The sequence below is a fragment of the Heterodontus francisci genome, chromosome 45, assembly GCF_036365525.1.
Source record: "Heterodontus francisci isolate sHetFra1 chromosome 45, sHetFra1.hap1, whole genome shotgun sequence".
Classification (NCBI taxonomy): Eukaryota; Metazoa; Chordata; class Chondrichthyes; order Heterodontiformes; family Heterodontidae; genus Heterodontus; species Heterodontus francisci.
Genome location: NC_090415.1, coordinates 12,089,260 through 12,161,348, shown reverse-complemented (window position 1 = coordinate 12,161,348; position 72,089 = coordinate 12,089,260). Strand labels below are relative to the sequence as shown.

General features: G+C 44.5%; 5 protein-coding genes across 5 annotated transcripts; 3 read left to right on the top strand and 2 right to left on the bottom strand.

The window, feature by feature from the left end:
* Nucleotides 1–28,744: 28,744 nt before the first annotated feature.
* Nucleotides 28,745–29,113, top strand: LOC137356487 (histone H2AX-like; the record flags this gene model as incomplete). Its single annotated transcript, XM_068022372.1, has 1 exon — nucleotides 28,745–29,113. A coding segment is annotated over exon 1 (369 nt), but the record flags the coding sequence as incomplete, so codon positions are not given.
* Nucleotides 29,114–37,273: 8,160 nt separating this feature from the next.
* Nucleotides 37,274–40,717, top strand: LOC137356394 (histone H2B 7-like). The gene is made up of 2 exons (XM_068022281.1): nucleotides 37,274–37,279; nucleotides 40,206–40,717. Exons 1-2 carry the CDS (start codon nucleotides 37,274–37,276, stop codon nucleotides 40,659–40,661), a joined length of 462 nt encoding a protein of 153 aa, XP_067878382.1. The 3' UTR covers nucleotides 40,662–40,717.
* Nucleotides 40,718–41,577: 860 nt separating this feature from the next.
* Nucleotides 41,578–41,967, top strand: LOC137356319 (histone H2A-like). The gene has a single exon (XM_068022200.1). The coding sequence runs from the start codon at nucleotides 41,578–41,580 to the stop codon at nucleotides 41,965–41,967; it is 390 nt and encodes a 129-aa protein (XP_067878301.1).
* Nucleotides 41,968–46,007: 4,040 nt separating this feature from the next.
* On the bottom strand, nucleotides 46,008–46,691 carry LOC137356393 (histone H1-like). The gene has a single exon (XM_068022280.1). The coding sequence runs from the start codon at nucleotides 46,689–46,691 to the stop codon at nucleotides 46,008–46,010; it is 684 nt and encodes a 227-aa protein (XP_067878381.1).
* A 16,272-nt stretch (nucleotides 46,692–62,963) lies between these two features.
* LOC137356392 (histone H1-like) lies at nucleotides 62,964–63,647 on the bottom strand. The gene has a single exon (XM_068022278.1). The coding sequence runs from the start codon at nucleotides 63,645–63,647 to the stop codon at nucleotides 62,964–62,966; it is 684 nt and encodes a 227-aa protein (XP_067878379.1).
* Between the last annotated feature and the right edge of the window lie 8,442 nt (nucleotides 63,648–72,089).

Sequence of the window (72,089 nt, the reverse complement as noted above, 5' to 3'; positions counted from 1 at the left end):
TAAAGATTAAAACATTCAGCCACAGAAAGGAAACTGACAGATACAGAGAAGAAAATGAAACCACTCACAGGCAAGAGACTGTCAGATAGAGAATAAAACCAGAGTCACCTAACAGAGACAGACAGTTACCAGTAACAGACATGGACACATTGCAGAGACTGAGAAGCACAAAGGAAAATCAATTCTTCAATAACAGAAATTGAAATCTAGGAATAACACACATAGACATTGTAGTAGACATAGATAGCTGCAGAAAAAAGAAAATGTGCTCAAACACCTATCAGGAACTGTATGTTGCAGTTTAAAACATACAATTACAGAGCAGAAATCGACAGATTCAGAGAAAGGCCACATGTCACACACTAGAGTTTGAAAGATACAGAATAAAACCACACTATATTACCTTAACTTTACCGGTGCAGCTTAGAACTGACACTCACATAACAGAAGACAACTGGTGCAAAGTAAAACTCACTCAAGTAATAGAAACTGACAGGTACAGATCAAAAACCACAATCATATCCCAGAAAATAACAGGTACAGAATAAAACAACAGTCACATAACAAAATCTGGCAGAAAGATAAATAAAACCACCTTCATTTTTCATCCACTGACAGGTACAGACTGAAAACTACATTCATATACAATCAATGCACCTGAACAGATTTAATCCCTCATTCACTTAACAGAAGCAAACAGATATAGGGTAAAGCATGGACTCAAATTCCAAAGATTGAAAGATCCAGAATAAACCCACATTCACATATCAGCAACTGACAGGGAAAGAGTAAATTCTTCCCACATTTCGGAAAGTAACAGGTACAGAATAAATGCCACCCTCACATATGAGAAACTGGCAGAAACAGATTGTAAAAAGACTCACAGGAGAAACCAAGAGGTACACATTAAAATCAACGCTCACATATCAGAAATTAGGAGATACAGTAAAAATGCCACATTTACCTACCAGAGACTGACACAGAGTGAAATCCATAATGAATTGCAAGAAGTTAACAGTTAAGGGAGTGAAAGTCTCTCATCCATAAGAGACACTGATAGGTACAAAGAAAACCTAACAGTTGCACTTCAGATCCTCTCAGATACAGATCAACACGCACATAATTAAGAAGTTTCATATACCAGATACTGACAGATACAGGTTAAAACTCACACAAACAGAAATATAAAACAGACAGGTTCAGAATAAAATTGGCAGTCACATATCAGAGACTGACAATGTACAAAGTAAACCACACAGCTACATGTCAGAAACTGGCATGTACAGATTAAATATCACATTCACATCCGAGAGCATGGAGAGATATGGTGTAAAATCCACACTCAAAAACCAGAATGAAACTCTTACTCTTATACCAGACAGTGACAGAGAGAGGGTAAAAGCCTCAGCTACACATGAGACGTTTAAGGGCACAAGTCAAACCTTAAATTGGCATACTAGACAATCAAAGATAAAGTGTGAACACCCACTCATACACCCAAGAATGTAATATTAAGTGTCAAATCCACACTCACATACCATGTACTGATGGGGACAAAGTACAACCCAGATACTTTTACACACAAGAAGCTGAAAGGTACTGAATAAGACTTTTCTCACATAAAACAAACTGACAGGTACAGATAAAGCCTCACTCAAAATCCAAAACTGACAGAGGTAAATTGTAGACGAGGGATTGAGAGATATACAGTGAAACTTACACCCACCAAGACTGGTGTGGGAGAAGTCAGGTTCAGTTCATTGGGCACTGGCACCAGTACTAGGGAAAGTGGAGGCTGTACCGTTCGGACAGTCGAAACCTGAACTGAGCTGGGACCAGTGTTCGAGAAAACCATATAACTAGGGATGTAGAGAGGTACTGGATCTAAACAAAGGGGTAGAGGGATCAAGCTTTAGTAGATGTAACAAATCAAGGGTTAGAGTCAGGGCAGGAGAACACAATAGTAACAGGGGAAATGAAGGCCAGTGAATGGCAGGAAGGGGCAAAGAGAAAAAAAACCTAAGAGCAGACCGACAGTCAACACTAGATGTGACAAAGATAACAAAAAGGTAAAACCCAAGGCTCTTTATCTGAATGCACATAGCGTTCATAACAAAGTAGAGGAACTGATAGCACATGTTGATGTAAATAAATATGATCTCATAGCCATTATGGAGACATGGTTGCAGGATGACAAGGATTGGGTCCTCAATATTGATGGATATATAACATTCAAGAAGAATAGGAAGCGAGGTAAAGGTGGAGGGGTGGCACTGTTAATCAAGGATCGTATTGTTGCAATAGTTAGACATGACCTTGGTTCAGGAGATCAGGATGTAGAATCGGTTTGAGTGGAGATGAGGAATAGTCAGGAAAAAAGGCACTCGTGTGAGTCGTCGACAGGCCCCCAGACAGTAATCACAATGTAGGATAAAGTCTTCAAGAATAACTAATGGGTGCTTGTGATAAAGGGATGGAAATAATCATGGGTGATTTTAGTCAACATATAAACTGGAAAAAATCAGATTGGTAATCGAAGCCTGTATGAGGAGTTCATAGAATGCTTTCGAGATCGTTTCTTCGAGCAGCATGTTCTAGAACCATCCGGCGAGCAGGTTATTTTCGACTGGGTATTGTGCAATTTGACAGGATTAATTAATGACCTCAGATAAAGGCACCTCTTGTTAGCAATGATCACAATGTGACTGAAGTTTGCATCCAGTTTAAAAGTGAGAGGAGTGTGTCTAAGACTAGTATTGTAAACCTAAATAAGGGCAACTATGTGGGCATGAAAGCTGAGCTAGCTGAAGTGAACTGGGTTACTGGGCCAGGAGATAGATCAATTGAGAAGCAGTGGCAGACATTTAAGTGGATATTTCAGAATACTTAAAATATGTATATCCCTACTATAAAGAATAATTCCAAGGGGAGGATCCCCAATCCATGGTTGATTAAAGAAGTTAAGGAAGGCATCAACCTGAATGAAAAGGCATATAATTGTGCAAAGATGAGTGGCAGGTCAGATGATTGAGTCATTCTCTGTCATTCTATATATTCTGACCAAAGGTTAATCAGGAGAAAAGAAATTAGAGCATGGGAGTAAGCTAGCTAGAAATGTAATAATGGATAGCAAGGGTTTCTGCAGGTATTTGAAAAGGAAAAGTTTAAGTAAATTGAGTTTTGGTCCTCTATGGAATGAAAATTGGGAGTTAAAGTTTGGTAATAAGAAAATGGCAGAAGAAATGAATAAAAAAATTCCTTCTGTCTTAACAATAGCGGAGACAAAAATCATTCCCGTAATAGCTGTAAATCAAGAGGTGGATGGAAGAGAGGAACTTGTTGAAATTACAATCACCAGGGAAGCAGCACTGAGTAAACTGATGGAGCTGTGGGCTGACAAGTCCCTGGGTCCTGTTGGTGTTCATCCTAGTGTCTTAAAATGGTGGCTACTGAAGTCATAGATTTGTGGGTGTTAATTTTTCAAAATTCGCAAGATTCTGGAAAGGTTGCTTCAGACTGGACTGTAGAAAATATAACCCCTCTATTCGAGAAGGTAGGGAGGCAGAGAAAGGGTAACTATAGTAATCTTAAAGCAAAATACTGCAGATGCTGGAAATTTGAAATAAAAACAATAAATGTGGGAAATACTCAGCAGGTCTGGCAGCATCTGTGGAGAGAGATGCAGAGTTATAATTTCAGGTCAGTGACCCTTCATCAGGGTAACTATAGACCCCTATAGCTTAACCCCTGTGATCAAGAAGGTGGTAGAATTGATCAATGAGGAGGCTATAGCTGGGCATTTTGAAAAACACAAGGTCATCAGGAATATTCAGCATGGTTTTGTGAAGAGGAAATCATGTTTAACTGATTTATTGAAGTTCTTTGAAGGACTAACATGCGGTGTGGATAAAGGGGTACCCTTTGACATAAAGTACTTGGATTTCCAGAAGGTATTTGACAAGGTGCCACATAAAAGGTTATTGTGCAATGTATGAGCTCATGGCGCAGTGGGTAACATATTGGCATGGATAGAAGATTGACTGGCTGGCAGAAAACAGAGAATGCATAAATGGGTCCTTTTCTGATTGACAGGATGTGATGAGTGCTGGGATCTCCACTTTTTACAATTTATATCAATGATTTAAATGAGGGGAGCGATAGCATGGCAGCTAAATTTGCAGATGAAACAAAGATAGGTAGGAAAGTATGTTGTTAAGAGGACAGAAGGAGGTTGCAGATTGATATAGATAGGTTGAGTGACAGGGCAGAAATCTGGCAGATGATGTACAATGTGAGAAAATGTGAAGTTGTTCACTTTGTCAGGGAGATCAAAAGATACATCAGTGTAGCGTGACTGCAGAATTCTGGGGTGCAGAGGGATCTAGGTGTTCTCGTGCATGAGTCAAAAAAGTTATTATGAGAGGAATTGAAAATGACAAGCCTGTTATACTTCAGTTATACAGGTCATTGGTGAGACCACATCTAGAATACTGTGTGCAGTTTTGGTCTCCTTCTTTAAGGAAGGAAGTAAATGTGTTGGAGGCGGTTCAAAGGAGGTTTACTTCAGAGAAGTGAGCGTAACAGCTAACCGGAAGAAAAAGACACAAACTCAAATACCAGAGAATGAGGGTTACAGAGTAAAACCCACACTCACTTATCAGTAATAGCCATTTTCAGAATTAAAAACCTTTCCCATCTTCCCATTGCAGCAACTGACATGCACAGAGTAAAACAAACAGTTATTTAGCAGAAATTAACAAGTGCACTTGTAAATGTACACTTACAGAATAGAAACTGTCAGTTCAAGGCAGAAGCAGATTCACACAGATCAAATTGAATGTTACAATGTGAACTCCATAATTAAATACCAGAAGCTGATGGGCACACAGTAAATCTTACAATAGCATACAGACGCAGACAGACAGTGAAACAACATTATCACAGAGTGGAATCTGACAAGTGAAGAGGAAAATTTACAGTAGCATATCAGGGAATGAGAGGGAAAGAATAATTCAAGCACTACCATAAACCAACAAGTGCAGAATAATGGCCATACAAAGAAGTGTGATGCTGATAGGTACAGGGAAAATATTACACTCACAACAGATGGACAGAAACAGAATAAAGCACATACACATAAAGTAACTGAGGTACATAGCAGAATCCACATTTACATGTCAGAAACAGACACAGAGAGGAAAACAAACACTCACAAATTGTGCACAGATAAATACAGAGTAATAGCCACATTCACATTACAGAGACTGGTAGATGCAGGGTCAAACCCACAATCAATTACCACAATCATAAAGTTACAGAATAAATCAGATATTTGCACTGCAGGAACTGACAACATGTTGGGTAAAATCCTCATTTGCATATCAGAACTGAAAGGTTAAATATTGATCCCACATTCACTTGCCAGAAAATGTACATGTCCATGTACAGTGTAAATGAAAATGGAAAATGCTGGAAATACTCTGCAAGTCTGGTAGCACCTGTGGAGAGAGAAATTCCGTTCACATTTCAGGTCAATGACCTTTGATCAGGACAGACCTTTCTGATGAAAGGTCATTGACCTGAAAGGCTAATTCTGTTTCTGTCTCCACAGATGCTGGCAGTCCTGCTGTGTATTTACCGAATTTTCTGCTTTTATTTCCAATTTCCAGCATTAACAGTATTTTGCTTTGTATTAGGTGCAGTTTAAAGATCTTACTTCAATACCAGTAATTGACAAGTACGAAGGAATACTCATATTCACGTAAGAGAAAGTGAGTGATACAAACCAAAACCACCGTTCAATTCATCAGTAAATGACAGGTACATAAAACAATCCACTCACATCAGAAGCTGCAGATAGAGTGAAAAGTGCACATGCACATATCAGTAAGTGACAGAGAAAAAAACAAAATAGTCACATTCCACATTCTGAGATAAAGAATGAATCCCTCACACACATACCATACAAAGAGGGACAGATATTTGGACAGATCTAGGTGTGTAAGAGCTCCTTCATTGTTCCTAAAATATAAACAAACCGATCCTGTCTTTCAGAGTGGCAGATGCAGAATACGTTCTACACTCAGACTGTACCATTGATGAACAGCTACAGAACGAATGTCATTCATAAAAGTGGGAGTTCCAGAATTTGGGCTGAGTGATGATGAAGGAATGGTGTTATATTTTTGAAGTCAGGATGTTGTGCAAACTAGAGATGAAATTGCAGGTGGTAATGTTCTCATAAGCTTGCTGCCCATGTTCCAGTCAGTAGCAGATGTCATGGGTTTGGAAGGTGCTGTTGTACGGTACTTCCTCAGGTTGATGCAGTACATCTTTTAGATGGGACACACTGTGCACTGGTGGTGGAGGGAGTAAATGCATAACAAAGAACAAAAGAACAAAGATAATTACAGCACAGGAACAGGCCCTTCGGCCCTCCAAGCCTGCGCCGATCCAGATCCTCTATCTAAACATGTCGCCTATTTTCTAAGGTTCTGTATCTCTTTTCATCCTGCCCATTCATGTATCTGTCTAGATACATCTTAAAAGACGCCATCGTGCCCGCATCTACCACCTCCGCTGGCAACGCGTTCCAGGCACCCACCACCCTCTGCGTAAAGAACTTTCCACGCATATCCCCCCTGAACTTTTCCCCTTTCACTTTGAACTCGTGTCCTCTAGTAATTGAATCCCCCACTCTGGGGGAAAAAGCCTCTTGCTATCCACCCTGTCTATACCTCTCATGATTTTGTACACCTCAATCAGGTCCCCCCTCAACCTCCGTCTTTCTAATGAAAATAATCCTAATCTACTCAACCTCTCTTCACAGCTAGCGCCCTCCATAACAGGCAACATCCTGGTGAACCTCCTCTGCACCCTCTCCAAAGCATCCACATCCTTTTGATAATGTGGCGACCAGAACTGTACGCAGTATTCCAAATGTGGCCGAACCAAAGTCCTATACAACTGTAACATGACCTGCCAACTCTTTTACTCAATACCCCGTCCGATGAAGGAAAGCATGCCGTATGCCTTCTTGACCACTCTATTTACCTGCGTTGCCACCTTCAGGGAACAGTGGACCTGAACACCCAAATCTCTCTGGACATCAATTTTCCCCAGGACTTTTCCATTTACTGTATAGTTCACTCTTGAATTGGATCTTCCAAAATGCATCACCTCGCATTTGCCCTGATTGAACTCCATCTGCCATTTCTCTGCCCAACTCTCCAATCTATCTATATTCTGCTGTATTCTCTGACAGTCCCCTTCACTATCTGCTACTCCACCAATCATAGTGTCGTCTGCAAACTTGCTAATCAGTCCACCTATACCTTCCTCCAAATCATTAATGTATATCACAAACAACAGTGGTCCCAGCACGGATCCCTGTGGAACACCACTGGTCACACGTCTCCATTTTGAGAAACTCCCTTCTACTGCTACTCTCTGTCTCCTGTTGCCCAGCCAGTTCTTTATCCATCTAGCTAGTACACCTTGGACCCCATGCGTCTTCACTTTCTCCATCAGCCTGCCATGGGGAACCTTATCAAACGCCTTACTGAAGTCCATGTATATGACATCGACAGCCCTTCCCTCATCAATCAACTTTGTCACTTCCTCAAAGAATTCTATTAAGTTGGTAAGACATGACCTCCCCTGCACAAAACCATGTTGCCTATCACTGATAAGCCCATTTTCTTCCAAATGGGAATAGATCCTATCCCTCAGTATCTTCTCCAGCAGCTTCCCTACCACTGACGTCAGGCTCACCGGTCTATAATTACCTGGATTATCCCTGCTACCCTTCTTAAATAAGGGGACAACATTAGCAATTCTCCAGTCCTCCGGGACCTCACCCGTGTTTAAGGATGCTGCAAAGATATCTGTTAAGGCCCCAGCTATTTCCTCTCTCGCTTCCCTCAGTAACCTGGGATAGATCCCATCCGGACCTGGGGACTTGTCCACCTTAATGCCCTTTAGAATACCCAACACTTCCTCCCTCCTTATGCCGACTTGACCTCGAGTAATCAAACATCTGTTCCTAACCTCAACATCCGTCATGTCCCTCTCCTCGGTGAATACCGATGCAAAGTACTCGTTTAGAATCTCACCCATTTTCTCTGAGTCCAAGCATAACATTCCTCCTTTGTCCTTTAGTGGGCCAATCCTTTCTCTAGTTACCCTCTTTCTCCTTATATATGAATAAAAGGCTTTGGGATTTTCCTTAACCCTGTATGCTAAAGATATTTCATGACCCCTTTTAGCCCTCTTAATTCCTCGTTTCAGATTGGTCCTACATTCCCGATATTCTTTCAAAGCTTCGTCTTTCATCAGCCGCCTAGACCTTATGTATGCTTCCTTTTTCCTCTGAGCTAGTCTCACAATTTCACCTGTCATCCATGGTTCCCTAATCTTGCCATTTCTATCCCTCATTTTCACAGGAACATGTCTCTCCTGCACGCTAATCAACCTCTCTTTAAAAGCCTCCTACATATCACATGTGGATTTACCTTCAAACAGCTGCTCCCAATCTACATTCCCCAGCTCCTGCCGAATTTTGGTATAGTTGGCCTTCCCCCAATTTAGCACTCTTCCTTTAGGATCACTCTCGTCTTTGTCCATGAGTATTTTAAAGCTTACGGAATTGTGATCACTATTCCCAAAGTAGTCCCCTACTGAAACTTCAACAACCTGGCCGGGCTCATTCCCCAACACCAGGTCCAGTATGGCCCCTTCCCGAGTTGGACTATTTACATACTGCTCTAGAAAACCCTCCTGGATGCTCCTTACAAATTCTGCTCCATCTGGACCTCTAACACTAAGCGAATCCCAGTCAATGTTGGGAAAATTAAAATCTCCTATCACCACCACCCTGTTGCTCCTACATCTTTCCATAATCTGTTTACATATTTGTACCTCTATCTCACGCTCGCTTATGGGAGGCCTGTAGTACAGCCCCAACATTGTTACCGCACCCTTCCTATTTCTGAGTTCTGTCCATATTGCCTCACTGCTCGAGTCCTCCATAGTGCCCTCCTTCAGCACAGCTGTGATATCCTCTTTGACCAGTAATGCAACTCCTCCACCCCTTTTACCTCCCTCTCTATCCCGCCTGAAGCATCGGTATCCTGGGTTATTTAGTTGCCAATCATGCCCTTCCCTTAACCAAGTCTCAGTAATAGCAATAACATCATACTCCCAGGTACTAATCCAAGCCCTAAGTTCATCTGCCTTACCTATTACACTTCTTGCATTAAAACAAATGCACCTCAGACCACCAGTCCCTTTATATTCATCATCTGCTCCCTGCCTGTTCTTCCCCTTAGTCACACTGATTTCATTATCTAGTTCCTTACAGGCTTTTGTTACTACCTCCTTACTGTCAACTGACCTCAATTGGTTCCCATCCCCCTGCCACATTAGTTTAAACCCTCCCCAACAGCGTTAGCAAAAGCACCCCCAAGGACATTGGTTCCAGTCCGGCCCAGGTGTAGACCGTCCAATTTGTAATAGTCCCACCTCCCCCAGAACCGGTCCCAATGTCCCAAAAATCTGAACCCCTCCTTCCTGCACCATCTCTCAAGCCACGCGTTCATCCTGACTATTCTTTCATTTTTACTCTGACTATCACGTGGCACTGGTAGCAATCCTGAGATTACTACCTCTGAGGTCCTGCTTTTTAACTTGGCTCCTAACTCCCTAAACTCTGCTTGTAGGACCTCATCCCGTTTTTTACCTATATCATTGGTGCCTATGTGCACAATGACAACTGGCTGTTCACCCTCCCCCTTTAGAATGTTCTGCAGCCGATCTGAGACATCCCTGACCCGTGCACCTGAGAGGCAACATAACATTCGGGAGCCTCGTTTTCGACCACAGAACCGCCTATCTACTCCCCTTACAATCGAATCCCCTACGACTATAGCCCTTCCACTCTTTTTCCCGCCCTTCTGAACAGCAGAGCCAGCCACGGTGCCATGGACCTGGCTACTGCTGCCTTCCCCTGGTGAGCCATCTCCCTCAACAGTATCCAAAACGGTATACTTGTTTTGGAGGGAGATGACCGCAGGGGACTCCTGCGCTGCCTTCCTGCTCTTTCTCTGCCTTTTGGTCACCCATTCCCTTTCTCCCTCAGCAATCCTAATCTGCGGTGTGACCAATTCACTAAACGTGCTATCCACGACCTCCTCAGCATCGCGCATGCTCCAAAGTGAGTCCATCCGCAGCTCGAGAGCCATCATGCGGTCTAACAAGAGCTGCAGTTGGACACACTTCCTGCACGTGAAGGGGTCAGGGACATCAGTCATGTCCCTGAGCTCCCACATTGAGCAAGAGGAGCATGACACGGGTCTGAGATCTCCTGCCATTTTTAATCTTAAGCTTAACTTAGTTAAATGAAAAAGGAACGAAAAGTTTTTACCAATCACGATAAAACCAGAGAAATAGAAAAAGCCTTACCTTATATACACCCCACCGAGTCCTTTTTTTTTGGTTAGAGGAGGAGGGCGGGTGGGAGACACTACAAGTGTGGTGTCTCGGGTTCAGAAACCACCCAAATATATAGTGTTTTACTTACCCAGCAGCACCCTGGCCTCCGCCGAAAACAAAAGGAAATTAAGTTTACTTTCAAACTGACCTTCCCAGCTGCTCACTCGCTCACTTATGTGTGAACTTTCCTTTTGTGATTGTTCAGAATGATTATTATTGAAAATATTACATTGATCACTTTTGTGTCTTCTCACTCACCTGTTCTTCAAGTGTAAGAGTTACCTTTTTTTACTGCCAGGCAAACACTTGAAGGAACCAGAAGGAAAGGCATGACTCATCAATAGATGGAAAAGTACCTCCAGCTCGTTCCAACACATATTAGGTACAGTATCAGTCACAAAGCACAGTGACACGGTCAGGTCATCATTTCCACTGTAAAAAACAAAAGAAGTAGTCAGACCCACACTGATCCCAAAGAGACACATTATCAATCCAATAGTCAAACAAAGCATCGAGATAGTATTTGTTTCTATTTCTCTCCAACTGACTGATAGATACATGAATCACAGTCCAAAAACACACACATTATCTGATTTAAATACACTGTGTCACCTTGGCTACAATTCAAATACCAAATCTTAAACAGAACAGACAAAATGTACCTGATTGAAAGCTACAGAATGAATCCCAATAACATACCCCACAATATAAACTGAGCTACAAATTACACACCAGTGTAAACATGTCACTAAGGGTCAGACAAAAACATACAGGATTAGTTCATTTACTACAAACTGATGGAATTTAACATTACATGTCAGGTCATACTCTAAAATTGAAAGATTGTCATTCACAATTGCTTTTGCAGAGATACAAATTGGATAAAAAGCCACAACTCACAAACAAGAATTGAATAAAACCTACAGCAATAAAACATTGTTAATCCATATTTTAAATTAAACACAAGTAAACACATATTGATACATTATCGTGTGAAACAAAGAGTTGTCACCACAATGCCTGAGATACATATGAAGTACCGGATATTCCAAAATTCTGTAGACTCTGGAGCAGTTCGTACAGATTGGAGGGTGGAAAATGTAACCCCACTATTTAAAACAAGGAGGGAGAGAAAAAAAAAGGAATTACAGACAGAACCTTACATCAGTCGTCGGGAAAATGCTGGAGTCGATTATAAAGGATGTGATAGTTTTACGAAAGGGAAGTCATGCTTATCAAATCCACTGGAATTTTTTGAGGATGTAACTAGCAGACTCAATAATGGAGAACTAGTGGATGTGGTGCATTTAGATTTTCAGAAGGCTTTTGACAAGGTCCCACATAAGAGGTTAGTGTGCAAAATTGAAGCACATGGGATTGGGGGTAATATACTGGCAGGGATTGGGAATTAGTTGACAGACAGGAAACAGAGCAGGAATAAATGGGTATATTTCTGGGTGGCAGGCAGGGTCCAGTGGGGTACTGCAGGAAACTGTGCTTGAGCCCCAGCTATTCACAATATATCTTACAGACTTGGGTGAGGGAAGTAAATGTAACATTTCCAGGTTTGCAGATGACACAGAGCTGGGGGTGGGGTTTGGGGGGGGGATTGTGAGCTGTGAGGAGGATGCAAAAGGCTCCAATGTGATTTGGACAAGTTGGGTGAGTAGGCAACTGTGTGGCAGATGAAATATAAATAGGATAAAAGTGAAAGTTATCCACTTTGGTTTTAAAACAGTAAAGCAGATTATTATCTGAATAGTGATAGATAGGGAAAGGGGGAGGTGCAACGAGACCTGGGTGTCCTTGTACATCAGTCGCTGAAAGCAAGCATTCAGGTGCAGCAAGCAATTAGGAAGGAAAATGGTATGTTGGCCTTCGTTGCAAGAGGATTTGAGTACAGGAGCACAGATGTCTTACTGCAGTTATACAAGGCCTTGGTGAGGCTCATCTGGAGTACTTAGAGTCACAGAGTGATACAGCACCGAACACTCTGACCCTTCATCTGTCTTTTCCTCCCTGACAGTCCCTCTCTCTCCTTCTCTCTCTGTCTCTCACTCTGTCCCTCCATCTGTCTTTCCCTCCCTGACACTCCTTCTCTCTCCTATCTCTGTATCTCTCTCTGTTCCTCCATCTGTCTTTCCCTCTCTGTCCATCTATCTGTGTCTCTCTGTCTTTCCCTCTCTCTTCTTCTATCTCTGCCTCTCTCTCTCTCTCTCTATCCCTCCATCTGTCTTTCCCTCCCTGACACTCCATCTCTCTCCTTCTCTGTCTGTCTCTCACTCTGTCCCTCCATCTGTCTTTCCCTTCCTGACACTCCCTCTCTCTCCTTCTATCTCTGTCTCTCTCTCTCTCTCTCCCTCCATCTGTCTTTCCCTCTCTGTCTCTCCGTCTTTCTCCTTCTATCTCTGTCTCTGCCTCTCTCTCTGTATCCCTCCATCTGTCCTTCCCTCCCTGTCACTCCATCTCTCTCCTTCTCTCTCTGTCTCTGTCCCTCCAGTGGTCTCCCCTTTAGTGACTTGGTGCTAAATTGTTATTATTTTTTATTCATTTGTTGGATGTGTGCATTATTGGCTATGCCAGCATTTTATTGTCCATCACGAATTGCTGTTGAACCTTCTTGAACCGCTGCAGTCCATGTGGGGTAGATACACCCACAGTGCTGTTAGGAAGTGAGATCCAGGATTTTGACCTAGTGACAGTGAAGGAATGGTGATATAGTTCCAAGTCAGGATGGTGTGAGACTGGAAGGGAAACTTGCAGGTGGTGGTGTTCCCATATGTGTTTCCTGTTTGTTTGCTCTCTCTCTCCCTCCTTATTTCTAGACCTCCCTGTCCTTCTGTCCCTCTCTGTCATGGGAACCTCAGAAGAGAAGGAAGTGGGTGCAGGAACAGAGAGACCTGGGGATGTCTGTGCACAAATTGAAGGTGGCAGGGCGAGTTGAGAAAGTGGTTAAAAGGCATATGGGATACAGGCTTTGTAAATAGACACTGAGAGTACAAAAGCAAGGAGGTTATGATGAAGCTTTATAAAACACTGCTTCATCCTCATCTAGTATTGTGTCCAATTTTGGACACCATACTTTAGGAAGGATGTGGGGGCTTTAGAGAGGATACATAAAAGATTCACGAGCAAGGTTCCAGGGATGAGGGACTTCAGTTACGTAGATAGATTGGAGAAGCTGGGGTTGTTCTTTGTGTCTTTCTTCGTCTTCCTCTCTCTCTCCCTCCTGCTATCTCTGACACTAGGAGAGAGACAGAGGGAGAGAGGGTTAGCTATGAAGCCAGGAGAAAAAGACCAACAAATTCAGCAACCATTTCAGTAAGAGAAAAGCCAATAACAAGCACAAGCTGTTGGAGGGACGGGAAATCGATTACGAAGGGACAGACTATCTGATCAGACCCGGGATGGTGTAATGGATGCCAAAAAAGCCCATGTCAGCCTGCAATATGAAAAGAAGGGATAGAGAGCTGAAAGGGAATGAGTTAATTTTTACTGAGTTAATGAGGGGGCAATGGCGTCCTGCGGTTCCCACAATGCCGTGCGATGGGGAACGGCCCCTTTCTGCGGAACAGGCCGCGCTGCACTCTGGGATGATGCTCCGCACATGCGCATCTCCACAAGAGCGTTAACCGCAGCTTTTTTATATTCTCCCCCAGCTCAGACGTTCAACTTTCCTCCCTTGAGATCGAAAGCTGAAGCCGCTTCTCCTTTTCCTTTCAGCTGCTGTTTGCGGAAATTAGTGGCCGGCGGTTGACGTCAGGCAAACATGGCGGCTGATGACCCCTCCCTCCCGCTCAGGCGTCAATGAGGTCTCATTGGCTGCCTCGCCCCACGTGTCTGGAGGTCAAGGGGTCAAAAGCTGCCTCCAGCCTCCGCGCAGCCGCGGTTTGGGCGTCTTGTGACCCCCATCCCCCATGGGATGGGGGAGGGGGTCAGCACCAGACTCTTAAAGGGACCCTGCACCACCAGAACTGTCCCAAACTGTTAAAGGGACCCAACATGGACAGACAGAGCAAGACAGTTGGAGAGCAAGCAATAGAGACGGAAATAGAAAAGAGAGAGAGGAAGAACTGAGCTTGAAAGAATCATAGAGAGATGGAGAGACTGAGAGATAATAGGTGAGAGTGAGAGAGCAAGAGATGGTGAGAAATGGAGGCAGAATCTCAATTGGACAGAGATGGAGAGTGATGGAGAGACTGAGAGAAAATAGGTGAGAGGGAGAGAGTGAGAGAGCAAGAGATGGTGAGAAATGGAGGAAGAATTCAGCCATTCAATACAACCATGGCTGATCTCATTTCGTCCTCAACTCCACTTTCCTTCCCGTTCTCCATAACCATTCACCCCATTATTAATTGAAAATCTGACCATCTCCTCCTTAACCTTACTCAACGTCCCATCATCCAGCACAATGTGGGGTAGTGAATTCCACAGTCTCACGACCCTTTGAGAGAAGTAATTTCTCCTCATCTCTGTTTTTAATCTGCTCCCCCTTATTCTGAAACTATGGCCTCTCGTTCTAGATTGCCTCACATGAGGAAACATCCTCTCTGTCCACTTTGTCAATCCCCTTAATCATCTTGTATATCCCTCAATTAGATCTACCCTCATTCTTCTAAACACTAGAGAGCAAAGGCCTAAACTGCTCAATCTCTCTTCATAAGACAAACCTTTCATCTCTGGAATCAGTCCAGTGAACCTCCTCTGAACTGTCTCAAAGAACAAAGAACAGTACAGCACAGCACAGGAACAGGCCATTCGGCCCTCCAAGCCTGCGCCGATCTTGATGCCTGCCTATATTAAACAAGTGGTGACCCTTACCTCCCACATCGTGTAAGAGGAGCATGCAACTACCCGAGCTTCCATCCCCTCCGCTCTAAATTGACAAAAGAGATTTAAAAAAATAAAGGAAAAAACTTACCTCAACGAACCCTCCACACAAGAGTCCTTTTTTTTTGGTTAGAGGAGGAGGATGGGTGGGAGACACTACACGTGTAGTGTTTCAGGTTTAACCACTGCCTGAATATATAAGTTCACTTACCCAGCAGTCCCCGTGTCCGCGTCCGCCCAATCACGAGGTAAGTACTTTCTAGTGAAACTTACCTTCCCGGCTGCCCCCTGGCTCGCACTCTCACCACTCCCACTGCTCAAATGGAAGAAAGAAATACCCACCAATCACTGAGCAGCTCTCCTGTGACATCACACTTCACCTTTTGCTGGTCAAGCAGGTCCACAGAACAGAACCGAGCGGCTCTCGCTGCTGCTTCTGGTCTCTGGCTTCGGCTTCTTTTATCTCCCGGCTCCTCTCGCCTGTTCCCGCTCTCGCTGCAGAGATCTGCTCACGCGCGATATAGGCCTGTCGAATATGACGTCATAACGCGGAGAAGAGCGCATGCGCACCCCATCCCCCAGCACTGCCTCTGAGCACCATTCACTATGATTGTTTAAATCAGCTGCAAATGGAGACATTACAAGCCTGGGGTAAGTGAACAAACAGTATCTGCTCACAGCAGTACAACAGATTTGGGCCCGTGTCTGCCGATGTGCTCATAGATTAGCATTGATTACCGGGTACATTCAGCGGGAGTGGGGGACAGTTTGTAATGTACATTGTGGAGCAGGAACTGGTCCTGGAAGATGGAGTGAGCCGGGGGGGGAAGGGAGAGGTCTTTCTCAGGCAGTGTCTGGACAGGGAGAGAGAGACAGAATATGATGAACTCACTATTGAAAATCATTGCTGATTTCTCTCTCCAAACAGTAATGAATGTTATAATAAAAAGCAAAATACTGCGGATGCTGGAAATCTGAAATAAAAACAAGAAATCATGTAAATACTCAGCAGGTCTGTTTGCATCTTTGGAGAGAGAAGCAGAGTTAACGTTTCAGGTCAGTGACCCTTTTTCAGTAATGAATGTTCCTGGTTCAGATCCAGTATCTCACTATTTATTGTTATTGGATAGTGAATAGCAGAAAAAAATGTCTGAACAATAAAGATGCGGCAGATTTGAAGGGACCAGGTGAGAAGATTAAAGACACTTTTTTAAACAGTGCTTACTTGTTGTCCGTTGAACAATGGGACATGGAAATAGAAATCTGGCTTACGCAAATGTCACTACTCGATCGGGTCTTCCAATTCATGGAGCAGTGCGGGGCTTGGGGTGTTTCTGAATGTCACAAAATTGTTATAAAACCGGTCCAAATACCTGGCAAGTAGAAGCAGAGTTCTGCAGTACTGCAGTGGACTCAGACACTGACACTACTTGTGTTGTTAACTTTCCTTTTGTGATTGTTCAGAATGTTTATTATTGAAAAGATTACTTTGATCACTTTTCTGTCTTCTCACTCAGCTGTTATTCAAGTATAAGAGTTGCCTTTCTTTTCCTGCAGGCAAACACTTGAAGGAACCAGAATGAAAGTCGTGATTCCTCGACAGAAGAAAACGTGCATCCAGCTCGTTCCAATACACATTAGGTACAGTATCACTCACAAAGCACACTGACATGGTCAGGTCGTCATTTCCACTGTAACAAACAGAAGAAGTAGTCAGACCCACACTGATTCCAAGAGACACATTATCAATTCAATAGTCAAACAGAGCATTAGAGATAGTAGTCGTTTCTATTTCACTCCAACTGACTGGTTGGATATCAATTACAGTTCAAAAACACACACATTATCTGATTTAAATACACTGTGTCACCTTGGCTACAATTCAAATACCAAATCTTAAACAGAACAGGCAAAATGTACCTGATTGAAAGCGACAGAATGAATCCCAATAACACAGCCCACAATACAAACTGAGCTACAAATTACACACCAGTTCAAACATGTCACTAAGGATCAGACAACAACATACAGGATTAATTCATTTTCTACAAGCAGATGGAATTTGACATTACATATCAGGTCATACTCTAAAATTGAAAGTTCATCATTCACAATTGCTTTTGCAGAGCTACAAATTGGGTACCAAGCTGCAACTCACAAACAAGAATTGAATAAAACCTACAGCAATAAAATATTGTTAATCCATATTTTAAATTAAACACAAGTAAACACATATTGATACATTAACGTGTGAAACAAAGAGTTGCCAACATAATGCCTGCGATACATATGAAGTACCGGATATTCCAAAATTCTGTAGTCTCTGGAGCAGTTCGTACAGATTGGAGGGTGGAAAATGTAACCCCACTATTTAAAACAAGGAGGGAGAGAAAACACAGGGAACTGCAGACCAGTGAGCCTGACATTGGTAGTGGGGAAACTGCTGGAGTCTATTATAAAGGATGTGATGGCAGAACACCGAGAGTCTATTATAAAGGATGTGATGGCAGAACACCTAGAGTCTATTATAAAGGATGTGATGGCAGAACACCTAGAGTCGATTATAAAGGATGTGATAGCAGAACACCTAGAGTCTATTATAAAGGATGTGATGGCAGAACACCGAGAGTCTATTATAAAGGATGTGATAGCAGAACACCTAGAGTCTATTATAAAGGATGTGATAGCAGAACACCTAGAGTCTATTATAAAGGATGTGATAGCAGAACACCTGGAGTCTATTATAAAGGATGTGATAGCAGAACACCTAGAGTCTATTATAAAGGATGTGATGGCAGAACACCGAGAGTCTATTATAAAGGATGTGATGGCAGAACACCTAGAGTCTATTATAAAGGATGTGATGGCAGAACACCTAGAGTCGATTATAAAGGCTGCGATAGCAGAACACCTAGAGTCTATTATAAAGGATGTGATAGCAGAACACCTGGAGTCTATTATAAAGGATGTGATAGCAGAACACCTAGAGTCTATTATAAAGGATGTGATGGCAGAACACCGAGAGTCTATTATAAAGGATGTGATGGCAGAACACCTAGAGTCTATTATAAAGGATGTGATAGCAGAACACCTAGAGTCTATTATAAAGGATGTGATGGCAGAACACCTAGAGTCTATTATAAAGGATGTGATAGCAGAACACCTAGAGTCTATTATAAAGGATGTGATGGCAGAACACCTAGAAAGCATAAATGGGTTTGGGCAAAGTCAGCATGGGTTTTACGAAAGGGAAGTCATGCTTAACAAATCCACTGGATTTTTTGAGGATGTAACCAGCAGACTACTGGCAGGGATTGGGAATTAGTTGACAGACAGGAAGCAGACAGTAGGAATAAATGGGTCTTTTTCTGGGTGGCAGGCAGGGACCAGTGGGGTACTGCAGGGATCTGTGTTTGGGCCCCAACTATTCACAATATATCTGAATGACTTGGGTGAGGGAAATAAAAGTAACATTTCAAGGTTTGCAGATGACAGAGCTGGGGGTGGGGTTTGGGTGGGATTGTGAGGTGGATGCAAAGAGACCCCCAATGTGATTTGGACAAGGTAGGTGACTAGGCAAATGCGTCGCTGATGAAATATAAAGTGGATAAAAATGAGGTTATACACTTTGGTTTTAAAATCAGAAAATCAGATTATTATCTGAATGGTGATAGATTGGGAAAGGGGGAGATGCAACGAGATCTGGGTGAAAGTAAGCATTTGGGTGCAGCAAGCAATTTGGAATTCGAATGGTATGTTGGCCTTCATTGCAAGAGGATTTGAGTACAGGAGCAAGAATGTTTTACTGCAGTTATCCAGGGCCTTGGTGAGACTCATCTGGAGTATTGTGTGCTGTTTTGGTCTCTTTGTCTTTGGAAGGTTGTTCTCGCCTTGTTTTCTGGGATGGCAGGATTGACATATGAGGAGAGATTGGGTCAAGTAGGCCTATATTCACTTTAGTTCAGAAGAATGAGAGGGGATCTCATAGAAACCTATAAATTCTAACAGGACTAATCATGCTGGATGCAGGGAGGATGTTCCCGATGGCTGGGGAGTCCAGAGCCAGGGGTCACAGTCTCAGGAGATGGGGTATGCAATTTAGAACTGAGTTGAGGAGAAATTTCTTCACTCAGAGGGTGGTGAACCTGTGGAATTCTCTACCGCAAAAGGCAGTGGAGGCCAAGTTATTAGATATATTCAAGAAGGAAATAGATATATTTCTTAATGCCAAAGGGATCAACTGATATGGGGAGAATGTGGGAACAGGGCACTGAATTAGACAAACAGCCATGATCCCTATTTGAATGGTGGAGCAGGCCCACAGGGTCAAATGACCTACTCCTGCTCCAAGATTCTATGTTTCTGAATACAGCAAGATCCCACACTCACATCCAGCACGTAGACACATAGATGCAGAATGAATCCTACACTTAAATAGAACCAGAGTCTCAGAGATTGAGAATGAATCACAGTATAAAAACACAGTATTAGTAACTTCAGAATAAACCCTACATTCACACACAGGACCAGAGACTGAAAGTCCAGAATGTGGCCCACATTCATATACATATCATTAGCCCTTATCCAATAGGTATGAGCTTCTTGCTCCCTGTGTGGACGAGGGCACAGGCTGCAGGAAGGATGAGCAAACTGTCCACAGCAGTGTGGTTCAGAGTGCTATTCAATGGTGGGATTAGTAATAGGGGATTGCAGATTTAGGGGAATAGATTCCATTTTCTGGCATCAATAACAGGGAGTCCCAAAGGCTGTGTTGCCGACCTGGTGCCAAGATTAACGACATCTCTTCTTGACTGCAGAGTAACTTGGAGTGGGAGGGAAAGGATCCAGCTGTCTTGGTCCACATCGGTCGGACAAGGAATCCGTTTCTGCTGAGGGCCTATGAGCAGCTCGGGGCTAAATTAAAAAGCAGAACCAGAAAGGTAATACTCTCCAGAATGCTACCAGAGCAATGTGCAAATTTGCGAAGGGTAAATAAGATTATAGAGGTAAACATATTGACTGGACAAATCAGATTGGCAGAGGTAATATGGAAGGTGAATTTGTTGAGTACATCAGGGACTGTTACTTCGATCAATACATTGCAGAACATACCCGGGAACAGGCTATTTTGGATCTAGTAATGTGTAATGTGATAGGATTAACAAGAGATATTGTAGTTAAGGATCCTCTATGGGGTAGTGATCACAACATGGTAGAATATCAATTTCAGTTTGAGGGCGAGCAACTCTGGTCTCAAACCAGTGTCCTCAACTTAAACAAGGGCAATAGCTGTGGTATGAAGAAAGAGTTGTCTAAAGCGGGCTGGGAAAATGGACTAAGGGTTGGTCAGTGGATGAGCAGTGGCAGACATTTAAACAGATATTTCATAATGCTGAGCAAAAATTTATCCCTGTCAAAAAGAGAAGGATGAACCATCTGTGGTTAATAAATGCTGCCAAGGAGAATATCCAATCAAAAACTAAGGCATACAAAGAGGCAAAAACTAGTGGTGGGCCAGGGGAATGGGAATATTTTAGGAATCAGCAACGGATGACTAAAAAGTTAATAAAGAGGGGGAACATTGATTCTGACAGTAAATTTACAAGAAATATATAAACAAACAGTGAGAGCTTCTCCGGGTATATAAAAAGAACGAGAGTAGCTAAACTGAGTGAGGGGACCTCAGAGGATGCAACTGGAGAACTGATAATGGGGAACAGGGAAATGGCAAATAATTTATACCAATATTTTGCCTTGGTCTTCACACATTACACATACTCACGCAGCAGACGTTAATAGCTGCAGAAAAAGGAAATGTGCACACAGACACCGATAAGTAACTGTAAGATGCAGATAAGAACACAAACTTACAGACCAGAAATTGCAAGATTCAGAGAAAAAAAAACCCATATCACACACCAGAGTTTGAAAGATACAGAATAAACCCACACTGTCATACCTTAACTTTACAGGTACAACTTAAAACTGACACTCACATACCAGAAACCAACTGGTACAAAGTGAAACTCAGTCAAGTAACAGCAACTGACAGGTACAGATCAAAAACCAGAATCATATCACAGAAAATAACAGGTACAGAATAAAACAACAGTCACAGATCAGAATCTGGCAGGCAGAGAAATAAACCACCTTACTTTGCCATAAACTGCCAGGTACAGACTAAAACAGATACTCATTTACTATCAATGCACAGGTACAGATCTAATCCTTCATTCACTTAACAGAAGCAAAAAGGTATCGGACAAAGAATGTACTCAAGTTCCAAAGATTGAAAGATCCAGAATAAACCCACATTCACATCCCAGAAACTGACAGGGAAAGATTGAAACCTTCACACATTTCAGAAAGTAACTGGTACAGAATAAATGCCACCCTCACATTTGAGAAACTGGTAGATACAGATTGAAACACAGACTCGCACACTAGAAGCCAAAAGGTACAGATTAAAATCTCCATTCACATATCAGAAATTAGGAGATGAAGTATAAAAACCACACTTAACTACCAGAGACTGACAGACACAGAGTGAAATCCATAGTGAATTGCAAGAAATTTACAGTTAGAGCGGGAAAGTCTGTGATGCATAACAGAGAGTGACAGGTACAAAGAAAACCTGACAATTGGCACTTCAGACACTAACAAATACAAAACAAAACATACACATAAGGAAGAAGATTCATATACCAGATACTGACAGATACCGACTAAAACTCGCACACAGGTAAAGGAAACTGAGAGGTTCAGAATAAAATTGGCAGTCACATACCTGAGAATGACATGTACAAATTAAACCTCAGAGACATATGTCAGAAACTGGCATGTAGAGATTAAAAATCACATTCACATCAGAGACAATGTAGAGATGTGGTGAAAAATCCACAATCAAAAACCAGAATTTACCCTTTACTCTTATAACAGATAGTGACTGCGACAGGATAAAAACCACAGCTACACATTAGAAATTTAAGGGCACAGGTTAAACCTTAAGTTGGCCGACTAGACACTCAAAGATGAAGTGTGAACCCCCACTCATATTCCCAAGAATGTAATATTAACAGTCAAATCCACACTCACATACCCTAAACTGATGGGGACCAAGTGCAAGCCAGACACACAGACACATCAAAATCTGAAAGATACAGAATAAGACGGTTCTCACATAAAACAGGTACAGATATACTCACACTCAAAATCAGAAACTGACAGACATAAATTGTAGACTAGGGAATTGAGAGGTAAACGTGCTGGGACCAGTTTTCTGGCAAACTGCATAACTAGGGAAGTAGAGAGGGCTTTGAATGAAACAAAGGGGTAGAGGGATCAAGCTTGGGTAGGTGCAACAAATCAAGGTGTAGAGTCAAGGGAAGAGAGCAGAATAGTAACATGGGAAATGAAGACCAGTGAATGGCGGAAGGGACAGAGAGAAAAAAACCTAAGAACACAGCAACAGTCAACACGAGGTGTTACAAAGATAACAAAAATATAAGGCTCTGTCTGTGAATGCACATAGCATTCAAAACAAGGTAGAGGAACAGATAGTGCACATTGAAGTAAATCAATATGATATAATAGCCATTACAGAGACATGGTTGCAAGATAACAATGGTTGGGTCCTGAATATTGAGGGATATACAGCATTCAAGAAGAATAGGAAGTTAGATAAAGGTGAAGGGGTTGCACTGTTAATCAAGGATGGCATTGGTGCAATAGTTAGAGATGACCTTGGTTCAGGAGATCAGGATGTAGAATCAGTTTGGTTGACGATGAGGAATAGTCGGGGAAAGAAGTCACTAGTAGGAGTTGTGTCCTGGCCACTGAGTAATAATGACAATGTAGGGTGAAGTATACAAGAACAAATTTTGGGTGCTTGTGATAAAGGGATGGAAATAATAATGGGGATTTTATTCAACATATAAACTGGAAAAATGAGATTGGTTATAGCAGCCTGGACGAGGAGTTCATAGAATGCTTTTGAGATAGTTTCTTTGAGCAGTACATTCTGGAACCAGGTTATATTAGATTTGGTATTGTGTAATTTGACAGGATTAATTAATGACCTCAGTGTAAAGGCACCTCTAGGTAGCAGCAACCACAATATGACTGAATTTTGCATCCAGTTTGAAATTGAGAGGAGTGGGTCTAAGACGAGTATTTTAAACTTAAATAAGGACAACTATGTGGGCATGAAATCTGAGCTAGCTGAATTGAACTGGGTTACTAGGCGAGGAGATAAATCAATAGAGAAGCAGTAGCAGACATTGAAGGCGATATTTCTGAATGCTCAAAGGAAATATATTCCTACAGTAAAGTAAAATTCTAAGGGGAGGACCCACCATCCATTGTTAACGAAAGAAGTTAAGGATAGCCTCAACCTTAAGGAAAAAGCATATAATTGTGCAAAGACGAGTGGCAGGTCAGATGATTGGTTAGAATGTCGTGAATGCAGAGAATGACTGAAAGATTAGTTAGAAATGTAAAAACGGATAGCAAGAGTTTCCATAGGTATTTAAAAAGGAAAAGTGTAAGTAAAGTGAGTGTTGGTCCTTTAGAGAATGAGAATGGGGAGTTAATAGCAGATAATATGGAAATGGTGGTTGAAATGAACAATTATTTGGCTTCTGTCTTCACTAGACGATACACAAAATATTTCAGTAATAGCAGTAAATCAGGAGGTGGAAGGAAGAGAGGAACTTGGTGAGGTTACAATCACCAGGGAAGTGGTACTGAATAAACTGATGGAGCTGCTGGCTGACAAGTCTCTTGGTCCTGATGGGCTTCATCCTAGGGTCCTTAAAGTTATGGCTGCTGAAATAGTTGATTCGTTATTTTTTCAAGATTCGCTAGATTCTAGAAAGGTTCCATCAGACTGGAAAGTAGTAAATATAACCCTTCTATTCAAGAAGGTGGGGAGGCAGAAATTGGGTAACTATAGGCCAGTTAGCTTGACCCCAGAGTCGGGAAGGCATTAGAATTGATCAGTAAGGAGGCTATGGCTGGGCCTTTAGAAAAACACAAGGTCATTGGAAATGTTCAGCATGGCTATGTGAAAGGGAAATCATGGTTAACCAAAGTGTTAGAGTTCTTTCAAGGAGGAAAATGCACTGGGGATAAAGGGGAGCCCATTGACATACAGTATTTGGTTTTCAAGAAGGCCTTTGTCAAGGTGTCACATGAAAGGTTATTGTGCAAAGCAGGAGTTCATGGTGTAGTGGGTAACTTAATTAGCATGGATAGAAGATTGGCTGGCTGACAGAAAACATTCTGATCGGGAGGATGTGATAAGTGGAGTAACACAGGGGTCTGTGCTGGGCCCACAACATTTTACACTTTATATCCATAACCTAGATGAGGAGAGCAATGGCATGGCAGTTAAATTTGCAGATGACACACAGATCGGTAGGAAAGTGTGTTGTGAAGAGGACATAAGGAGGTTGCAGACCTTGATAGATGGTTGAGTGAATGGTCAGAAATCTGGCAGATGAAGTGTAATGTGAAAAAATGTGAAGTTGTTCACTTTGTCTGGAAGATTAAAAAAAGAAAGTATTACTTAAATGGAGAACAACTGCATAATTCCGAGGTACAGAGGGATCTAGGTGTTCTGGTGCATGAGTCATGAAAAGTTAGTATGCAGGTACAGCAAGTCATCAAGAAGGAAAATGGAATACTATCCTTTATCATGAGAGGAATTGAAAATAAATGTAAGAATGTTATGCTTCAGTTATACAGGGCATTGGTGTGACCACATCTTGAATACTGCATGCAGTTTTAGTCTCCATATTTCAGGAAGGAAGTAAATGTGTTGGAGGCGTTTCACAGGAGGTTTATTAGATTGATACCTGGAATGAGTGGGTTGTCTTATGAGGAAAGGTTGGACAGACTGGGCTTTTCTTCACTGGAGTTTAGAAGAGTGAGGGGAGACTTGATTGAAGTGTATAACATCCTGAATGGTCTTGACAAGTGGATGGGGAAAGGATGTTTCCTCTTGTGGATGAGTTCAGAACTTGGGGATGCTGTTTTCGAATTAGGGATCGCCATTTTAGGGATGAGATGAGATTTGTTTTCTCTCCGAGGGTTGTGCAACTTTGGAATTCTCTGCCTCAGAAGGTGGTGGAGGTGGGGTAATTGAATATTTTTAAGGCAGGGGTAGATAGATTCTTGTTAGGCAAGGGAATCAAAGATTATCAGGCATAGATGGGAGTGTGGAATTCAACTCAGAAATTGATCAGCCATGAACAAATTGAATAGCGGAGCAAGCTCGAGCGGCTGAATGGTCTACTTCTGCTAATTCAGCAGGACTGGGGGACTGTTTGTAATATGCACTGTGAAGCAGGAACTGGTCCCGGAACATGGAGTGAGCCAGGGGAAAGGGAGAGGTCTATCTCAGGCAGTGTCTAGACAGGGAGAGAGAGACAGAATATGATGAACTCGCTTTTCAAAATCATTGCTGATTTCTCTCTCCAAACTGTAATGAATGTTCCTGGTTTGGATTCAATATCTCACTGTTTGTTGTTGTTGGATAGTGAATTGGGTGGCAGAGTGGCACAGTGACTAGCACCGCAGCCTCACAGCTCCAGTGACATTGGTCCGGTTCTTCACCCTGCTTGTGTGGATTTTGCAAGTTTTCCCTGTGACTGCATGGGTTTCCGCTGGGTGCTCTGGTTTCCTTCCACATGCCAAAGACTTGCAAGTTGATAGGCAAATTAGCCATTGTAAAAACAAAATGCCCCTAGTGCAGGAATGTTGTCGGAGAATAGTGGGGACGTGAGAGGGAAAAATGGAATTAACATAGGATTATATTAGAATTAATATAGGTGGTTGGTGGTCAGCATGGACTCGATGGGCTGAAGAGCTTGTTTTGGTATTGTATCTCTCGATGAATGGTGGGGGAAAAATTACTAAATAATGAAGACATGGCAGATTTTCAAAGACTGTCTATTGCAGGATCAGGTGAGGAAATTAAGGACACTTTTTTAAACAGTTATTACTTCTTGTCCATTGAATAATTGGACATGGAAATAGAACTCTGGCTTTTGCAAATATCACTTCTCCATTGAGTCGTCCATGTCATTGAGCACTGCGGGGCATGGGTTGTTTCTGAATGTCACAAAATTGCTGTAAAACTGCTCCAAATACCTGGGAAACAGAAGCAGAGTGCTGCAGTACTGCAGTGGACTCAGACACTGACACTGCTTATGTGTGAACTTTCCTTTTGTGATTGCTCAGAATGATTATTATTGAAAATATCCCTTCGTCAGATACAGGAGAAATGCCGTGAACAACAGATGCCCCTCTACATTGCTTTCATTGATCTCACCAAAGCCTTTGACCTCGTCAGCAGACGTGGTCTCTTCAGACTACTAGAAAAGATCGGATGTCCACCAAAGCTACTAAGTATCATCACCTCATTCCATGACAATATGAAAGGCACAATTCAACATGGTGGCTCCTCATCAGAGCCCTTTCCTATCCTGAGTGGTGTGAAACAGGGCTGTGTTCTCGCACCCACACTTTTTGGGATTTTCTTCTCCCTGCTGCTTTCACATGCGTTCAAATCCTCTGAAGAAGGAATTTTCCTCCACACAAGATCAGGGGGCAGGTTGTTCAACCTTGCCCGTCTAAGAGCGAAGTCCAAAGTACGGAAAGTCCTCATCAGAGAACTCCTCTTTGCTGACGATGCTGCTTTAACATCTCACACTGAAGAATGCCTGCAGAGTCTCATTGACAGGTTTGCGTCTGCCTGCAATGAATTTGGCCTAACCATCAGCCTCAAGAAAACGAACATCATGGGGCAGGATGTCAGAAATGCTCCATCCATCAATATTGGCGACCACGCTCTGGAAGTGGTTCAAGAGTTCACCTACCTAGGCTCAACTATCACCAGTAACCTGTCTCTAGATGCAGAAATCAACAAGCGCATGGGTAAGGCTTCCACTGCTATGTTCAGACTGGCCAAGAGAGTGTGGGAAAATGGCGCACTGACACGGAACACAAAAGTCCGAGTGTATCAGGCCTGTGTCCTCAGTACCTTGCTCTACGGCAGCGAGGCCTGGACACCGTATGCCAGCCAAGAGCGACGTCTCAATTCATTCCATCTTCGCTGCCTTCGGAGAATACTTGGCATCAGGTGGCAGGACTATATCTCCAACACAGAAGTCCTTGAAGCGGCCAACATCCCCAGCTTATACACACTACTGAGTCAGCGGCGCTTGAGATGGCTTGGCCATGTGAGCCGCATGGAAGATGGCAGGATCCCCAAAGACACATTGTACAGCGAGCTCGCCACTGGTATCAGACCCACCGGCCGTCCATGTCTCCGTTATAAAGACGTCTGCAAACGCGACATGAAATCGTGTGACATTGATCACAAGTCGTGGGAGTCAGTTGCCAGCATTCGCCAGAGCTGGCGGGCAGCCATAAAGACAGGGCTAAATTGTGGCGAGTCGAAGAGACTTAGTAGTTGGCAGGAAAAAAGACAGAGGCGCAAGGGGAGAGCCAACTGTGCAACAGCCCCAACAAACAAATTTCTCTGCAGCACCTGTGGAAGAGCCTGTCACTCCAGAATTGGCCTTTATAGCCACTCCAGGCGCTGCTTCACAAACCACTGACCACCTCCAGGCGCGTATCCATTGTCTCTCGAGATAAGGAGGCCCAAAAGAAAAAGAAAAAAGAAAAGACATTGATTACTTTTGTGTCTTCTCACTCACCTGTTCTTCAAGTGTAAGAGTTACCTTTTTTTTCTGCCAGGCAAACACTTGAAGGAACCAGATGGAAAGGCATGACTCCTCGACAGAAGGAAACCTGCATCCAGCTCGTTCCAACTCAAACTAGGTACAGTATCAGTCACAAAGCACAGTGACATGGTCTCCCACGAAAAGGGATCAATCTAGAATCAGTGAGACAGTATAATTACGAAGATTGACCTGAAATGTGTCCGGTTACAAAATGCTGTGAATGAGTCTTTCAGCCGCTGGTTAGACTGCATCATGAAAAAGAATAAAGCAGAATACATGGCGGATTACAAAAGCGAATCTGGGACAAAATGTGGAATAAAAAAATGAAAATGTTTTTGCAATGTTTTCTGTAAAACAATATAACCTATAAATGCGATATTCTATATTGAAGCCGCCCCTTGTTTTACAAATATATTGGCGGGCTTTTCAAATGTGAAATATCGTTGGGAGCCTGACCATTTCGCGCTCTTATTTTCCGCTCTCAACTCACTGTCTTCTTGTGATTGGTGAATTGAGCAGCTCTCTGATTGGTAACATGTACAGTACAATGACACCGAGTGCTGACTGACCAATCAGCAGTGTCCCCAACACCATTCCTCCAGAAGGTACAAGGAGGAGGAATGTGGGCGGATCTCAGCATTCTTCGTGAAAGTGTTTGTGAGATTGTGGCAATGTCTGGAAGAGGGAAGACCGGTGGTAAATCTCGGGCCAAGGCCAAGTCTCGCTCCTCCCGAGCTGGATTGCAGTTCCCGGTCGGCCGTGTTCACCGCCACCTCAAGAAGGGGAACTATGCTGAGCGGGTGGGTGCCGGAGCCCCGGTCTATCTGGCTGCTGTGCTCGAATATCTGACAGCTGAAATCCTCGAGCTGGCCGGCAACGCGGCCCGGGACAACAAGAAGAGCCGTATCATCCCCAGACACCTGCAGCTGGCCGTCCGCAACGACGAGGAGCTAAACAAGCTGTTGGGAGGGGTGACCATCGCTCAGGGCGGGGTGCTGCCTAATATCCAGGCCGTGCTGCTGCCCAAGAAAACCAGCGCTCCGAGCACGAAGGGCAAGTGACGCGGCCTGACTTGAATCTGTGAACCCAAAGGCTCTTTTCAGAGCCACCCACTTTATCTGTAAAAGGGCTGGCTACTGTCTGAAAGACTGTAATATTATACTGTTATTATTGTTTTGTGTTGGAATGAAGTGTACTGGATTTTGGCATTTAGTTGCTCATCAGATGAAATGCATTCTAATTCTCTCAGACCCTATTGGAAAGGCACTTTTACCATTCTACCCTTTATGTACCACAAACATTTGTTCAGTCCGAAAACGATCGCCAGTCTATTAAAATGCGCTGTGCACATTGGTATCGCTACTCCAGATCTTACAACTGCCACGTCATGAAATCTGCAGCTGCCGGATGCAGACAAAAGTATTTATGTCTCCCGTCTTACTGAAAATATTACATTGATCACTTTTGTGTCTTCTCACTCACCTGTACTTCAAGTGTAAGACTTACCTTTTTTATCTGCCAGGCAAACACTCAAAGGAACCAGAACGAAAGTCATGACTCATCAATAGATGGAAAAGTACCTCCAGCTCGTTCCAACACATATTAGGTACAGTATCAGTCACAAAGCACAGTGACACGGTCAGGTCATCATTTCCACTGTAACAAACAAAAGAAGTAGTCAGACCCACACTGATCCCAAAGAGACACATTATCAATCCAATAGTCAAACAGAGCATAGAGATCGTATTTGTTTCTATTTCTCTCCAACTGACTGGTAGATACATGAATCACAGTCCAAAAACACACACATTATCTGATTTAAATACACTGTGTCGCCTTGGCTACAATTCAAATACCAGATCTTAAACAGAACAGACAAAATGTACCTGATTGAAAGCTTCAGAATGAATCCCAATAACATACCCCACAATATAAACTGAGCTACAAATTACACACCAGTGTAAACATGTCACTAAGGGTCAGACAAAAACATACAGGATTAGTTCATTTACTACAAACTGATGGAATTTAACATTACATGTCAGGTCATACTCTAAAATTGAAAGATTGTCATTCACAATTGCTTTTGCAGAGATACAAATTGGATAAAAAGCCAAAACTCACAAACAAGAATTGAATAAAACCTACAGCAATAAAACATCGTTAATCCATATTTTAAATTAAACACAAGTAAACACATATTGATACATTAACGTGTGAAACAAAGAGTTGTCACCACAATGCCTGAGATACATATGAAGTACCGGATATTCCAAAATTCTGTAGACTCTGGAGCAGTTCGTACAGATTGGAGGGTGGAAAATGTAACCTCACTATTTAAAACAAGGAGGGAGAGAAAAAAAAGGAATTACAGACGAGTGAACCTTACATCAGTAGTGGGGAAAATGCTGGAGTCTATTATAAGGGATGTGATAGTTTTACGAAAGAGAAGTCATGCTTAACAAATCCACTGGAGTTTTTTGAGGATGTAACTAGCAGACTCGATAATGAAGAACTAGTGCATGTGGTGCATTTGGATTTTCAGAAGGCTTTTGACAAGGTCCCACATAAGAGGTTAGTGTGCAAAATTAAAGCACATGGGATTGGGGGTAATATACTGGCAGGGTTTGGGAATTAGTTGACAGACAGGAAACAGAATAGGAATAAATGGGTATATTTCTGGGTGGCAGGCAGGGTCCAGTGGGGTACTGCTAGATACTGTGCTTGAGCCCCAGCTATTCACAATATATCTTACAGACTTGGGTGAGGGAAGTAAATGTAACATTTCCAGGTTTGCAGATGACACAGAGCTGGGGGTGGGGTTTGTTGGGGGGGGGATTGTGAGCTGTGAGGAGGATGCAAAAGGCTCCAATGTGATTTGGACAAGTTGGGTGAGTCGGCAACTGTGTGGCAGATGAAATATAAATTGGATAAAAGTGAAGTTATCCACTTTGGTTTTAAAACAGTAAAGCAGATTATTATCTGAATAGTTCTTTCTTTTGGGCCTCCTTATCTCGAGAGACAATGGATACGCGCCTGGAGGTGGTCAGTGGTTTGTGATGCAGCGCCTGGCATGGCTATAAAGGCCAATTCTGGAGTGACAGGCTCTTCCACAGGTGCTGCAGAGAAATTTGTTTGTTGGGGCTGTTGCACAGTTGGCTCTCCCCTTGCGCCTCTGTCTTTTTTCCTGCCAACTACTAAGTCTCTTCGACTCGCCACAATTTAGCCCTGTCTTTATGGCTGCCCGCCAGCTCTGGCGAATGCTGGCAACTGACTCCCACGACTTGTGATCAATGTCACACGATTTCATGTCGCGTTTGCAGACGTCTTTATAACGGAGACATGGACGGCCGGTGGGTCTGATACCAGTGGCGAGCTCGCTGTACAATGTGTCTTTGGGGATCCTGCCATCTTCCATGCGGCTCACATGGCCAAGCCATCTCAAGCGCCGCTGACTCAGTAGTGTGTATAAGCTGGGGGTGTTGGCCGCTTCAAGGACTTCTGTGTTGGAGATATAGTCCTGCCACCTGATGCCAAGTATTCTCCGAAGGCAGCGAAGATGGAATGAATTGAGACGTCGCTCTTGGCTGGCATACGTTGTCCAGGCCTCGCTGCCGTAGAGCAAGGTACTGAGGACACAGGCCTGATACACTCGGACTTTTGTGTTCCGTGTCAGTGCGCCATTTTCCCACACTCTCTTGGCCAGTCTGGACATAGCAGTGGAAGCCTTACCCATGTGCTTGTTGATTTCTGCATCTAGAGACAGGTTACTGGTGATAGTTGAGCCTAGGTAGGTGAACTCTTGAACCACTTCCAGAGCGTGGTCGCCAATATTGATGGATGGAGCATTTCTGACATCCTGCCCCATGATGTTCGTTTTCTTGAGGCTGATGGTTAGGCCAAATTCATTGCAGGCAGACGCAAACCTGTCGATGAGACTCTGCAGGCATTCTTCAGTGTGAGATGTTAAAGCAGCATCGTCAGCAAAGAGGAGTTCTCTGATGAGGACTTTCCGTACTTTGGACTTCGCTCTTAGACGGGCAAGGTTGAACAACCTGCCCCCTGATCTTGTGTGGAGGAAAATTCCTTCTTCAGAGGATTTGAACGCATGTGAAAGCAGCAGGGAGAAGAAAACATGGCTTCGCCATCAGAAACTCCTTGCTCAGCATGATAGAGCCTCCCTCAAATGGCTCGGAACGCATACTGTCCATCCGACTGCTCACCACCTCTGGTCCAGTACACCTACTCAGCATCTATGCTCCAACACTCTGCTCCGCACCTGAAGCTAAAGACCAGTTCTATGAACAACTCCATAACATCATTAGCAGCATCCCCAACACCGAACACCTATTCCTGCTGGGGGACTTTAATGCCAGGGTTGGGGCCGACCATGACTCATGGCCCTCCTGCCTTGGGCGCTATGGCGTTGGAAGGATGAATGAGAACGGGCAGAGACTGCTTGAGTTGTGTACCTATCATAACCTCTGCATCACCAACTCGTTCTTTCACACTAAACCCTGTCACCAGGTTTCATGGAGGCACCCAAGATCACGTCGTTGGCACCAGCTAGACCTCATTGTCACAAGGCGAGCCGCCTTAAACAGTGTTCAAATCACACGCAGCTTCCACAGTGCGGACTGCGACACCGACCACTCCCTGGTGTGCAGCAAGGTTAGACTCAGACCAAAGAAGTTGCATCATTCCAAGCAGAAGGGCCACCCGCGCATCAACACGAGCAGAATTTCTCACCCACAGCTGTTACAAAAATTTCTAAATTCACTTGTAACAGCCCTTCAAAACACTCCCACAGGGGATGCTGAGACCAAGTGGGCCCACATCAGAGACGCCATCTATGAGTCAGCTTTGACCACCTACGGCAAAAGTGCGAAGAGAAATGCAGACTGGTTTCAATCTCATAATGAAGAGCTGGAACCTGTCATAGCCGCTAAGCGCATTGCACTTTTGAACTACAAGAAAGCCCCGAGCGATTTAACATCCGCAGCACTTAAAGCAGCCAGAAGTACTGCACAAAGAACAGCTAGGCGTTGCGCAAACGACTACTGGCAACACCTTTGCAGTCATATTCAGCTGGCCTCAGACACCGGAAACATCAGAGGAATGTATGATGGCATGAAGAGAGCTCTTGGGCCAACCATCAAGAAGATCACCCCCCTCAAATCTAAATCGGGGGACATAATCACTGACCAACGCAAACAAATGGACCGCTGGGTTGAGCACTACCTAGAACTGTACTCCAGGGAGAATGCTGTCACTGAGACTGCCCTCAATGCAGCCCAGCCTCTACCAGTCATGGATGAGCTGGACATACAGCCAACCAAATCAGAACTCAGTGATGCCATTGATTCTCTAGCCAGCGGAAAAGCCCCTGGGAAGGACAGCATTACCCCTGAAATAATCAAGAGTGCCAAGCCTGCTATACTCTCAGCACTACATGAACTGCTATGCCTGTGCTGGGACGAGGGAGCAGTACCCCAGGACATGCGCGATGCCAACATCATCACCCTCTATAAAAACAAAGGTGACCGCGGTGACTGCAACAACTACCGTGGAATCTCCCTGCTCAGCATAGTGGGGAAAGTCTTTGCTCGAGTCGCTCTGAACAGGCTCCAGAAGCTGGCCGAGCGCGTCTACCCTGAGGCACAGTGTGGCTTTCGTGCAGAGAGATCGACTATTGACATGCTGTTCTCCCTTCGTCAGATACAGGAGAAATGCCGTGAACAACAGATGCCCCTCTACATTGCTTTCATTGATCTCACCAAAGCCTTTGACCTCGTCAGCAGACGTGGTCTCTTCAGACTACTAGAAAAGATCGGATGTCCACCAAAGCTACTAAGTATCATCACCTCATTCCATGACAATATGAAAGGTACAATTCAACATGGTGGCTCCTCATCAGAGCCCTTTCCTATCTGAATAGTGATAGATAGGGAAAGGGGGAGGTGCAACGAGACCTGGGTGTCCTTGTACATCAGTCGCTGAAAGCAAGCATTCAGGTGCAGCAAGCAATTAGGAAGGAAAATGGTATGTTGGCCTTCGTTGCAAGAGGATTTGAGGGCAGGAGCACAGATGTCTTACTGCAGTTATACAAGGCCTTGGTGAGACTCATCTGGAGTATTTAGAGTCAAAGAGTGATCCAGCACTGAACAAGGCCCTTTGGGCAACCGAGTCTGTGCTGACTAACAACCACCCATTTTTAGACTAATCCTAAATTAACCCCATCCGACCAACAACCACCTATTTATACTAATCCTACATTAATCCCATATTCCCTACCTCTACCCACCTTCCCTACCACCAACCTATACTAGGGGCAATTTACAATGGGCAATTTACCTATCAACCTGCAAGTCTTTGGCTGTGGGAGAAAATCAGATCGCCCGGCGGAAACCCACATGGTCACAGGAAGAACTTGCAAACTCCGCACAGGCAGTCCCCAGAACCAAACCCATGTCGCTGGAGCTGTGAGGCTGTGGTGCTAACCACTGTGCCACCGTATTGTGTGTAGTTTTGGTCTATTTATCTTAGGAATTTTGTTCTCGCCTTGGTTCCTGGGATGGCAGGGTTGATGTATGAGGAGAGATTGGGTCAAGTAGGCCTACATTTACTTTGGTTTAGAAGAATGAGAGGGGATCTCACAGAAACCAATAAAATTCTAACAGGATTCATGCTGAATGCAGGGAGGATGTTCCCGATGGCTGGGGAGTCCAGAACCAGGGCTCACAGTCTCAGGATACGGGGTATAGAACAGTACAGCACAGTGGCGCAGTGGTTAGCACCGCAGCCTCACAGCTCCAGCGACCCGGGTTCAATTCTGGGTACTGCCTGTGTGGAGTTTGCAAGTTCTCCCTGTGTCTGCGTGGGTTTCCTCCGGGTGCTCTGGTTTCCTCCCACATGCCAAAGACTTGCAGGTTGATCGGTTAATTGGCCATTATAAATTGCCCCTAGTATAGGGAGGTGGTAGGGAAATATAGGGACAGGTGGGGATGTGGTAGGAATATGGGATTCGTGTAGGATTAGTATAAATGGGTGGTTGATGGTCGGCACAGTCTCCGTGGGCCGAAGGGCCTGTTTCAGTGCTGTATCTCTGAACTAAACTAAACAGTACAGGCCCTTCGGCCCACGATGTTGTGCCGAACCTTTAACCTACTCTAAGATCAAACTACCTGCATACCCTTCTTTCTACTATCATCCATGTACCTATCCAAGAGTCGCTTAAATGTTCCTAATGTATCTGCTTCTACTCCCAGCACTGGCAGTGCATTCCACGCACCCACCAATCTCTGTGTAAAGACCCGACCTCTGACATCTCCCCGAAACCTTCCTCCAATCACCTTAAAATTGTGCCCCCTAGTGATAGCCTTTTCCACCCTGGGAAAAAGTCTCTGGCTATCCACTCTATCTATACCTCTCATCATCTTGTACCCCTCTATCAAGTCACCTCTCATCCTTCTTTGCTCCAATGAGAAAAGCCCTAGCTCCCTCAACCTTTCTTCGTAAGACATGCCCTCCAGTCCAGGCAGCATCCTGGTAAATCTCTTCTGCACCCTCTCTAAAGCTTCCACATCCTTCCTATAATGAGGCGATCAGAACTGAACACAATATTCCAAGTGTGGTCTAACCAGGGCTTTATAGAGCTGCAGCATAACCTCGCGGCTCTTAAAACTCAATCCCCCAGTTAATGAAAGCCAACACACCATACGCCTTTTAACAACCCTTGTCAACTTGGGTGGCAACTTGGAGCGATCTATGGACATGGACCCCAAGATCCCTCTGTTCCTCCACACTACCAAGAATCCTGTCTTTAAGCCTGTATTCTGCATTCAAATTCGACCTTCCAAAATGAATCACTTCACACTTTTCCAGGTTGAACTCCATCTGCCACTTCTCAGCCCAGCTCTGCATCCTGTCAATGTCCCATTGCAACCTGCAACAGCTTTCCACACTATCCACAACTCCAGCAATCTTCGTGTCATCGGCAAACTTGCTAACCCAGCCTTCCACTTCCTCATCCAAGTCATTTATAAAAATCACAAAGAGCAGAGGTCCCAGAACAGATCCCTGCGGAACACCACTGGTCACCGAGCTCCATGCTGAATACTTTCCATCTACTACCACCCTCTGTCTTCTATGGGCCAGCCAAAAACCAGAATAGATCAATAAATCAAATGGCAGATACAGCATGAATCCCAACTTCCCATTGCAGTGACTGACATGCACAGAGTAAAACTATCATCTATTTAGCAGAAATTCACAAGCACCCTTCAAATGTACACTCACAGAGTAGAAACTGTCAGTTCAAGGCAGAAGCAGATTCACACAGAACAAGATGAAAGATACAATGTGAACCTCATACTTAAATACCAGAAGCTGATGGGTATACCGTAAAACTTGCAATAGGATACCAGACACAGACAGATAGATAAAAGATAATATCACATAGCAGAATCTGACAAGTGCAGAGTAAACTGTATAGTAGCATATCAGAGAATGACCGTAAAAGTGTAAATCAAGCACTACCATAAACCAACATGTACAGAATAATGACCATCCTCACAAGAGTGATTCTGATAGATACAGGGGAAATGTTACACTCACCATACATGCATAGAAACAGAATACAACATATACACATAAAGTTACTGAGGTACATAGCAAAATCCACATTGAGAAACAGACAGGGAAAGTAAAACACATACTCACAAATCATGCACAGACAAAAGCCACATTCACATTACAGAGACTGGCAGATGCAGAGTAAAACCCACAATCAATTACCACAAACAAAATGTTACAGAATAAAACAGATATTTGCATTGCAGTAACTGACAACATGCTAGGTAAAATCCACATTTGCATATCAGAAACCAAAGGTTAAAGATTAATTCCACATTCATTTGCCAGAATATACGATGTACAGTGGAAATAAAAACAGAAAATGCTGGAAATAATCTGCAAATCTGGCAGCACCTGTAGAGAGAGAAAGTGAGTTAACATTTCAGGTCAATGACCTTCGATCAGAACAGACCTTTCTGATGAAAGACCATTGACCAGAATGGTTATCTCTGTTTCTGTCTCCACAGATGCTGGCAGGCCTGCTGAGTATCTGTGGAGAATGACTGCAGAATTCTGAGGTGCAGAGGGATCCAGGTGTTCTTGTGCTTGAGTCATAAAACGTTAGTATGCAGGTATGGCAAATCACAAAGGCAATTGGAAAGTTATCCTTTATTCCAACAGGAATTGAAAATTAATCTAAGGATGTTATGCTTCAGTTATACGGGGCTTTGGTGAGACCACAGCTCGAATACTGTGTGCAGTTTTGGTCTCCATATTTAAGGAAGGAAGTAAATGTGTTGGAGGTGTTTCAGAGGAGGTTTATTAGATTGATACCTGGAATGAGTGGATGTCTTATGAGGAAAGGTTGGACAGACTGGGTTAGTTTTCACTGGAGTTTAGAAGAGTGAGGGGAGACTTGATTGTAATGTATAAGATCCTGAATGGTCTTGACAAGGTGGATGGGGAAAGGATGTTTCCTCTTGTGGATGAGTTCAGAAATCGGGGGCACTGCTTTAAAAGTATGGGTCACACTTTTAGGACCGAGATGAGGAGATTTTGTTTCCCTCTGAGGTTTGTGAGACTTTGGAATTCAGTGCTTTAGAAGGTGGTGGAGGCGGTGTCAATGAATATATTATTTTTCAGTCAGGTCTTGATTGATTCTTGTTAGGCAAGGGAATCAAAGATTATTGGGAGGAGATATGAGTGTGGAATTCAAGTCAGAAACAGATCAGCCATGATTTAATGTAAGAAGCAGGAGGTTTAGAGTGGATTTGAGGATTGTTTTTTTTTCATTTTCACCCAGATGGTGGTTGGAATCTGGAACACATTACCTGAAAGGGGTGGTAGAGGCAGGACCCCACACAACATTTAAGAAGTATTTAGATATACATTTGAAAGGCCATAGCATACAAGGCTATGGGCCAAGTGCTGGAAAATGGGATTAGAATAGATCACTGATTGTGCCTGTGCCGGCCATCAATGTGTCTAAGGGCCTGTTTCTGTGCTGTATAACTCTATGACTCTATCTCTCGATGACAAATACAAAGTAAAACCAACATTCACATCGCAGAACTTGGCAGATTGAAAGCAACCCACCATACAGTTCAGCAGAAACTGACAGAACAGAAAGAACACATAATCACATACCATAAATTGGCATAGAGAATAAAATTCACATGCCCGTACCAGAAATTAACTTGTCCAGATGAAAATCCATAATCATACAGCAGAGAGTGAGCTGTACTATTAAACCCAGCTTCTGACACTTGAGGCTAACATGCACAGAGTAAAAACAATGCTCATGTCTCATACCAGAAACGGCCAGCCGTAGATCACAACCCACACTCACATATCAGAACGGGCAGGTACAGTGAAAAATATCTCTTAATGAACCACTGACAGGGACGTGATACAGACCACATTCATTCATCAGAAACTTACAGATACAGATAATAAACAGTACTTACATACAACAGATTGAAAGGAACAGGTTAAAACCCATCCTTATATGAAGACGTCTGATGGGTACAGAACACAGGTGAGGCCTCCAAACCAGAGACTGACATGTAGAGTGAAAACAATGCTGATGTGTCATCAATTAACATGTGCTGTGTAAAGCTACACAAAAATGTCACTTACTAACAGATACAGAGACAAAATCAAACAACCTTTCATACCAGAAACTGACAGGTGCAGATTAAAATCCAAATTCACAATTCAGAAATTGACAGATAAAGAGAAATGCCCAGACTCCAAAAGCAGAGATTAACAGATACATAACAAAACCCACACTCACTCAGCAGAAGCTCATAGGTACAGAACAAAACCCATAATCACCCACTTAGAAACTGAATGTTCCAGGGAAAGAAAAAACAGAATCACCTATTGAAGATTGAAATTACTGAATTAAATCACAAAATCATTGACCAATACGGAGTAAAAGCCACAGTTAAATATCACATACTGACAGGCACAGAATGAAACCCACATTCACATGTCCTGCAGGGAAAGACAAACATGACACGACCCAGAATGTCCATGCATTTCCTCCTGCCATATTCCGTATATATGACCAAATCGATTATTTTGTTAACAACTCAAAAACATCATCGCTGCCAGTGTTATCATATTATATTTGATCAACTCTTTCCACTCCACAACCCTCCATATTTTTTCAGACCTGTCTTGCTGAATATTTGTAGCCAGTAATAATAAGTTCCCATGCCTCGCCTAGTTTCAGCCAGAATTATGTAATTGCCACTATATAAATCTTTCATGTGGTTACTTGTGGCTGCAGCTGACCAAACTTATTTGGCACGCAACATAGATTTAAAGACTTGCACTTCAATGCTTGCATTTGCCCATGTCTGACCCCAACTATACTGGACGGTTCCGTCCTGGTGATGGAGGGAAGTGCAGCAGGGCGGTACATCCTGATAAGGAATGGAAGTGTCGAGAAATTATATGTACAGAGTGAAAAAATAGATGTGTTCATACCAGCAAAATGGAAATGTTTGAAGAGACAGAGGGACTCAGAAAGTCATGGTTAAGTTCGGGCAAAGGGGGTTGGACGATCTGACTGCTGCGTCAGTTTGTGGCTGTGATAGGCATGAAGTGTGATTGATTAATTTAGATATCCAATCAGACAGATTTAGCTTTTAGTTTTAGTTTTAGAGATGCAGCACTGAAGCAGGCCCACCGAGTCTGTGCCGACCATCAACCACCCATTTATCCTAACTCGACACGAATTCCATATTCCTACCTGTCCCTATATTTCCCGACCACCTACCTATACTAGGGGCAATTTTATCATGGGCAATTAACCTATAAACCAGCAAGTCTTTGGCATGTGGGAGGAAACCGGAGCACCCGGAGCAAACCCACGCAGACACAAGGAGAACTTGCAAACTCCACACAGGCAGCACCCAGAATTGAACCCCGGTCGCTGGAGCTGTGAGGCTGCGGTGCGAACCGCTGCGCCACTCAACATCAGGCAGTGACATCATTGTAAACCAGCCAATCATGAACATGGTCATCTCCCATCCTTCATTTGCATAGGGTTCTGGGGATGTCTATAAAATTCAAGCTCCGAGCGAAATTTCGGTTATTCTGCGTCTGAAGTTGATCGTGATCATGGTTGACGAGAAGAAAACTGCAGCACCTTCCAAGAAGGGCGCCAAGAAAACTCAGAAGAAGGCGCCAACGAAGGGCAGCAAGAAACGTAGAAGATCCAGGAGAGAAAGTTACTCCATCTACGTGTACAAAGTGATGAAGCAGGTTCACCCTGACACCGGCATCTCCTCCAAGGCCATGAGTATCATGAATTCGTTTGTGAATGATATTTTCGAGCGAATCGCGGGTGAGGCTTCCCGCCTGGCCCATTACAACAAACGCAGCACCATCAGCTCCCGGGAGATCCAGACCGCCGTGCGCCTGCTGCTGCCCGGGGAGCTGGCCAAACACGCCGTGTCGGAAGGTACAAAGGCGGTCACCAAGTACACCAGCTCCAAGTAAATCGCCACCATGGACTGAAAAACACAATATACAAAAAAGGCTCTTTTAAGAGCCACCCACAATTTCTCTGAAATAGCTACAACATCATAATTATCGATTTCTTTTTATGTTAATACGAATACTCTGCAAATTTTTGATGGCGGTTGTATTCTCTGTTTAAATCCGGTCAGGTTAATGCAGATTCATTTTGGCCCCTTTGCTATATTTCGAAAATGAAAGCTGATTTAACGCATGATTTAAAGATGTTCTCAGTTACTTGGTTGCCGTGTTAAAGTTTGGCTATCTTTATGAATAAGTACATTGTTAAGAAACCCCGTTGGTTTAGGCACCCTCAGTCTCTAACCCGTGACACTGAAAATCTATACTCCGCTTTTGTCTCCCACGAAAAGGGATCAATCTAGAATCAGTGATACAGTATAATTACGAAGATTGACCTGAAATGTGTCCGGTTACAAAATGCTGTGAATGAGTCTTTCAGCCGCTGGTTAGACTGTATCATGAAAAAGAATAAAGCAGAATACATGGCGGATTACAAAAGCGAATCTGGGACAAAATGTGGAATTAAAAAATGAACACGTTTTTGCAATGTTTTCTGTAAAACAATATAACCTATAAATGTGATATTCTATATTGAAGCCGCCCCTTGTTTTACAAATATATTGGCGGGCTTTTCAAATGTGAAATATCGTTGGGAGCCTGACCATTTCGCGCTCTTATTTTCCGCTCTCAACTCACTGTCTTCTTGTGATTGGTGAATTGAGCAGCTCTCTGATTGGTTACATGTACAGCACAATGACACCGAGTGCTGACTGACCAATCAGCAGTGTCCCCAACACCATTCCTCCAGAAGGTACAAGGAGGAGGAATGTGGGCGGATCTCAGCATTCTTCGTGAAAGTGTTTGTGAGATTGTGGCAATGTCTGGAAGAGGGAAGACCGGTGGTAAATCTCGGGCCAAGGCCAAGTCTCGCTCCACCCGAGCTGGATTGCAGTTCCCGGTCGGCCGTGTTCACCGCCACCTCAGAAAGGGGAACTATGCTGAGCGGGTGGGTGCCGGAGCCCCGGTCTATCTGGCTGCTGTGCTCGAGTATCTGACAGCTGAAATCCTCGAGCTGGCCGGCAACGCGGCCCGGGACAACAAGAAGAGCCGCATCATCCCCAGACACCTGCAGCTGGCCGTCCGCAACGACGAGGAGCTGAACAAGCTGTTGGGAGGGGTGACCATCGCTCAGGGCGGGGTGCTGCCTAATATCCAGGCCGTGCTGCTGCCCAAGAAAACCAGCGCTCCGAGCACGAAGGGCAAGTGAAGCGGCCGGACTTGAATCTGTGAACCCAAAGGCTCTTTTCAGAGCCACCCACTTTATCTGTGAAAGGGCTGGTTACTGTCTGAAAGACTGTAATATTATACTGTTATCATTGTTTTGTGTTGGAATGAAGTGTACTGGATTTTGGCATTTAGTTGCTCATCAGATGAAATACATTCTAATTCCCTCAGACCCTATTGGAAAGGCACTTTTACCATTCTACCCTTTATGTACCACAAACATTTGTTCAGTCCTAAAACGATCGCCGGTCTATTAAAATGCGCTGTGCACATTGGTATCGCTACTCTCGATCTTACAACTGACACGTCATGAAATCTCCAGCTGCCGGATGCAGACAAAAGTATTTGTGTTTCCCGGCTTTGAGTAAATAAGTGGTCAAAACCTTGAGACGTTTATGTGCTGGAATGAACAAGAGATCACAACTCTTTCTTTTGTCGATTTGGTGGCTCTTAAAAGAGCCGTTGTGGTATTTGATGCCGAACTCAGTTCCGGGCAGGGTCAGTTTAGGCTCGCTCCCCGCGGATGCGGCGTGCCAGCTGGATGTCTTTGGGCATGATGGTGACTCGCTTGGCGTGGATGGCGCACAGGTTGGTGTCCTCAAAGAGCCCCACCAGGTAAGCCTCGCTGGCCTCCTGCAGGGCCATGACGGCAGAGCTCTGGAAGCGCAAGTCTGTCTTGAAGTCCTGTGCGATCTCCCGCACCAGGCGCTGGAAGGGCAGTTTGCGGATGAGCAGCTCGGTGGATTTCTGGTAGCGGCGGATCTCCCTCAGAGCCACAGTGCCGGGTCTATAACGGTGAGGCTTCTTCACTCCGCCCGTGGCTGGAGCGCTCTTGCGGGCCGCTTTGGTAGCCAGCTGCTTGCGGGGAGCTTTCCCTCCGGTCGATTTGCGCGCTGTCTGCTTGGTTCTGGCCATTATCTACGGAGACCTTGCACAATGTCGCGTTTAATGCTGAAGCTGCTCAGGAACTGCCTATTTAAGACAGTCGAAGGACCGTCCTAATGTTGTGATTGGATGAAGCCCCGTCCATCATCCAATTTGAAACGATTGATAAGGGCGGTGGGAATTGCTGCTCCCTGATTGGTTGAACTGCAACTGAAATTTCATCAAATTCAAAAAGCCCGCCAATTTCAAATTAGCAAACTACTCAAAGATTAAATAAAACCTAATTCGGCGGGAACAATTATAAAATCTCATTGCTTGGAGCTTCATCTTTCGGCCCTCGATTCCACCTCCGTTTCTTCCAATACGGTTTGAATTGGGGTTCATTCCTTGTTCGGTCTCAGGCGGGAATAAAGGTCCGGTCATTGCTTACTCTAACGGGAATAAATCGACCATCTTCACCGGCAGTTCAGGTCGTCAATGGACTTTATCAAATGCAACCGTTTAATTCATGACGCGATAACTAAACATAGAGTCATGGATTTAAGCAGCACAGAAACAGGCCCTTCGGCCCACCGAGTCTGTGCCGACCAACAACCACCCATTTATACTAATCCGACATTAATCCCATATTCCCTCCGGCATCCCCACCATTCTCCTCCCATTTACCTACACTAGGGGCAATTTACCTATAAACCTGCAAGTATTTCTTCAAGCATCTAACTATTCTAATCCCATTTTCCAGCACTTGACCCGTATTCTTGTATGCTATGGCGTTTCAAGTGCTCATCTAAATACCTCTTAAATGTTGTGAGGGTTCCTGCCTCTGCCACCTATTCAGGCAGTGTGTTCCAGATTCCAACCACATGATGAGTGTTTTTTCCCCCCTCACATCTCCATTAAACCTCCTGCCCCTGACCGACTGATCGATCCGTTCGCTGAGGGAAAACAAAAAGTTTCCTCCTGTCTAACCTATCAATGACCTTCATAATTTTGGATACCTCAATCATGTCCCCCCTCAGCCTTCTCTTTTCTGAAAATAATTGAAAGTTTATGGCACAGAAAGAAGCCACTTGGACCATCGTGTCTGTGCCAGCCGGAAAGCTCTCCACCCATTCTAATCCCACCTGCCAGCATTTGGTCTGTAACCCTGTAGAATATGCACTTGAGGTGCATATCCAGACTTCTTTTGAATGATTTGAAGATTTCTGCCTCAACTACCCTTTCAGGCATTGAGTTCCAGACCCCCACCATCCTCTAGATGAGAGGGAAAAAAAACCTTGTCCTCATCTTCCCTCTAATAATTCTACCAAACGCTTTAAGTCTTTGATCCCTAGTCAGTGACCTCTGTATGAAGGTAAATTGGCCCTTCACCTACACTCTATCCAGGCCTCTCAAAATGTTATCCAATTCAATCAGATCTCTCCTCAGCATTCTCTGTGCCACAGAGAACAACCACGGACCATTCAATCTTTCCTCAGAGCTGCATTTTTTCCAGTCCCGGCAACATCCGGTTGAAATGCAACTGAAATTGAATCAATTTCAAAAAGCCCGCCATTTTCAAATTAGTAAACGACGCAAAGATGAAAGAAAACCTAATTTGGCGGGAACGATTATAAAATCTCAGTGCTTTTAGCGTCATTTTTTTCCGCCCTAGATCCCCCTCTGTGTCTTCCAACACGGTTTGAATAGGGATTCATTGCCTGTTCGGTCTCTGGCGGGAATAAAGCTCCGGCCATTTCTTACTCTAACGGCAGTAAATCCTTTTCGACATCTTTACCGGCAGTTCAGGTCGGCAATGGACATTATCAAATGTAATCTTTTAATTCATGACGCGGTTATTAAACATGGAACAGAAGAAGACAGTGAAAAAATGTGCGAGACGTAAAGTGACTATAAGAGAATGCAAAACTGATCTGATAAAGTCCACATAACATTGGATGAGCGACAACAATTTCACATCCCAAGACATACCCGCTGCAATTTCAAGGTCACTTATCTCTATATGAGGTTGTGGGTGGCTCTTAAAAGAGCCTTTTGTTTTTGGTGGACAAGGTCGATTTGTTTAGCCGCCGAATCCATAGAGAGTGCGGCCCTGGCGTTTCAGAGCGTACACCACATCCATGGCGGTGACCGTCTTGCGCTTGGCGTGCTCAGTGTAGGTGACCGCATCTCTGATCACATTCTCCAGGAAAACCTTCAGCACCCCGCGGGTCTCCTCATAGATCAAACCCGAGATGCGCTTCACTCCGCCACGGCGAGCCAGGCGGCGAATTGCTGGCTTGGTGATGCCCTGGATGTTATCACGAAGCACTTTGCGGTGACGCTTTGCTCCGCCTTTGCCCAGTCCTTTGCCTCCTTTACCTCTTCCTGTCATGACGCTTCTTCAGACAAACCAATTCTGAATGAGAAACGAGCAGCTTCTGCTGCCTTTTTATGCAGCCTGCCCCGACCTGACTGAGAAAGAGTCAGAGAGCCAGAGGCGGGTCTGGAGGAAACTGAGTGACAGACAGAGCAGAGAAATGTCTTTGATCCTCTCGCTCCGCCTCCCACTTGCTCGAACCGCCAATTCAAAAAAAAACAGTTCTCGACATTGGAGCTCAGCATAAAACATGGAGATTCGGCATTGATAGTCACAGATAACAGAAATTAGCGCTTTAAATAAGGATCTGTTACAATTAAAAGTTCGTAATACACCCGCCTAAGTGCAGTGCTTCCGATCACAAGTCAACCTGTTTCGGCACACCTCTCCTCCCAGACGGATTGAGCAGTTTACTGAAACCGAACCCCAGCTGAATTATAGAAAATCACGTATTGGAGTTTGAGATGTGACGCGGGGTATCTCGCCCGTGTTACTGTGTTTCAGGCTGTCGCCCTGAAACGAGCATGAACTGAGACTTCACCGAACATATACCCGGGTACAGTGAGGCCCGGACATCCCTGATTTGTTGCAGAGAGTGAGGAATGGCTGGGTTGAGAGTCACCAGGGAACTTGGATTTAATTCAAATCATTTCTAGGTGAAATGTACGCACGACTGCGGGACAGGCTCATTTGATCGGGGATCAGCTCTTTCCTGAGAGACGTGGGTGGCTCTGAAAAGAGCCTTTGGGTTCAGATGTCTACAAGTTTCCCGTGCTGTTTCACTTCTTTCCAGGGGCTGCTTTCTGAGCCTTTACTGCTTTCGGCTTCTTCCCGCCCCTTGATGATTGGACTTTCTTGGGCGGCTTTCCGCCCGTGGCCCTCTTGGTTTTATTAGCATTCTTCGCTGGAGATTTTTTTGGAAGCGTTGCTTTTTTTACCGCCTTCTTTGGCGTTGCCGTCTTCTTGGTGCTCACTTTCTTGGCTGCCGTCTTCTTGCTGCTCACTTTCTTGGTGACTATTTTCTTCCCTGGGGATTTCTTGGCTGTTTTCTTTGTGATCAGTTTCTTGGCAGCTGTTTTCTTCACTAAAGATCTCTTGGCTGCTCCTGTCTGAATCTTCTTCACCACATTTCCCTTCTTTTCCTGTTTCGCGATTTTGAAGCTGCCGGAGGCCCCCGTGCCCTTCGTCTGCACCAGGAAGCCGTTCGACACAAGCCGCTTGATATTTTGCTTGATTTGGAACTTGCCCTTCTCCACATCGACACCTTTAACAAGCAGAGCCTTCTTTATTGCCTGCAGTGACATCCCACTGCGGACACTGCATTCCGCCACAGTCTTGAGGATCAGCTCGCCCAACTTGGGACCGCCTGACCCCTTCCGGGGAGCCGCCTTCTTCTTCTTCGGAGTCTTGACTGTAGCGGCGGCGGCTGCAGGAGCCGTTTCGGCGGCTGCAGTATCGGTCATGTCCAGGACTCTGCACAAAGTCTCTCTGTCAGTCAGAACTGGGTCAGAAATGAAGCTGGTGGTGGCGGCACTGAGCAATTTAAAGGCAGCGAGCGGACGGGGCGGAGACAACCTGCTGTCAGCTCCCGGCTCCTGCTGCCTCTCTGTGTTTCTCTCTGGTCCTAAACTCTCCAATTCCACTGAAATTCGGGTATTCCAGAGTCCCAGGCGAGATCCTTCCTGTCTCTGACATCAGAATGTTTGCTGTCACAAAGGTTTCACTTGAAGTAAAGACTCCATTTTCGACTGAAACCCGTTTCATTGCTGCACTGATGACTCTCTCAGCCGATCGCTGACATGTTCCATACTTTTCGATTAAAATCTTGAAATCGACAAACAAACAGGGCAGGGACAGGTATATACCGCAGGGCAAGAATTATAGCTGGGGGAAAGGAAATTATGACGCGATTAGGCAAGATTTAGGATGTGTAGGATGGAGAAGGAAACTGCAGGGGATGGGCACAAACGAAATGTGGAGCTTATTCAAGGAGCAGCTAATGCGTGTCCTTGATAAGTATGTACCTGTCAGGCAGGGAGGAAGTTGTCGAGCAAGGGAGCCATGGTTTACTCAAGAAGTTGAAGCGCTTGTCAAGAGGAAGAGGGCGGCTTATGTTAGGATGAGACGTGAAGGCTCAGTTAGGGCGCTTGAGAGTGACAAGCTAGCCAGGAAGGATCTAAAGGGAGGGCTAAGAAGAGCAAGGAGAGGACACGAGAAGTCATTGGCGGATAGGATCAAAGAAAACCCTAAGGCTTTCTATAGGTATATCAGGAATAAACGAATGATAAGAGTTAGAACAGGGCCAATCAAGGATAGTAGTGGGAAGTTGTGTGCGGAATCAGAGGAGATAGGGGAAGCGTTAAATGAATATTTTTCGTCAGTATTTACAGTAGAGAAAGAAAATGTTGCCGAGGAGATTACTGAGATACAGCCTACTACGCTAGATGGGATTGAGATTCACAAGGAGGAGGTGTTAGCAATTTTGGAAAGAGTGAAAATAGATAAGTCCCCTGGGCCAGATGGGATTTATCCTAGGATTCTCTGGGAAGCCAGGGAGGAGATTGCAGAGCCGTTGTTGTTGATCTTTAAGTCGTCATTGTCGACAGGAGTAGTGCCGGAGGACTGGAGGATAGCAAATGTTGTCCCCTTGTTCAAGAAGGGGAGTAGAGACAGCCCTGGTAATTATAGACCTGTGAGCCTTACTTCGGTTGTGGGTAAAATGTTGGAAAAGGTTATAAGAGACAGGATTTATAATCATCTTGAAAAGAATAAGTTCATTTGCGATAGTCAGCACGGTTTTGTGAAAGGTAGGTCGTGCCTCACAAACCTTATTGAGTTTTTCGAGAAGGTGACCAAACAGGTGGATGAGGGTAAAGCCGTGGATGTGGTGTATATGGATTTCAGTAAGGCATTTGATAAGGTTCCCCACGGTAGGCTATTGCAGAAAATACGCAAGTATGGGGTTGAAGGTGATTTAGAGCTTTGGATCAGAAATTGGCTAGCTGAAAGAAGACAGAGGGTGGTGGTTGATGGCAAATGTTCATCCTGGAGTTTAGTTACTAGTGGTGTACCGCAAGGTTCTGTTTTGGGGCCACTGCTGTTTGTCATTTTTATAAACGACCTGGATGAGGGTGTAGAAGGGTGGGTTAGTAAATTTGCGGATGACACGAAGGTCGGTGGAGTTGTGGATAGTGTCGAAGGGTGTTGTAGGGTACAGAGGGACATAGATAGGCTGCAGAGCTGGGCTGAGAGATGGCAAATGGAGTTTAATGCGGAGAAGTGTGAGGTGATTCACTTTGGAAGGAGTAACAGCAATGCAGAGTACTGGGCTAATGGGAAGATTCTTGGTAGTGTAGATGAGCAGAGAGATCTTGGTATCCAGGTACATAAATCCCTGAAAGTTGCTACCCAGGTTAATAGGGCTGTTAAGAAGGCATATGGTGTGTTAGCCTTTATTAGTAGGGGGATCGAGTTTCAGAGCCACGGGGTCATGATGCAGCTGTACAAAACTCTGGTGAGGCCGCACCTGGAGTATTGCGTGCAGTTCTGGTCACCGCATTATAGGAAGGATGTCGAAGCTTTGGAAAGGGTGCAGAGGAGATTTACTAGGATGTTGCCTGGTATGGAAGGAAGGTCTTACGAGGAAAGGCTGAGGGACTTGGGGTTGTTTTCGTTAGAGAGAAGGAGGAGGAGAGGTGACTTAATAGAGACATACAAGATAATCAGAGGGTTAGATAGGGTGGAGAGTGAGAGTCTTTTTCCTCGGATGAGGATGGCAAACAGGAGGGGACATAGCTTTAAGTTGAGGGGTGAAAGATATAGGACAGATGTCAGAGGTAGTTTCTTTACGCAGAGAGTAGTAGGGGCGTGGAACGCCCTGCCTGCAACAGTAGTAGACTCGCCAACTTTAAGGGCATTTAAGTGGTCATTGGATAGACATATGGATGTAAATGGAATAGTGTAGGTCAGATGATCGGCGCAACATCGAGGGCCGAAGGGCCTGTACTGCGCTGTAATATTCTAATTCTAAAAAAAAAACAACACTGAATTCCCACTTTGAGGATTAGAAGGGGAGCAAAGTGCTTCTTTGACTGGAAAATCTTGTTATTTTACACAAAAGGGACTCGGAAATCCGACGATGAGACCAGACCCACAAACACAGTGGCATTAGACTAACGCGCCCGCCCCTTTAATACACTCTCTTCCACAATATTCACATCCACACAATCTCAGGCCGAACTGTTCGCTCAATTTAGCGTTCCCAGGACAGGATTTCCCCTCCGCTCGGCCTGTGCTGCGGATTCACGGTGGGTATTTGTATTTTCTAGACTCAGTAAGTGTTAAACACTCTGAGACTGGCGCTGCGAATGTTGTCTGTTTATTAGGTTCGACGGCAAGAGCAAATCACAGCTTTGAATGTGTTCAAACTACTGTCCGGTTTGATGTTATTGATCGCACACAGAAACATGTTTCCTGACTGTGAAAATACAAATGATCGACTGTCTCTTCCTATAGTCTATCCATATTTTTCCAGGTGTCCCAGACATCCCATTGTCAACAAGGAGAGATGTCCAGTTACAGAATAATCCCACATTCAGACGCTGTGTTTTTTTTTTGTTCCAGGCAGTGACAGGCTGGTTCTCTCCGTCCTTCGATGCAGGACTGAAGACAGATAAATGCCCCGTCAGATTAGAACGTACCGAGCGGAGAAGTGACCGTCTCACCCGCGGCACCGGAGGAGAGTTCACTGTTGCAGTGCTGCACGTCTGTTCAGCGTGTCCATAACACACTCAATAACACCATTACCCTTTAAAATACAGAAATCTGGCAGATGATGTACAATGTGAGAAAATGTGAAGTTGTTCACTTTGTCAGAGAGATCAAAAGATACATTAGTGTAGCGTGACTGCAGAATTCTGGGGTGCAGAGGGATCTAGGTGTTCTAGTGCATGAGTCAAAAAAGTTAGTGTGCAGTTACAGCAAGACATGAAGAAGGCAAATGGAATGTTATCCATTATTATGAGAGGAATTGAAAATGACAATAAGCCTGTTATACTTCAATTATACAGGTCATTGGTGAGACCACATCTAGAATACTGTGTGCAGTTTTGGTCTCCTTCTTTAAGGAAGGAAGTAAATGTGTTGGAGGCAGTTCAAAGGAGGTTTACTTCAGAGAAGTGAGCGTAACAGCTAACCGGAATAAAAAGACACAAACTCAAATACCAGAGAATGAGGGTTACAGAGTAAAACCCACACTCACTTGTCAGTAATAGCCATTTTCAGAATTAAAAACCTTTCCCATCTTCCCATTGCAGCAACTGACATGCACAGAGTAAAACAAACAGTTATTTAGCAGAAATTAACAAGCGCACTTGTAAATGTACACTCACAGAATAGAAACTCTCAGTTCAAGGCAGAAGCAGATTCACACAGATCAAATTGAATGTTACAATGTGAACTCCATAACTAATTACCAGAACCTGATGGGCACACAGTAAATCTTACAATAGCATACCAGACGGAGACAGACAGTGAAACAACATTATCACAGAGTGGAATCTGACAAGTGAAGAGGACAATTTACAGTAGCATATCAGGGAATGAGAGGGAAAGAGTAATTCAAGCAGTACCATAAACCAACAAGTGCAGAATAATGGCCATACAAAGAAGTGTGATGCTGATAGGTACAGGGAAAATATTACACTCACAACAGATTCACAGAAACAGAATAAAACACATACACATAAAGTAACTGAGGTACATAGCAAAATCCACATTTACATGTCAGAAACAGACACAGAGAGGAAAACAAACACTCACAAATTGTGCACAGATAAATACAGAGTAATAGCCACATTCACATGACAGAGACTGGTAGATGTCGGGTCAAACCCACAATCAATTACCACAATCATAAAGTTACAGAATCAATCAGATAATTGCACTGCAGGAACTGACAACATGTTGGGTAAAATCCTCATTTGCGTATCAGAACTGAAAGGTTAAATATTGATCCCACATTCACTTGCCAGAAAATGTACATCTCCATGTACAGTGTAAATGAAAATGGAAAATGCTGGAAATACTCTGCAAGTCTGGCAGCACCTGTGGAGAGAGAAATTCAGTTCACATTTCAGGTCAATGACCTTTGATCAGGACAGACCTTTCTGATGAAAGGTCATTGACCTGAAAGGCTAACTCTGTTTCTGTCTCCACAGATGCTGGCAGTCCTGCTGTGTATTTACAGAATTTTCTGCTTTTATTTCCAAATTCCAGCATTAACAGTATTTTGCTTTGTATTAGGTTCAGTTTAAAGATCTTACTTCAATACCAGTAATTGACAAGTACGAAGGAATATTCATATTCATGTAAACAGAAAGTGAGCGATTCAAACCAAAACCACCGTTCAATTCATCAGTAAATGACAGGTGCATTAAAAAATCCACTCACATCAGAAGCTGGCAGGTAGAGTGAAAAGTGCACATGCACTTATCAGTAAGTGACAGAGATAAATATAGTCACATTCCACATTCTGAGATAAAGAATGAATCCCTCACACACATACCATACAAAGAGGGTCAGATATTTGGACAGATCTAGGTGTGTAAGAGATCCTTCATTGTTCCTTAAATATAAACAAACAGATCCTGTCTTTCAGAGTGGCAGATGCAGAATAAGTTCTACACTCAGACTGTACCATTGATGAACAGCTACAGAATGAATGTCATTCATAAAAGTGGGAGTTCCAGAATTTGGGCTGAGTGATGATGAAGGAATGGTGTTATATTTTTGAAGTCAGGATGTTGTGCAAACTGGAGATGAAATTGCAAGTGGTAATGTTCTTATAAGCTTGCTGCCCATGTTCCAGTCAGTAGCAGATGTCATGGGTTTGGAAGGTGCTGTTGTACGGTACTTCCTCAGGTTGATGCAGTACATCTTTTGGATAGGACACAGTGTGCACTGGTGGTGGAGGGAGTAAATGCATAACCTGGTGAATGGTAAGATAATCAAGCCTGCTGATTTGTCCTGGATGGTATCAAGCTTCTTCAGTGTTTTTAGAGCTGCACTCAACCAAGCAATTGGAGAGTATTCATCAGAATTCTGACATGTGGCTTGTAGGTGGTGGAAAGACTTTGGGAAGTTCTCCCTGTGTCTGCGTGGGTTTTCTCCGGGTGCTCCGGTTTCCTCCCACATGCCAATGACTTGCAGGTTGATAGGTAAATTGGCCATTATAAATTGCCCCTAGTATAGGTAGATGGTAGGGAAATATAGGGACAGGTGGGGATGTGGTAGGAACATGGAATTAGTGTAGGATTAGTATAAATGGGTGGTTGATGGTTGGCACAGACTCGGTGGGCCGAAGGGCCTGTTTCAGTGCTGTATCTCTAAACTAAACTAAGTTAGGACATGAGTTGCTCATCATAGAATTCCCAGTCTCTGACCAGCCCTTGAAGCCATAGAAGTAATATGGCAGAAAAAAGAGTAAATCCTAAAGTCATTTCCCATAAAGCAACATGCACATAAGAATGGGCATGTGCAAACAAGATACTGACATGCCTTGGACACTAGCTGCAATCACTAATCATAGGTTCGTGGAGACAGAATAAAACCACAATCACATACCAGTAACTGAGAGGTCCATAGTAAAATTCGCATTCACATGTCAGGAACAGAAAGGCAAAGAAAAACACTTGCTGGCAAATCCAATACAGACAGACACAGAGTAAGAGCCACATTCACATTCCAGAGACTGACAGATCAAGAGTAAACACTCCAATTAATTACAAGTAACAAACAAGAACAGAATAGAATACATACTTGCATTTTAGTATCTGACAGGTACCCAGAATAAAATACACATTCACGTATCAGAAACTGACAAATGAAGAGTAAAAGTCACAGTAATATGTCACAAACTGACAGATACAGGGTGATCTCACATTCACTTGCCAGATTATAAAAGGTAATGAAAAAAATCTTTCTTCCAGACCTGAAACTGACAGGCACAGAATAAAGGAGTGACTTACATTGCAGTAAGTGACCAGAATGAGGAAAATCCATATTCACATGTCAGAGACTGACTGCTGAAGAGTAAAATCTGAAGTAACATCACACTCTGACAGACATGGAGTGATGCCACAATCACTTGCCAGCAACTAGCAGGTACAGAGTAAAGATCTTTATTCCATACCAGAAACTGACAGGTACAAAGAGGGATGAGGTCATGCAACATGAACATCAAAAGCAAGGTAGCAGATTAAAGAAAAGGGGTCCACAAAGGTTGTAATCGCTGGATTACCCCCGCTGCCACGTGCAGGTGAGTATAGGAATAGGAGGATAGAGGAGATGAATGTGTGGCTGAAGAGATAGTGCAGGAGGGAGGGCTTTAATTTCCTGGATCACTGGGTCTGTTTCTGGCCAAGGTGGGAATTGTACAAGTTGGACAGATTGCACCTGAACTGGATCAGGACCAACAGCCTTGCTGGGAGGTTTGCACGTGAATTTGGGGGAGGGGGGCGGGGGGGTGGTGGTTGCAAACTAATTTGGCAAGGGGGTGGGATATAGAGGGGATGTACAGTAAGGGCTGATGCACAGTCAAATATAGAAGAGAAACTGAGTCAGTCTGGAAGGCAGAGAAAATGCAGACATGTTAAGACACAAGCTAACAATGCAAGGCTGGATTGCATCTATTTTAATGCAAGGAATCTTACGAGTAAGGCAGATGAATTGAGGCCATTTATTAACACATGGAAATATAATATTATTGTTTTCACGGAGACATGGTTGAGGGAAGGGCAGGACTGGTAGCTCAATATTCCAGGGTATAGAATCTTCAGGCATGACAGGGGAGGGTATAAAATAGGAGGTGGCAGTGCACAGTTGATCAAGGAGTCAATTACTGTATAAGGAGGGATGATATCTTCGAACATTCCTCAAATGAGGCCATATGGGTAGAACATAAATACAAAAAGGGGGGCAATCACTTGGCTGGGAGTGTACTACAGACCTCCAAACAGTCAGTGAGAGATAGAAGAGCAGATATGTAGGCAAATCTCAGATAGTTGTTAAAATAATGGGGTAATAATTGTAGCGGATTTCAACTGACCCAATATCAACTGGGATCGTCTTAGTGCAAATGGCTTAAAGGAGGCAGAGTTCTTTAGGTGCACACAGGAGATCTTTTTGAGCCAGCAGGTAGAAAGTCCTATAAAAGAAGGAGCCGTGCTCGACCTAATCCTAGGGAGTGAAGCCGGACAAGTGGTAGGAGTGTCAGTGGGGGAGCATTTCGGGGATAGTGGCCATAACTCAGTAATATTTAAGGTAGTTATGGAAAAGGACAAAGAGGGACCAGAAATAAATGTACTCAATTTGGTAAGACCGATTTCAAAATGATAAAACAGGATCTGGCCAAAGTGGACTGCGAGAAGCTACTTATAGGAAAGTCTACATCCGACTAGTGGGAGTCATTCAAAAAGGAAATAATGAGAATTCAGGTCCAACATGTTCCCATAAAGGTGAAGCGTAGGATGAACAAATCCAGGGAACCCTGGATGTCAAGGGATATAGAGGATTGGATAACGGAAAAAAAAAGAGGCTTAGGGCAGAAAACAGCGGAGGCCCTAGAGGAGTATAGAAAATGTCGGGGAGTGGGGGTGGGGGGGGGGGTGGGGGGGGGAGGTGGTAATTAAATAAAAATATATAAGAATAATAAGCAGAGTGAGGAGGTGACTTGAAAAAAAAATCGTGTCTAACAAACTTGATTGAATTTTTTGAGGAGATGACTAGATGTGTAGATGAGGGTAAGGCAGTTGATGTTATCTACATGGACTTCAGTAAGGCTTTAGATAAAGACCCACATGTGAGATTGGTTAAGAAGGTAAGAGCCCATGGGATCCAGGGCAATTTGGTAAATTGGATACAAAATTGGCTTAGTGGCAGGAGGCAGAGGGTGATGGTCGAGCGTTGTTTTTGTTAGTTGAAGTTTGTGATCAGTGGTCTACCACAGTGATTGATGCTGGGACCATTGCTGTTTGTAGTGTACATGAATGATTTAGACGTGAATGTAGTAGATATGATCAGTAAGTTCACAGATGACATGAAGATTGGTGTCAGAAATGGTGAGGAGGAAAGCCTTAGATTACAGGATGATATAGATGGTCTGGTAAGATGGGTGGAGCAGTGGCAAATGGAATTTAATCCAGAGAAGTGCGAAAATATGAGGTGATGCATTTTGGGAGGCCCAACAAGGCAAGGGAATATACAATGAATGGTCAGATCCTAAGATGTACTGAGGGACCTTGGTGTACTTGTCCATAGATCACTGAAGGCAGAAGCACGGGTAGATAAGGTGGTTAGGAAGGCATATGGGATACTTGTCTTTATTAGCCGAGGCATAGAATATAAGAGCTGGGAGGTTATGAGGGAGCTGAATAAAATGCTAGTTAGGCCACAGCTGGAGTACTGTGTACAGTTCTGGTTAACTCACCAAAGGAAGGACGTGATTTCAATGGAGAGCATGCAGAGGAGATTCATCAGGATGTTTCCTGGGCTGTGGCATTTCAGTTATGAAGAGAGACTGGATAGGCTTGGGTTGTTTTCCTTGGAGCAGAGAAGGCTGAGGGGGGAACTGATTGAGGTATACAAAATTACATGGGACATTGATCGTATAGATAGGAAGAAAACATTTCCCTCAGTGGAGGGATCAATAACTAGGGGAGATAGATTTAAGTAATGGGCAGCAGGTTTAGAGGGGACTTGAGGAGAAAATATTTCACGCAGAGTGTGGTTGGAATCTGGAACACACTACCTGAAGAGCTGGTAGAGGCAGGACCCCTCATAGCATTTGAGAAGGATTTAGATGAACACGTGAAATGTCATAGCATACAAGACTAGGGGCCAAGTGCTGGAAAATGTGATTCGAATAGATTCATACTTGATGGGAGGCAGAGACACAGTGGGCCAAAGGGCCTATGTAGCGGAGACCACTTTGTGAGCAGTGAATACAGTATAACATATTGAAAGAAGTCCAAGTAAATCGCTGCTTCACTCAAAAGGAGTGTTTGGGGCCTGGGATTGTGAGGAGAGAGGAGGTAAAGGGGCAGGTATTACACCTCCTGCGATTGCAGGGGAAGGTGCCGTGGGAAGGGTACAAGGTGGTGGGGGTAATGGAGGAGTGGACCAGGGTGTTGCGGAGAGAATGATCCCTTCGGAATGCTGACAGGGGAAGGGAGGGGAAGATGCATTTAGTAATGGCATCTCGCTGGAGGTGGCAGAAATGGCGGAGGATGATTCTTTGGATGTGGAGGCTGATGGGGTGGAAAGTGAGGACAAGGGTATCCTCGGTTGAGGAAAAAGGAAGACATATCAGAAGCGCTGTCATATAAATCTTTCATGTGGTTACTTGTGACTGCAGCTGACCAACCTTATTTGGCACGCTACATGGAGATAAGGACTTGCACTTCAATGCTCGCATTTGCCCCACTCTGACCCCCACTATACTGGACGATTCGGTCCTGTTGATGGACGGAAGTACAGAGGGGCGCTACATCCTGATAAGGAAGGGAACTATAGAGAAATTATACGTAGAGTGAAAAAAGAGACGAGTTCGTACTAGCAAAATAGAAATGGTTGATGAGGAAGAGGGACTCAGAAAGTCACTGATGGAGATGGATAAGGGCGGGCAAAGGGGTTTGGACGATCTGACTGCTGCGACAGTTAGTGGCTGTGAGAAGCACAAAATGTGATTGGTTACTTTAGATACCCAATCAGATAGATACAGAACATCAGGCAGTGACATCATTGTAAACCAGCCAATCATGAACATGGCCTTCTCCCATCCTTCATCAGCATAGGGTTCAGGGGATGTCTATAAAATGCGAGCTTGGAGCGAAATTTCTGTTATTCTGTGTCTGAAGTTGATCGTGATCATGGTTGACGAGAAGAAAACTGCAGCACCTTCCAAGAAGGGCGCCAAGAAAGTTCTGAAGAAGTGGCCAGCAAAGGGCAGCAAGAAACGGAGAAAATCCAGGAAAGAAAGTTACTCCATCTACGTGTACAAAGTGATGAAGCAGGTTCACCCTGACACCGGCATCTCCTCCAAGGCCATGAGCATCATGAATTCGTTTGTGAATGATATTTTCGAGCGAATCGCGCGTGAGGCTTCCCGCCTGGCCCATTACAACAAACGCAGCACCATCAGCTCCCGGGAGATCCAGACCGCCGTGCGCCTGCTGCTGCCCGGGGAGCTGGCCAAACACGCCGTGTCGGAAGGTACAAAGGCGGTCACCAAGTACACCAGCTCCAAGTAAATATCCGCAATGTACTGAAACACACCCAAAACACAAAAAGGCTCTTTTAAGAGCCACCCACAACTTCTCTGAAAAAGCTACAACATAGTCTGTATAGTATCGACTTATATTGATTTATATATCAAGTGTCCTTGCCTTTGTGATCTCTGTTTTACTCCCATAGATTCTGGTTAATGCAGTTTCACTGCCCGTGCGATCTTTCTGTCTCTAACTAATAATGTCCCGTACATAAATTACTGACCACTGACCATTTGTGAGGTTTGTTCTCGGACGTGTTCATATTCGGCCCCTTTTCTGTATTTCGACAATAAAAGCTGATTTAACGCACATACATCAGTTCGCAGTCACTTATTTCCCTAGTTCAAGTTTGACCTCAGAAATTAATAATTACATTATCTAGAACCCCGGGTGGTGTCGGAACCCTCCGTCTCACACGCTGACACCTGACACTGAAAATCTACACTCCGCTGTTGTCTCCCACGAATAACAAACAATCGTTCATCAGTAATGCGGTATTATTATGAAAATTGACATGAAATGTGCCCGGTTGGAGAATGTTGTGAAAGAGACTTTCTGCTCGCTGGTTTTAAAAAGGACAGAGAGTAAACCCGAATAGATGTCAGAATGTAAAAGCCAATCTGGAACTTGTTACCAAATGTAGAATAACACAATATGGAAAAGGTTTTATTTATTTAACCGTACAAAAAGAACTATAAATTTGATATTCTATATTGAAGCCGCCCCAATATATTGGCGGGCTTTTCAAATTTGAAAAATCGGCTGCAGTCTGACAATTTGGCGCCGTTATTTTCCGCCCACATCTCCTTGGCGTCTCCTGATTGGTGAATTCAGCAGCTCTCCGATTGGTTACATGAAGAGCACAGAGCAGAGTGACCAATCAGCAGTGCCCACCACTCCATTCCTCCAGAAGGTACAAGGAGGACGAATGTGGGCGGATCTGAACATTCTTCATGAAAGTGTTTGTGAGATTGTGGAAATGTCTGGAAGAGGGAAGACCAGTGGTAAAGCTCGGTCCAAGGCCAAGTCCCGCTCCTCCCGAGCTGGACTACAGTTCCCGGTGGGCCGTGTTCACAGGTTCCTTAAAAAGGGTAACTATGCTGAGCGGGTGGGTGCCGGAGCCCCGGTCTATCTGGCTGCTGTGCTCGAATATCTGACAGCTGAAATCCTCGAGCTGGCCGGCAACGCGGCCCGGGACAACAAGAAGAGCCGCATCATCCCCAGACACCTGCAGCTGGCCGTCCGCAACGACGAGGAGCTGAACAAGCTGTTGGGAGGGGTGACCATCGCTCAGGGCGGGGTGCTGCCTAATATCCAGGCCGTGCTGCTGCCCAAGAAAACCAGCGCTCCGAGCACGAAGGGCAAGTGAAGCGGCCGGACTTGAATCTGTGAACCCAAAGGCTCTTTTCAGAGCCACCCACTTTATCTGTGAAAGGGCTGGTTACTGTCTGAAAGACTGTAATATTATACTGTTATCATTGTTTTGTGTTGGAATGAAGTGTACTGGATTTTGGCATTTAGTTGCTCATCAGATGAAATACATTCTAATTCCCTCAGACCCTATTGGAAAGGCACTTTTACCATTCTACCCTTTATGTACCACAAACATTTGTTCAGTCCTAAAACGATCGCCGGTCTATTAAAATGCGCTGTGCACATTGGTATCGCTACTCTCGATCTTACAACTGACACGTCATGAAATCTCCAGCTGCCGGATGCAGACAAAAGTATTTGTGTTTCCCGGCTTTGAGTAAATAAGTGGTCAAAACCTTGAGACGTTTATGTGCTGGAATGAACAAGAGATCACAACTCTTTCTTTTGTCGATTTGGTGGCTCTTAAAAGAGCCGTTGTGGTATTTGATGCCGAACTCAGTTCCGGGCAGGGTCAGTTTAGGCTCGCTCCCCGCGGATGCGGCGTGCCAGCTGGATGTCTTTGGGCATGATGGTGACTCGCTTGGCGTGGATGGCGCACAGGTTGGTGTCCTCAAAGAGCCCCACCAGGTAAGCCTCGCTGGCCTCCTGCAGGGCCATGACGGCAGAGCTCTGGAAGCGCAAGTCTGTCTTGAAGTCCTGTGCGATCTCCCGCACCAGGCGCTGGAAGGGCAGTTTGCGGATGAGCAGCTCGGTGGATTTCTGGTAGCGGCGGATCTCCCTCAGAGCCACAGTGCCGGGTCTATAACGGTGAGGCTTCTTCACTCCGCCCGTGGCTGGAGCGCTCTTGCGGGCCGCTTTGGTAGCCAGCTGCTTGCGGGGAGCTTTCCCTCCGGTCGATTTGCGCGCTGTCTGCTTGGTTCTGGCCATTATCTACGGAGACCTTGCACAATGTCGCGTTTAATGCTGAAGCTGCTCAGGAACTGCCTATTTAAGACAGTCGAAGGACCGCCCTAATGTTGTGATTGGATGAAGCCCCGTCCATCATCCAATTTGAAACGATTGATAAGGGCGGTGGGAATTGCTGCTCCCTGATTGGTTGAACTGCAACTGAAATTTCATCAAATTCAAAAAGCCCGCCAATTTCAAATTAGCAAACTACTCAAAGATTAAATAAAACCTAATTCGGCGGGAACAATTATAAAATCTCATTGCTTGGAGCTTCATCTTTCGGCCCTCGATTCCACCTCCGTTTCTTCCAATACGGTTTGAATTGGGGTTCATTCCTTGTTCGGTCTCAGGCGGGAATAAAGGTCCGGTCATTGCTTACTCTAACGGGAATAAATCGACCATCTTCACCGGCAGTTCAGGTCGTCAATGGACTTTATCAAATGCAACCGTTTAATTCATGACGCGATAACTAAACATAGAGTCATGGATTTAAGCAGCACAGAAACAGGCCCTTCGGCCCACCGAGTCTGTGCCGACCAACAACCACCCATTTATACTAATCCGACATTAATCCCATATTCCCTCCGGCATCCCCACCATTCTCCTCCCATTTACCTACACTAGGGGCAATTTACCTATAAACCTGCAAGTATTTCTTCAAGCATCTAACTATTCTAATCCCATTTTCCAGCACTTGACCCGTATTCTTGTATGCTATGGCGTTTCAAGTGCTCATCTAAATACCTCTTAAATGTTGTGAGGGTTCCTGCCTCTGCCACCTATTCAGGCAGTGTGTTCCAGATTCCAACCACATGATGAGTGTTTTTTCCCCCCTCACATCTCCATTAAACCTCCTGCCCCTGACCGACTGATCGATCCGTTCGCTGAGGGAAAACAAAAAGTTTCCTCCTGTCTAACCTATCAATGACCTTCATAATTTTGGATACCTCAATCATGTCCCCCCTCAGCCTTCTCTTTTCTGAAAATAATTGAAAGTTTATGGCACAGAAAGAAGCCACTTGGACCATCGTGTCTGTGCCAGCCGGAAAGCTCTCCACCCATTCTAATCCCACCTGCCAGCATTTGGTCTGTAACCCTGTAGAATATGCACTTGAGGTGCATATCCAGACTTCTTTTGAATGATTTGAAGATTTCTGCCTCAACTACCCTTTCAGGCATTGAGTTCCAGACCCCCACCATCCTCTAGATGAGAGGGAAAAAAAACCTTGTCCTCATCTTCCCTCTAATAATTCTACCAAACGCTTTAAGTCTTTGATCCCTAGTCAGTGACCTCTGTATGAAGGTAAATTGGCCCTTCACCTACACTCTATCCAGGCCTCTCAAAATGTTATCCAATTCAATCAGATCTCTCCTCAGCATTCTCTGTGCCACAGAGAACAACCACGGACCATTCAATCTTTCCTCAGAGCTGCATTTTTTCCAGTCCCGGCAACATCCGGTTGAAATGCAACTGAAATTGAATCAATTTCAAAAAGCCCGCCATTTTCAAATTAGTAAACGACGCAAAGATGAAAGAAAACCTAATTTGGCGGGAACGATTATAAAATCTCAGTGCTTTTAGCGTCATTTTTTTCCGCCCTAGATCCCCCTCTGTGTCTTCCAACACGGTTTGAATAGGGATTCATTGCCTGTTCGGTCTCTGGCGGGAATAAAGCTCCGGCCATTTCTTACTCTAACGGCAGTAAATCCTTTTCGACATCTTTACCGGCAGTTCAGGTCGGCAATGGACATTATCAAATGTAATCTTTTAATTCATGACGCGGTTATTAAACATGGAACAGAAGAAGACAGTGAAAAAATGTGCGAGACGTAAAGTGACTATAAGAGAATGCAAAACTGATCTGATAAAGTCCACATAACATTGGATGAGCGACAACAATTTCACATCCCAAGACATACCCGCTGCAATTTCAAGGTCACTTATCTCTATATGAGGTTGTGGGTGGCTCTTAAAAGAGCCTTTTGTTTTTGGTGGACAAGGTCGATTTGTTTAGCCGCCGAATCCATAGAGAGTGCGGCCCTGGCGTTTCAGAGCGTACACCACATCCATGGCGGTGACCGTCTTGCGCTTGGCGTGCTCAGTGTAGGTGACCGCATCTCTGATCACATTCTCCAGGAAAACCTTCAGCACCCCGCGGGTCTCCTCATAGATCAAACCCGAGATGCGCTTCACTCCGCCACGGCGAGCCAGGCGGCGAATTGCTGGCTTGGTGATGCCCTGGATGTTATCACGAAGCACTTTGCGGTGACGCTTTGCTCCGCCTTTGCCCAGTCCTTTGCCTCCTTTACCTCTTCCTGTCATGACGCTTCTTCAGACAAACCAATTCTGAATGAGAAACGAGCAGCTTCTGCTGCCTTTTTATGCAGCCTGCCCCGACCTGACTGAGAAAGAGTCAGAGAGCCAGAGGCGGGTCTGGAGGAAACTGAGTGACAGACAGAGCAGAGAAATGTCTTTGATCCTCTCGCTCCGCCTCCCACTTGCTCGAACCGCCAATTCAAAAAAAAACAGTTCTCGACATTGGAGCTCAGCATAAAACATGGAGATTCGGCATTGATAGTCACAGATAACAGAAATTAGCGCTTTAAATAAGGATCTGTTACAATTAAAAGTTCGTAATACACCCGCCTAAGTGCAGTGCTTCCGATCACAAGTCAACCTGTTTCGGCACACCTCTCCTCCCAGACGGATTGAGCAGTTTACTGAAACCGAACCCCAGCTGAATTATAGAAAATCACGTATTGGAGTTTGAGATGTGACGCGGGGTATCTCGCCCGTGTTACTGTGTTTCAGGCTGTCGCCCTGAAACGAGCATGAACTGAGACTTCACCGAACATATACCCGGGTACAGTGAGGCCCGGACATCCCTGATTTGTTGCAGAGAGTGAGGAATGGCTGGGTTGAGAGTCACCAGGGAACTTGGATTTAATTCAAATCATTTCTAGGTGAAATGTACGCACGACTGCGGGACAGGCTCATTTGATCGGGGATCAGCTCTTTCCTGAGAGACGTGGGTGGCTCTGAAAAGAGCCTTTGGGTTCAGATGTCTACAAGTTTCCCGTGCTGTTTCACTTCTTTCCAGGGGCTGCTTTCTGAGCCTTTACTGCTTTCGGCTTCTTCCCGCCCCTTGATGATTGGACTTTCTTGGGCGGCTTTCCGCCCGTGGCCCTCTTGGTTTTATTAGCATTCTTCGCTGGAGATTTTTTTGGAAGCGTTGCTTTTTTTACCGCCTTCTTTGGCGTTGCCGTCTTCTTGGTGCTCACTTTCTTGGCTGCCGTCTTCTTGCTGCTCACTTTCTTGGTGACTATTTTCTTCCCTGGGGATTTCTTGGCTGTTTTCTTTGTGATCAGTTTCTTGGCAGCTGTTTTCTTCACTAAAGATCTCTTGGCTGCTCCTGTCTGAATCTTCTTCACCACATTTCCCTTCTTTTCCTGTTTCGCGATTTTGAAGCTGCCGGAGGCCCCCGTGCCCTTCGTCTGCACCAGGAAGCCGTTCGACACAAGCCGCTTGATATTTTGCTTGATTTGGAACTTGCCCTTCTCCACATCGACACCTTTAACAAGCAGAGCCTTCTTTATTGCCTGCAGTGACATCCCACTGCGGACACTGCATTCCGCCACAGTCTTGAGGATCAGCTCGCCCAACTTGGGACCGCCTGACCCCTTCCGGGGAGCCGCCTTCTTCTTCTTCGGAGTCTTGACTGTAGCGGCGGCGGCTGCAGGAGCCGTTTCGGCGGCTGCAGTATCGGTCATGTCCAGGACTCTGCACAAAGTCTCTCTGTCAGTCAGAACTGGGTCAGAAATGAAGCTGGTGGTGGCGGCACTGAGCAATTTAAAGGCAGCGAGCGGACGGGGCGGAGACAACCTGCTGTCAGCTCCCGGCTCCTGCTGCCTCTCTGTGTTTCTCTCTGGTCCTAAACTCTCCAATTCCACTGAAATTCGGGTATTCCAGAGTCCCAGGCGAGATCCTTCCTGTCTCTGACATCAGAATGTTTGCTGTCACAAAGGTTTCACTTGAAGTAAAGACTCCATTTTCGACTGAAACCCGTTTCATTGCTGCACTGATGACTCTCTCAGCCGATCGCTGACATGTTCCATACTTTTCGATTAAAATCTTGAAATCGACAAACAAACAGGGCAGGGACAGGTATATACCGCAGGGCAAGAATTATAGCTGGGGGAAAGGAAATTATGACGCGATTAGGCAAGATTTAGGATGTGTAGGATGGAGAAGGAAACTGCAGGGGATGGGCACAAACGAAATGTGGAGCTTATTCAAGGAGCAGCTAATGCGTGTCCTTGATAAGTATGTACCTGTCAGGCAGGGAGGAAGTTGTCGAGCAAGGGAGCCATGGTTTACTCAAGAAGTTGAAGCGCTTGTCAAGAGGAAGAGGGCGGCTTATGTTAGGATGAGACGTGAAGGCTCAGTTAGGGCGCTTGAGAGTGACAAGCTAGCCAGGAAGGATCTAAAGGGAGGGCTAAGAAGAGCAAGGAGAGGACACGAGAAGTCATTGGCGGATAGGATCAAAGAAAACCCTAAGGCTTTCTATAGGTATATCAGGAATAAACGAATGATAAGAGTTAGAACAGGGCCAATCAAGGATAGTAGTGGGAAGTTGTGTGCGGAATCAGAGGAGATAGGGGAAGCGTTAAATGAATATTTTTCGTCAGTATTTACAGTAGAGAAAGAAAATGTTGCCGAGGAGATTACTGAGATACAGCCTACTACGCTAGATGGGATTGAGATTCACAAGGAGGAGGTGTTAGCAATTTTGGAAAGAGTGAAAATAGATAAGTCCCCTGGGCCAGATGGGATTTATCCTAGGATTCTCTGGGAAGCCAGGGAGGAGATTGCAGAGCCGTTGTTGTTGATCTTTAAGTCGTCATTGTCGACAGGAGTAGTGCCGGAGGACTGGAGGATAGCAAATGTTGTCCCCTTGTTCAAGAAGGGGAGTAGAGACAGCCCTGGTAATTATAGACCTGTGAGCCTTACTTCGGTTGTGGGTAAAATGTTGGAAAAGGTTATAAGAGACAGGATTTATAATCATCTTGAAAAGAATAAGTTCATTTGCGATAGTCAGCACGGTTTTGTGAAAGGTAGGTCGTGCCTCACAAACCTTATTGAGTTTTTCGAGAAGGTGACCAAACAGGTGGATGAGGGTAAAGCCGTGGATGTGGTGTATATGGATTTCAGTAAGGCATTTGATAAGGTTCCCCACGGTAGGCTATTGCAGAAAATACGCAAGTATGGGGTTGAAGGTGATTTAGAGCTTTGGATCAGAAATTGGCTAGCTGAAAGAAGACAGAGGGTGGTGGTTGATGGCAAATGTTCATCCTGGAGTTTAGTTACTAGTGGTGTACCGCAAGGTTCTGTTTTGGGGCCACTGCTGTTTGTCATTTTTATAAACGACCTGGATGAGGGTGTAGAAGGGTGGGTTAGTAAATTTGCGGATGACACGAAGGTCGGTGGAGTTGTGGATAGTGTCGAAGGGTGTTGTAGGGTACAGAGGGACATAGATAGGCTGCAGAGCTGGGCTGAGAGATGGCAAATGGAGTTTAATGCGGAGAAGTGTGAGGTGATTCACTTTGGAAGGAGTAACAGCAATGCAGAGTACTGGGCTAATGGGAAGATTCTTGGTAGTGTAGATGAGCAGAGAGATCTTGGTATCCAGGTACATAAATCCCTGAAAGTTGCTACCCAGGTTAATAGGGCTGTTAAGAAGGCATATGGTGTGTTAGCCTTTATTAGTAGGGGGATCGAGTTTCAGAGCCACGGGGTCATGATGCAGCTGTACAAAACTCTGGTGAGGCCGCACCTGGAGTATTGCGTGCAGTTCTGGTCACCGCATTATAGGAAGGATGTCGAAGCTTTGGAAAGGGTGCAGAGGAGATTTACTAGGATGTTGCCTGGTATGGAAGGAAGGTCTTACGAGGAAAGGCTGAGGGACTTGGGGTTGTTTTCGTTAGAGAGAAGGAGGAGGAGAGGTGACTTAATAGAGACATACAAGATAATCAGAGGGTTAGATAGGGTGGAGAGTGAGAGTCTTTTTCCTCGGATGAGGATGGCAAACAGGAGGGGACATAGCTTTAAGTTGAGGGGTGAAAGATATAGGACAGATGTCAGAGGTAGTTTCTTTACGCAGAGAGTAGTAGGGGCGTGGAACGCCCTGCCTGCAACAGTAGTAGACTCGCCAACTTTAAGGGCATTTAAGTGGTCATTGGATAGACATATGGATGTAAATGGAATAGTGTAGGTCAGATGATCGGCGCAACATCGAGGGCCGAAGGGCCTGTACTGCGCTGTAATATTCTAATTCTAAAAAAAAAACAACACTGAATTCCCACTTTGAGGATTAGAAGGGGAGCAAAGTGCTTCTTTGACTGGAAAATCTTGTTATTTTACACAAAAGGGACTCGGAAATCCGACGATGAGACCAGACCCACAAACACAGTGGCATTAGACTAACGCGCCCGCCCCTTTAATACACTCTCTTCCACAATATTCACATCCACACAATCTCAGGCCGAACTGTTCGCTCAATTTAGCGTTCCCAGGACAGGATTTCCCCTCCGCTCGGCCTGTGCTGCGGATTCACGGTGGGTATTTGTATTTTCTAGACTCAGTAAGTGTTAAACACTCTGAGACTGGCGCTGCGAATGTTGTCTGTTTATTAGGTTCGACGGCAAGAGCAAATCACAGCTTTGAATGTGTTCAAACTACTGTCCGGTTTGATGTTATTGATCGCACACAGAAACATGTTTCCTGACTGTGAAAATACAAATTATCGACTGTCTCTTCCTATAGTCTATCCATATTTTTCCAGGTGTCCCAGACATCCCATTGTCAACAAGGAGAGATGTCCAGTTACAGAATAATCCCACATTCAGACGCTGTGTTTTTTTTTTGTTCCAGGCAGTGACAGGCTGGTTCTCTCCGTCCTTCGATGCAGGACTGAAGACAGATAAATGCCCCGTCAGATTAGAACGTACCGAGCGGAGAAGTGACCGTCTCACCCGCGGCACCGGAGGAGAGTTCACTGTTGCAGTGCTGCACGTCTGTTCAGCGTGTCCATAACACACTCAATAACACCATTACCCTTTAAAATACAGCAACAGAGGGACAGAGAGAGGGAGAGTGAAAGAGAGAGAGGGGTGAGAGAGGGAGAGAGAGAGTGTATCAGTCTTACATTTCCAAAAGGTCTGGCAGCATCTGTGGAGAGAGAAGCAGAGTTAACGTTTCGGGTCAGTGACTCTTTCTTCGGAATTGTGTCTCTCCCTCTGCCTTTGGTGCTGTATCTATGTTCGCGATACAGTTAGTGAGTGTTTTATGTATGCATTCTATTGTAGTACTGATAGTCTCTCACTCGCTCGATGTCTGTCTGTCTGTGTGTCTCTCTCTGATGATACAGGTGAAGGTGACATAGGGGTGAAGGGGTTCGAAGAAAGGTCACTAACACGAAACGTTAACTCTGCTTCTCTCTCCACAGATGCTACCAGACATGCTGAGTATTTTCAGCATTTCTTGTTTTTATTTCAGATTTCCAGCATCCGCAGTATTTTGCTTTTATTTTTATAATTTCCAACTGTGTGTCCATATCACACTAAACAACAGTATTTCACCTTCACCTGTATCATCAGAGAGAGAGAGAGAGAGAGAGAGAGACTATCAGTACTACAATAGAATGCATACACATAACACTCAGTAACTGTATCGCCAACATAGATACAGCACCAAAGGCAGAGAGAGAGAGACAGTATCAATAGCGAAAAAAAGGCAGAGAGAGAAAGATCTGGAGTGGGCGAGAGGCTTGGGTGATGGTGAGAAGGAGAGATATACATTCACTCAGAATCATAGAAACATTGAACGTTTATGGCACAGAAAGGAACCACTTGACCCATCGTATCTGTGCCAGCCGAAAAAATGTCCACCTATTCTAATCCCACCTGCCAGCATTTGGTCCGTAACCCGGCAGATTACGGCACTTGAGATGCATATCCAGACTTCATTTGAATGATTTGAAGGTTTATACTTCAACTACCCTTTCAGGCAGTGAGTTCCAGACCACCACCACCCTGTTTGATTTATTCATTCATATGATGTGGGTGTTGCTGGCTTGGCCAGCATTTATTGCCCATCCATAACTGCCCTTGAGGAGGTTGTAGTGAGATGGCTTCTTGAACTGCCACACTCCATGTGAGGTAGGTACAATCATAGTGTTGTTAGGAAGGGAGTTCCAGGATTTTGACATAGCGACAGTGAAGGAATGGCAATATAGTTCGAAGTCAGGATGATGTGTGATTTGGAGGGGAACTGGCAGGTGATGGTGGTCCCATGCATCTACTACCCTTGTGCTTCTAGTTGGTAGTGTTCGCGGGTTTTCAAGGTGCTGTCTAAAAAGCCTTGGTGTGTTGCTGCAGTACATCATGTGGATGGTACGCATTGCTGCTACTGTGTGTCGGTGGTGGAGGGAGTGAATGTTTGTACATGGGGTGGCAATCAAGTGGGCTGCTTTGTCCAGGATGGTGTCGAGCTTCTTGAGTGTTGTTGGATCTGAACGCATCCAGGCAAGTGGAGAGTATTCCATCACACTCCTGACTCCCGCCTTGTAAATGGTGGACAAGCTTTGGGGAGTCAGCAGGTTATTTGCTCGTCGCAGGATTCCTATCCTCTGATCTGCTCTGGTAGCCACGGTATTTATATGGCTACTCCAGTTCAGTTTCTGGTCAATGGTAGACCCTAGGATATTGATAGTGGGGGATTCAGCGATGCTAATTGCCATTGGATGTTAAGGGGAGATGGTTAGATTCCCTCTTGTTGGAGATGGTAGTTGCCTGGCACTTGTGTGGCGTGAATGTTACTTGCCCCTTATCAGCACAAGCCTGGATATTGTCCAAGTCTTGCTGCATTTCTACACAGACTGCATCAGTAGCTGAGGAGTCACGAATCGTGCTGAACATTGTGCAATCATCAGTGAACATCCCACTTCTGACCTTATGATTGAAGGAAAGTCATTGATGAAGCAGCTGAAGATGATTAGGCCTCGGACACTACACTGACGAACTCCTGCAGTGATGTCCTGGAGTTCAGATGATTGACTTCGAACAACCACAACCATCTTCCTTTGCACTAGGTATGACTCCAACCAGCAGAGAGTTTTCCCACTGATTCCCATTGACCTCAGTTTTGCTCGGGTTCCTTGATGCCATACTTGGTCAAATGCTGCCTTGATGTCAAGGGCAGTCACTTTCTTCTCACTCTTGAGTTCAGCTCTTTTGCCCATGTTTGAACCAAGGCTGTAATGTGGTCAGGAGCTGAGTGGCACTGGCGGAACACAAACTGAGCGTCACTGACCAGGTTATTACTGAGCAACTGCCGTTTGATGGCACTGTTGATGACACCTTCCATCACTTTATTGATGATTGAGAGTAGACTGATGGGGTCTAATTAGCCAGCTTGGACTTGTCCTGCTTTTGGTGTCCAAGACATACCTGGGGAATATTCCACATTGCTAGGTACATGCCAGTGTTGTAGCTGTACTGGAACAGATTGGCTATGGGCGCAGCAAGTTCTGGAGCACAGGTCTTCAGTCCTATTGGATAACATTGTCAGAACCCAGAGCCTTGGCAGTATCCAACACCTTTAGTCGTTACTTGATGTCACATGGAGTGATTCGAATTGGCTGAAGTCTGGCATCTGTGATGCTGGGCCCTCCAGGAATAGTCTGAGATGAATCATCAACTCGGCACTTCTAGCGAAGATTGTTGTAAAAACTTCAACCTTATCTTTTGCACTGATGTGCTGGGCTCCCTCATCATTGAAGATGGGGATATTTGTGGAGCAACCTCCTCCAGTTAGTTGATTAGTTGTCTACAACCATTCACGGTTGGATGTGACAGGACTGCAGCACTTAGATCTGATCCATTGGTTATGAAATCGCTTGGCTCTGTCTATCGGATGCTACATACGCAGTTTGACATGTAAGTAATCCTGTGTTGTAGCTTCACCAGGTTGAGACCTCGTTTTGAGGTATGCCTGGTGCTGCTCCTGGCATGCCCTGCTGCAATCTTCATTGAATCACGTTTGGTCTCCTGGTTTGATGTTAATTGTAGAGTGAGGGATATGCCAGGCCATGAGCTTAAAGGTTGGGGTTGAGTACAATTCTGCTGCTGTTGGTACCTCGCTCATCTTATACGAACATACAAATTAGGAGCAGGAGTAGGCCACTCAGCCCTTCGAGCTTGCTCTGCCATTCAATAAGTTTATTTCTGAACTGATTACTCCACATTTCCAGCACGACCCGGTTTTCTACACTCCCTTTCTTGTCAAGAATCTATTTACCTGGACCTGAAAAATATTCAAAGTCTCTGCTTCCTTCACCTTCTGAGGAAGAGAATTCCCAAGTCTCACGACCCTCTGAAAAAAAAAATTCTCCTCATCTCTGACTTAAATGTGCAACCTCTTATTTTTAAACAGTGACCCCTTGTTATAGATTCTCCCACAAGGGGAAACATCCTTTCCACATCCACCCTGTCAAGACCCCTCAGGATATTATATGTTTCAATCAAGTCACATCTTACTCTTCTAAGTTCCAGCGGATACAAGCTTTGCTTGTCCAATATTTCCTCTTAAGACAGCCCGTCCATTCGAGGCATTAGCCTAGTAAACCTTCTCTGTACTGCCTCCAACGCATTTACACCCTTCCTTAAATAAGGAGACCAGTACTGTATACATTCATCCGAATGGCCCACAGACCCTCATGGATGCCCAGTTTTGCATTGCTAGGTGAGGAAAACTTTCCCTTATTTCCCCTCTAATCTTTCTACCAAGCACTTTAAGTCTTTGCCCCCGAGTCACTCTCTATGAAGGTAAATGGGCCATTGATCTCCACTCTATCCAGGCCTCTCAAAATGTGATACATTTCAATCAGATGTACCCTTCTCTGTTCCAAGGAGAACATCCCAACCCACTAAATCTTTCCTCATAGCTGCATTTTTAGGTCCCGAAAATGTCCTCGTAAATCTCCTCTGGACCCTCTGTAATGCAATTACATCACTTCTGTAATGAGGTGACGAGAACTGCACACAGTACTCAATTTGTAGCCTAACCAATGGTTGATATATTTCCAGGATAACCTTCCTGCTATTATATTCTATACCTCGGCTAGTAAAGGGAAGGATTCCATATGCCTTCTTAACCACCTTGTCGACCTGTCCTGCGACCTTCTGGGTCAGTGGAAATTTACTCCAAGGTCCCTCACATTCTCGACACAACTCAGTATATTCCCATTAATCGTGTATTCCTTTGCCTTGTTTGACCTCCCAAAATGCATCGCCTCACACTTATCCGGGTTGAATTCCATTTGCCATTTTTTGCTCATATGTCCAGACCATCAACATCTTCCTGCAGCCTACAGCAATCCTCCTCGTTTTCTATCACACGACCAATTTTTATGTCATTTGTAAGCTTCTTATTCATGTTCCGTTCATTTACGTTCAAATCATTAATATATACCACAATGAGCAGGTGACCCAGTCCTGAGCCAAGCGGAACACCAATGGAAACAGCCCTCCAATCGAAAAAACACCCGTTAACAATTACCATTTATTGCCTGCCACTAAACCTAATTTGCATCCAGCTTACTGCATTTTCCTGGATCACGCGGGATTTTATTTTTTTTAACCAGTCTGCCATGTGGGACCTTGTCAAAATCCTTGCTAAAATCCATCTAGACCGCATCAACTACAGTGCCATCATACAACTTCCTTGTTACTTCTTCAAGAAATTGGATCAAGTTGATCAGACGAGATCTTCCCTTCACAAATCCACGCTGACTATGCTTGATTAATCTTTGCCTTTCTAAGTGACAGTTTATCCTGTCTCTCTGAATGGATTCCAATATTTTGCCCACGACTGAGCCTGTAATTATTGAGTTGTAGGCTGAACTGTAAGATTTGTTTCATCTCGAAAGTTCCGCCAGGGGAGAGCGACGATACAAACTCATCTCTCACTGATATGGTGCAACAGGCAGCCACATTATTAATCTCACATTCCGAGGACGTGTCCGAAAGTGAGGCACACAATGTCCCAAATTTAACTTGTTTCTGCCCTGTTGAGCTCTCTGCAATCTTTCAGCTCAAACCGTTCGCTATGACTCTCAGTGACCGACAGTTTAAATCTGCTGACATGAATGTAGG

Bases quoted from the DNA above. Each gene is read 5' to 3' on its own strand.
- LOC137356392 (XM_068022278.1), bottom strand. From the start codon at position 63,647: ATGACCGATACTGCAGCCGCCGAAACGGCTCCTGCAGCCGCCGCCGCT.
- LOC137356393 (XM_068022280.1), bottom strand. From the start codon at position 46,691: ATGACCGATACTGCAGCCGCCGAAACGGCTCCTGCAGCCGCCGCCGCT.
- LOC137356319 (XM_068022200.1), top strand. From the start codon at position 41,578: ATGTCTGGAAGAGGGAAGACCGGTGGTAAATCTCGGGCCAAGGCCAAG.